The sequence below is a fragment of the Rhinoraja longicauda genome, chromosome 34, assembly GCF_053455715.1.
Source record: "Rhinoraja longicauda isolate Sanriku21f chromosome 34, sRhiLon1.1, whole genome shotgun sequence".
NCBI lineage: Eukaryota > Metazoa > Chordata > Chondrichthyes > Rajiformes > Arhynchobatidae > Rhinoraja > Rhinoraja longicauda.
This window is the reverse complement of record NC_135986.1, coordinates 12,810,353-12,881,423: the sequence shown is the minus strand read 5'-3', so window position 1 is coordinate 12,881,423 and position 71,071 is coordinate 12,810,353. Positions and strand designations below refer to the sequence as shown.

The 71,071-nt window shown below is 47.0% G+C and overlaps 6 protein-coding genes and 1 long non-coding RNA gene across 7 annotated transcripts; 4 read left to right on the top strand and 3 right to left on the bottom strand.

Annotated features, from left to right (window-relative positions):
• Positions 1-10,478: 10,478 nt before the first annotated feature.
• On the top strand, positions 10,479-12,709 carry LOC144609477 (histone H2B 1/2-like). Its single transcript, XM_078427963.1, has one exon. The coding sequence runs from the start codon at positions 10,479-10,481 to the stop codon at positions 10,848-10,850; it is 372 nt and encodes a 123-aa protein (XP_078284089.1). The 3' UTR covers positions 10,851-12,709.
• A 7,982-nt stretch (positions 12,710-20,691) lies between these two features.
• On the bottom strand, positions 20,692-28,132 carry LOC144609574 (histone H4-like). The gene is made up of 3 exons (XM_078428081.1): positions 28,089-28,132; positions 27,810-27,893; positions 20,692-20,992 (listed from the first exon to the last, which is right to left on the bottom strand). Exons 1-3 carry the CDS (start codon positions 28,130-28,132, stop codon positions 20,692-20,694), a joined length of 429 nt encoding a protein of 142 aa, XP_078284207.1.
• A 6,396-nt stretch (positions 28,133-34,528) lies between these two features.
• LOC144609486 (histone H2B 7) lies at positions 34,529-36,168 on the top strand. Its single transcript, XM_078427973.1, has one exon. The coding sequence runs from the start codon at positions 34,626-34,628 to the stop codon at positions 34,869-34,871; it is 246 nt and encodes an 81-aa protein (XP_078284099.1). The 5' UTR covers positions 34,529-34,625; the 3' UTR covers positions 34,872-36,168.
• Positions 36,169-37,479: 1,311 nt separating this feature from the next.
• LOC144609482 (histone H4) lies at positions 37,480-37,791 on the bottom strand. Its single transcript, XM_078427968.1, has one exon. It carries the CDS (start codon positions 37,789-37,791, stop codon positions 37,480-37,482), a length of 312 nt encoding a protein of 103 aa, XP_078284094.1.
• Positions 37,792-40,781: 2,990 nt separating this feature from the next.
• On the top strand, positions 40,782-52,715 carry LOC144609490 (uncharacterized). The gene is made up of 3 exons (XR_013549331.1): positions 40,782-40,890; positions 40,975-41,059; positions 52,557-52,715. It is a non-coding gene; the product is annotated as an uncharacterized LOC144609490 (long non-coding RNA).
• A 4,267-nt stretch (positions 52,716-56,982) lies between these two features.
• Positions 56,983-57,369, top strand: LOC144609487 (histone H2B 1/2-like). The gene has a single exon (XM_078427974.1). The coding sequence runs from the start codon at positions 56,998-57,000 to the stop codon at positions 57,367-57,369; it is 372 nt and encodes a 123-aa protein (XP_078284100.1). The 5' UTR covers positions 56,983-56,997.
• A 1,757-nt stretch (positions 57,370-59,126) lies between these two features.
• Positions 59,127-59,872, bottom strand: LOC144609470 (histone H2A-like). The gene has a single exon (XM_078427950.1). The coding sequence runs from the start codon at positions 59,870-59,872 to the stop codon at positions 59,486-59,488; it is 387 nt and encodes a 128-aa protein (XP_078284076.1). The 3' UTR covers positions 59,127-59,485.
• Between the last annotated feature and the right edge of the window lie 11,199 nt (positions 59,873-71,071).

Below are 71,071 nucleotides of genomic sequence, written 5' to 3'. Positions count from 1 at the left end.
CCCAAACCTCCCTCTCCCTCCCTCCCCCCTTCACTCCCTCCCCCCCCCTCCCGGACAACATATAACATATAACAACTACAGCATGGAAATAGGCCTGTCCGGCCCTACCAGTCCACGCCGACCATTCCTCCCCACTCCTTCCCACCTCCATCCGCACTCCCTCCCCACCTCCCTCACCCCTCGGGGACGTGCCCAACGGGGAAACAGGGGTACTGGGAAAAGGGGAGGTCCCCCTCCCTCCCCCCTTCCATCCCCACTCCCTCCACCTCCCCCCCTTCCCCCCTCCCCCCCTCCCCTCCCACCCCTTCCCCCCTCCCCTCCCCCCCTCCCCTCCTCCCTCCCCCCCTCCCCCATCCCTCCCCGCCTCCCGGTTACAATGGAAACCCTACGAGGACGGGCCCAACGGGGAAAGAGGGGTACTGGGAAAAGGGGAGGTCCCCCTCCCTCCCCCCTCCCTCCCCCCTCCCTCCACCTCCCCCCTCCCCCAACTTCCCCCCTCCCCTCCCCCCCTTCCCTCCCCTCCTCCCTCCACACCTTCCTCCTCCCTCCCTCCCCGCCTCCCGGTTACAATGGAAACCCTACGAGAACGGGCCCAATGGGGAAAGAGTGATATTGGGAAAACGGGTGGTCCCCCTCCCTCCCCGCTTCCCCCTCCCTCCCCCTCCCCCCTGCCCCCTCCCTCCCCTCTCCCTCCCCCTCACCCCCTTACCCCCTCCCCCTCCCATCCCCCCCTCCCTCCCCCTCCCCTCCCCCCTCCACAGCTCCCTCCTCCCTTCCCTCCCCCCCACTCCCCTCCCGGTTACAATGGAAACCCTACGAGGACGGGCCCAACGGGGAAAGAGGGGTACTGGGAAAAGGGGAGGTCCCCCTCCCTCCCCTTCCCCCTCCACTCCCCCCACCCTCCCCCCTCCCTCCACCCCCTACCCCCCTCCCTCCCCTCTCCCTCCCCCCTCCCCCCACTTCCCCCCTCCCCCCCTCCCCTCCCCCTCCCCTCCACCCTCCACACCTCCCTCCTCCCTCCCTCCCCCTTCCCTCACTCCCCTCCTACCGGTTACAATGGAAACCCTACGAGGACTGGCCCAACGGGGAAAGAGGGGTGCTGGGAAAAGGGGAGGTCCCCCTCCCTCCCCCCTTTCCCATCCCCTCCCCCCTCCCTCCCCCTCCCCCCCTCCCTCCCCCTCCCCCCCTCCCTCCCCTCTCCCTCCCCTTCCCCCCTCCCCTGCCCCCTCCCTCCCTCTCCCCGCTACCCCCCTCCCTCCCCTCTCCCTCCCCCTTCCCCCCCTTCCCCCCTCCCCTCCCCCTCCCCTCCCCCCCTCCCTCCCCATCCCCTCCCCCCTCCACACCTCCCTCCTCCCTCCCTCCCCCTTCACTCCCCCCCACTCCCCTCCCGGTTACAATGGAAACCCTACGAGGACGGGCCCAACGGGCACACTTGTGCTAGTTGACTAATAAAATCAATGATCAGCCTGAGGCTTCATAATCTTCTGTGCCTGTTCTCCATGACACAGTTCAATCTCAAAAATTATTGTTTCTGTTTTCAAATACGTAATGTCATCTGGTCCCCACAACTCAATGGGATAGAAAACTCCAAAGATTCACCTCCCCTGCACCATCCTGAGGATGTCCCAGACTGAACATAGAACAGCAGAGGAACCTTCTGCCCACAATGTCTGTGGCAAACATGATGCAAAATTAAACATATCTGCTCTGCCTGCACATGATCTACATTGCTCCATCCTGCATATTTATGTGTCTATCTTAGAGCTTCTTAAATCCCACAACACTGACTACCTCCACCACCATATCTGGCAGCACATGGCCACTCTGGGTAAAAATGTGCCCAGATATTTTTATCATGACCCTCTCACTTTAAAGCTATTTCCTCTCATCTGACATTTTCTCTGTAGGAAACGGATCTGACTATACCCCGTCTCCTCAGAATTTTATAAAGTTCTGTCGAGTCTCCGCTCAGTCTCCGAGGCCCCAGAGAAAACATCAGAGTTGATGTCTTTGAGGACTGTGATTGGTTTCTACTTGTCCATCTCCCTGTACATTATGGAGCTGTACTAGGCAGTCTCAGTCAGATCAACAGCTGCTTTGTACAGGTCTGTGTCTCTCCAGAGTTGGGAGTGGCTGGTGCAAAGCTCTCTGTGCACACAGGGTTGAGTGTGGTCTGCACTGGGCTGTGACTTCACAATGTAGTGCAGCGGGTGTCTTTCTATATAACAGGTGTTACTGCTGGATATCTGTGGCTCCACACAGCAGTGCTGGGTTGCTGGGCTCTGTGTCCTTGCATCACGGTGCCTTATTGCTTCAGCTCTGTGCCTGTCATACAGTGATGTGTATTTTCCAAGCTTAGAGTACATGGAGTGTATTATTGTCTCCTGTCAGTTCATTCTTGGTGTCATAGACTCATAAAACCATACAGCATTGAAACAGGCCCATTGGCCCAACTTGCCCATGCTGACTAAGATGCCCCATCTATTCTAGACTTCATGTTGTGCACTAAACATTACACCCTTTATCCTGTATCCGTACACTGTGATGGCTTGATTGCAATCATGTATGCTCTTTTCGTCAACTGGATAGCGTGCAACAAAAAGCTTTTCACTGACACATGTGACCATAATAAACTAAACTAAACTATTTTCATCTGCCCGCTATCCAGTCGACGAATAGCGACACTTTTCCAATCCATGTACGTGTCAAAATGCCTTTTAAATATTGTTATTTTACCTGCCATAACTACCTCCTCTGGCAGCTCGTGCTATATACTCACCACCCGCTGTGTGGAAAATGTTGCCCCTCTGGTTCTGCTTACTTCTTATCAATCTTAGCTTAAACCTATGTCCCCTTGTTCTTGATTCCTCTTCTCTGGGGAATGTGCATTTCCCCTGTCCATTCCCCTCATGATCTTATACATTTCTATAAGATCATCCCTCAGTTTCTTGTACTCTAAGGCAGGGGACTACAAACTTTTCAGCATGAAGGCCACATTATATATTTGGCACATTTTTGCGGGCCGTAGGAAAAAATAAAGAAATGTGAGTTTTATAAATTTAATGAACTCAAAAAAGTTTAGACTAGGTTACGTTCGATTAGATTAGGAAATGTTAAATAGGTTAGGTTAGATTAGGTTAGTTTACATTAGGTTTATACGGTAACAAATAAATAATATTCAATTTTTAAAAAGAGCTTGAAATATTGGAATATATACATACCGTAGGTATTCAATTATTTATAATACAGAAAAAATACAGTGACCACCACTGAGGTAGAGAGAGAGGAGAGAGAGGGGTAGTGGGGTGGGGGGGGGAAGAGAGTTAGGGCAGAGGGACCAGCAGGTGAGAGCGTGGGGAGGGGGAGGGGGAGGGTGTCAGAGGGTCCGGTGAAGGAGAGCCGCCACTTGCGGGGGCTGCTCTCTCCCACTCTTTCCCCTCTCCCTCTCTCCCAGATCCAGCGAGATCTGCGCCACTGCTCCACTCGCTTCCCCGGCCCCGTCTCCCTCTAACGCAGCAAAATAAGAACAAACATGTGTAGTTATTATTCAGAAGCCCCGCATCCCCGGGGTGAGCAGTGGCGGCGGCGAGGAGGGAAGTTTCACTTGTGTTTGTTCGTATTTCGCTGCGTTAGAGGGAGACGGGCCGGAGAGAGAGTGGAGCAGCGAAGCAGATTTTGCTGGCTCTGGGAGAGAGAGAGGGAGGGAGGGAGGGCGGGCGAGAGGGACGGAGCAGCACCCGCCGACACCCTCCCCCTCCCCGCGCTCCCGCTCTCACCTGCTGCTCCCTCGACCCCGACTCTCTCCCCAGGCTGAGCGGCGGCAGCAGCGGCGAGGAGGGAAGTTTCGAGGGGGCGCTGCGATCTCTCGCCTTGTCCCGGATCTGGGTCAGTGGCGATCCGCCCTCCGGCGAACCTTCGACAGCAGCTTCTTCCTTACAGGTCCCCGCTGTCTAAGAGCTTGTTGCGGGCTGGATAAAATCTCGTGGCGGGCCGGATGTGGCCTGGGAACATGCTCATAACTCCTCTGGGCACTCTTTCCACCTTAATAACATCCTTCCTATTACAGGGTAACCAAAATTGAAAACAATACCTCAAATCCATCCTCACCAATGTTCTGCACAACTCATCACAGGACTCCAGTCCCATTAAACATCCTTTCACCATCACCCTCTGCTTCCTTCCATGAAGCCGATTCTCTATTCAGCTCGCATCCTGTGGATCGCAAGCAATCTAACTTCCACAGCAGCTCACTATGCAGTGTGTAAGTCATACAGCGAGTGCCAGTTATCTGTCATTGTGCACAAGGCAAGTGTGTCCCACTGGTACAGTTCTGAGTCTGCACAAGGATTTCAGCCCCTGAAGAGCCTCCCCAGTTTTGACTGATCACAGTTCTATAAGCTTTGAGTTATAAGCAGGAGCAGGATGGGCTGGGACTTTTTTCAATGTAATTTAGGAGGTTGAATGGTGACCTGAAAGCGGGACTGAACGGAAGTGGAATCTCTTTGCACCAGTTGGGGTTTAGAAGAATGAGAGATGATCTCAACGGCTTCTCTTGTTGTTTGCAGACTGATTTGGAGAGATGGAGATGGTGGCGATTGTATCCAACGATCTGGTCCTTGCTGTCTGCCGTCCCATGTGGATCTGGGACCTGAGTGGTGGAGTCTTATGGACCTGACTGATCCTCCTCTGTGGACATCGGGGTCTTCTCTTCCTGCCTGCTGGGCAGTGAACAGTGAGTGTTAGTGCATTTCTGTGCCGGCTTCCTGCCTCAGTTTTAACATTTTCATCTTTCTGTTCAAATTCCTTTTTGGACCTTACCCCCTCACTTTTTCTGTCACCTCCTCCATTTCTGTGACTCTCTGACATCTGCTCTCTTCCATCAGTGGCCCTTTACACATCCTCACATCCCTTCACTCCACCAGTCCTGCTTCAAATACAGCTGTTCATTTCCAACCTCAGCTCCGTCCTCTGCTGCAGACGCAGACCCCGCATCAGTGCTGAATGCACCCACTCTCTCCCGGGTTCCGCTCCTGTCTTTTATACGCTAACAAAAGCTCTGGGATTGTCCTTCCAGTGTTGGGAGTGGCTGTTGCATTTTGGGTGAGTGTGGTCTTTACTGGACTTCACAGTGTGATGCAGGTGGTGTTTATGTCTTTTTCTGTCCAACAAAGGTTAGTGCTGGGAATCTGTGACCTCACAGATGAGTGCAGGAGTTGCTTGAGTCGGTGTCTCACATTACAGTAAAGTACTGTGTACTTTATGAAATCGCTTTACAATACAGTTGTAATGGTTTGTACCATAACAGTGTAGTCCATCTGTTGTAGAGGTCTGGACCCTTTCAGTACAGTGCCAGGCATTGTGATGGTTTGTGCCCTTAGAGCACAGTGCTGTTGATGTTTCTCGGTCAGTTACAATGATTTATTTGAAAGATACCACATGGAAACGGGCGTTCTAGCCCACCGTACACAGCTATCATCGATCTTCACAATATTTCTCTATTGCAACACCTTCTCATCCACTCACTGCACACAATTTAAGGGACAATTTACAGAGGCCAATAACAACCAACAAACGAGCACGTTTTTGTGATGAGGGAGGAAGCCGGGGCACCCGGAGGAAACCCACGCCGTCACAGAGGGAACATGCCAACTTGACACAGACAGCAGCTGAGTGCGTGATCTATCTTGTGTCACTGGCGCCACTGTGCTGCCCATCCCTTGCGGGCCATCAGTATTGTGTTGTGTTCAATCTCTGTCTTTGTATTGAAGAGCTGGGTGTTGTACTGGTCTATGTCCTCACTGGCCGGTGTTGTGCTCTGGCAGCTCAGTGTGCTTGGAATACAGTGCCAGTGTTTGTGCCGAGTGAATCCTTATTATACAAACTGACCACGTCCACCCTGGACTTTAGAAGGTTTCCATGTCTGCAGGTTATTTCCCTGAAGGACCTGTCCAATTTCCTTCTGAAAGGCCTGACTGGTTGTTTCTACCTCCCCTGGCGGCAGGGAGTTACAGATGAGAACCTCACTCAGAAAAACACAAGATAACAGGAGCAGGAATTGGCTCCCTGGCCCCTCATGCCTGCCCCACCATTAATTGTGATCATGGCTGATCTGTCCTGTCACAGTCCCACATTGGGACTGCACAACTGTAATACATCCCCACGACTGTCAACTCCAGGCCCAGTACCACATTGCCCACACTTTCCAGACCTTACAATACTGTATCACCCTCTGACATTCCCTCCAGTGATCCAGCCTCCACATTTCCAGGGAGGCAAATTCCCCAGATACCCCACCCTCAGAGGACTTGCTACAACTCTGTTTTAAATGGCCACACCCTGACCATGTAAACCTGTCCCCTCATTCCAATTCCCCCCACAGGTGGAAGCATCTCCACCTCTATCCTGTCACGACTCTTATGCTTCGGTAAATTCACCGTTCATTTTTATATTCTCGAAGATTCTGACCTTAATTTTCTCACTCCTTGTGAGAGAGTTTGAGACGGGTAACACCACCAGCTCGCCGTCTAAAAACAGCACCGAAGGGGCGCTGGCTAGCGAGGCTGGAGGGGGATCCACCGCCGGGGATGTGCACACATTCTCGGTGTCCGAGCATGAGGTGAGGTGGGCTCTGACGCGTGTGAACACGAGGAAAGCTGGAGGCCCAGATGGTATATCTGGGCGAGTACTAAAGTCTTGTGCTACTCAGCTTGCTCCAGTGCTCACCACAATATTCAACCTCTCCTTGGCAAAGTCCGTGGTCCCTGCATGCTTCAAAAGATCCATCATTGTACCGGTGCCAAAGAATGCCTCTCCAGCGTGTTTAAATGACTACCGACCGGTGGCCCTCACCTCGGTTGTCATGAAATGCTTGGAGAGGCTAGTCAAGAAGCATATCTGCGCCCTCCTTCCTCGCAACATGGACCCACTACAGTTCGCATACCGTCCGAACAGGTCCACGGATGATGCGGTCTCCCAGGTTCTACACACCGCTCTCTCTCATCTGGACAGCCAGGGGGGCTATGTGAGGATGCTGTTCATTGACTTTAGTTCAGCATTCAACACAATAGTCCCCAGCAGACTGGTTGAGAAGCTGCTGGAACTGGGGCTTAGCACCCCTCTGTGTGCCTGGGTCCTGGACTTTCTCACTGCCAGGCCCCAAGTGGTCAGGATGGGGGAACACACATCTAGCTCCCTCACCCTGAACATAGGATCCCCCCAGGGCTGCGTCCTTAGCCCCCTATTGTACTCCCTGTACACACATGACTGTAGGGCCAGGTTCAGCTCAAACTCCATCATCAAGTTTGCTGATGACACTGTGGTGGTGGGCCGGATCTCCAACAACGATGAGAAGGCCTACCGGGAGGAGGTGGCTGATCTGGCACTCTGGTGTCAGGACAATAGCCTCCTCTTGAATGTCACTAAAACAAAGGAGCTGATTGTGGACTTCAGAAGGGCTAAACATCCAAGGACGTACACGCCACTGGAGATAAATGGGTCTATTGTGGATAGGGTGAGCAGTTTCAAATACTTGGGAGTCCGCATCGCAGAGGATCTGACGTGGGCAACGCACATTGCCGCACTGGTGGGTAAGGCTAAGCAGCGCCTTTACCACCTTAGACAACTGAGGAAATTCAGAGTGTCGCTGAGGATCCTTCATTGCTTCTACTCTGGGGCTGTAGAGAGCATCCTGTCCGGCAACATTACAGTCTGGTTTGGGAACAGCTCTGCCCAGGACAGGATGGCCCTGCAGAGAGTAGTGCGTTCGGCAGAACGCACCATGGGAACTACACTCGTCCCCCTGCAGGACCTATACATCAGGAGGTGCAGATCCAGAGCAAGCAAGATCATGAGGGACCCCTGCCACCCCAGTAACGGACTGTTCCAGATGCTACGGTCAGGCAAACGCCTCCGCTGTCACGCTGTGAAAACGGAGAGGATGAGACGGAGCTTCTTCCCACAGGCCATCAGGACTGTCAACTTTGATAACCCCAGAGACTAAATTTTTGTCGACACTTTTGGTGCTATGTTTAGTAACTTATTAACTTTATTTATTGTAACTGTAATTATTTTTGTGCACAACCCGCAGGCATTGCCACTTTCATTTCACTGCACATCGAGTATGTGTATGTGACAAATAAATTTGACTTGACTTGACTTGACTTCTCCTAGGAAGTATCCATCTGAATTACTTTTAAATTGACTCTGAATCCCAGCATATGCCTTCTTCAGTACAGGGTGCAGAACAGTGCCCAGTGCGCCAGGTGTGGCCTCACCAAATCCCTGCACAACTGTAATATCTCCCTATTTCTAAACTTTAACCCTCTTGCAGTAAATACCAATGTGCCACTTCCCTCCCGCACCACTTGCTGCACCTGCCCTGTAATGAGTACACAAGAATTCCTTGTCCCCTCTACTTTGCCCTCAGCCAAGGTGCTTCCTTATACTCTGCCCTCTCCTCCAGCTGACTAATATAGACAGTTAATAATTGAAGGCCCAGTCCTACACAAATGGGTTTGCTAATGTTAAATTAAGTTATAATATGACTGCCACTTGTTATAACATGTGACATGTACTGCCACTTTCAGGATATATGTGCCCCATGATTTCATGGACTCTCGGTTCATCGACTCTCCCTGAGGCCCGACCATTTACTTGGTACGTCTCACCCTATTACATCTTCCAAATTGCATCACATCAGAGGTGTCAGGATTAAATTCCATCTGCTATTCCTCTGTCTGACATTCCAGTCTGAAGAAGGGTCTCGACCCGAAACGTCACCCATTCCTTCTCTCCCGAGATGCTGCCTGACCTGCTGAGTTACTCCAGCATTTTGTGAATAAATCGATTTGTACCAGCATCTGCAGTTATTTTCTTATACCATCTGATCTATATTCTGTTGGTGCCTCTGATAATCCTCCTCACTCTCTACAAAACCACATATTCTTATATAATCTGTAAAGATACAAATCACTCCTCCCACATTCACCTTCGTCTTTACATCATAAATATCAAGGGTACCAACACCAGTCCCTGTTAGCTGTCTCTCTGTCTAGTGCATGGTGGGTCATTTAATTCCCCTGTTCCATGACCTAGGATGGGCCTGTGGATGAGTGGCCTCACTCTTTATCACTGATCTCTTTACTTTATCACTTTATCTCTGATCTCTTCTGTCACCATCTCTCTTATCTGACCCCAGGTTAAGTCTTCGGTCTGTGTGCCTGACTCTGACTGGGACAGATGAAACTCGTATTAAATCCAGAACACATGTGCGTTCATCGAAACAGAATAAGGCCATTCTATTCTGCATGACTGAATCATGACTGATCTATCTTTTCCTCTCAACCCCATTCTCCTTCCTTTACCCCAAAACCCCTGACACCCAAACTAATCAAAAATCTGGCAATCTCCGCCTTAAAAATATCCATTGAATTGACCTCCACAATCGTCTGTGGCAATAAATTCCAGATTCACTTCCCTCTGACAAAATAAATTAGTTTTCTCATCCCCTTTCTTAAAGTACATCCTTTTATTCTGAGGCTATGACCTCAGGATCAGTGGAAACATCCCCTCCATGTTCACTCTATCCAGGCCTTTCACTATTCTGTAAGTTTCAATGAGGTATGCCCCCCCCCCCCCCCCCCTCATCCTTCTAAACTCACATGGACAAGGATTGAGTGTGAATTTTGGGGAACCAGACTGGAATCCAGACTATTCATATCTGTCAGCTGTAGAGTGCCAGCTCTCTGGTCAGGGAGTCAAAGTCACAGAGTGATACAGTGTGATAATAGGCCCTTCAGCCCAACATGCCCCACCAGCCAACATGTCCCAGCTGACTGCGCTTGGTCCATAGCTCTCCAAACCTGTCCTATCCATTTCCCTGTCTATCTGTCTCTTAAACGTTGGGATAGTCCCAGCCTCAATTACCTCATCTGGCAGCTTGTTCCATACACCACCACCCTTTGTGTGAAAAAGTTACCCCTCAGATTTCTATTAAATCCTTTCCCCTTCACCTTGAACCTACGACCTCCATGTGTATTTTATGTGTGGTGACGGCTGTCCTTTTGTGGAACTGAGACCGTGACTGTGAATCCGGCAGTTTGTCGAGTCCCACAGGAACTGGCCTGTGGGAAAAGCCCATGTGCCGTCCTTCCCCAGCCTGGCTCCTGCGTGACTGCCTCGCAACCTCCATTGTTCCAAGGAGAGAAGCGATGATTCTCAGCAGCGGCTCCGCCCAACTCCGCCTCCCGCTGTCCTGTCAGTGTCACCAGACACGGGTCAGTGGGCGCGCTCTGTGATTGGTGGCAGCGAGGCGCTGTGATTGGTCGCTTCAGTGGTCCAATCAAACAGTTGAATCAAACTGATCAATGACAGTGCTCGGCTTCCTCATTCCCTCATTAGCATAGGACGGTGGGGCAGCCTATTTAATCCGCGCTCAGAGCTTGTTCCAGACATTCGTGTGTTTGTGGCCGCGAGACGAAATGCCTGACCCACCGAAAGCAGCCAAGAAGGGCGCCAAGAAAACCGTGTCCAAACCTGCAGGAAAGGCGGGCAAGAAACGTAGGAAGTCGAGGAAGGAAAGTTACTCCATCTACATCTACAAAGTGATGAAGCAGGTTCACCCCGACACCGGCATCTCCTCCAAGGCCATGGGCATCATGAACTCGTTCGTCAACGATATTTTCGAGCGCATCGCGGGCGAGGCTTCCCGCTTGGCTCATTACAACAAGCGGGCGACAATCAGCTCCAGGGAGATCCAGACCGCCGTGCGCTTGCTGCTGCCCGGGGAGCTGGCCAAGCACGCCGTGTCGGAAGGGACAAAGGCGGTGACCAAGTACACCAGTTCCAAGTAAAGATCCTCAGTGCTGACAAACCGAAAACCCAAAGGCTCTTTTAAGAGCCACCCACAAGCTCACGGAAAGAGTTGTAGTACTATTTCGGCGTCGATTTTCTGCCAATTGTACTGTGAGTTTTGTTTCGGCAGCTCCAATGTTTTAAATTATGTTTACGTTTATTAAACTGCGGCAATTTCATAGAAAAAAGGCGCAGGAGGAGGCCATTCGAGCCAGCACCATTGTGATCATAGCTGATCATCAACAGTCAGTAACCTGTGTCTGCCCAACTTCCCCCATAGCCCTTGATTCCGCTAGCCCCTGGAGCTCTATCTGTCTTTTAAATTCATCCAGTGTTTTGGCGTCCACTGCCCTCTGGCAGAGAATTCCACAAATTCGCAACTCTGGGTGAAAAAGTTCCTTCTCACCTCAGTTTTAAATGGCCTCCCCTTTATTCTAAGACTATGGCCCCTGGTTGTGGACTCGCCCAAAATTGGGAACATTTTTCCTGCATCTAACTTTTCCTGTCCTTTTATAATTGTATATGTCTCTATAAGATCCCCTCTCATCCTTCTAAACTGCAGTGAATACAAGTCTAGTCTTTCCAATCTTTCCTCGTCTGACAGTCCCAACATCCCAGGGATCAAATTCGTGAACCCACGCTACACTGCCTCAATTACAAGGATGTCCTTCCTCAAATTAGGATACCAAAACTGTACACAATACTCCAGATGTGGTCTTACCAGGGCCCTATACAACTGCAGAAGAACCTCTTTACTGCTATACTGAAATCCTCTCGTTTTGAAGGCCAACATGCCATTAGCTTTCTTCACTGCCTGCTGTACCCGCACACCAACTTTCCGTGACTGATGTACAAGGACACCCAGGTCTCGCTGCACTTCCCCCTTACCGAACCTGACACCATTGCGATAATTGCCGCCAAAGTGGATAACCTCACATTTATCTATATTATACTGTATCTGCCCACTCACTCAACCACTCAAAAGGACTGAGGAAAAACTTTTTCACCCAGAGTTGTCAATCTGGAATTCTCTGCCACAGTGGATGTTTGAGTTGCCATGATGTAATTGTTCAATATGCTCTCCACCATACACATGGAGAGTTTCAAGACACACGGAATCTCCTCAATCTTTTCAGGAAATAGAGACATGGATGGCTTTCATAATGATTATATCAATGTGCTGGCCCAGGATAGATCGTCAGAGATGTGCATGCCCAAGAAACAGAAGCCATTGTCCCTCTCCACCTCCATCTCACCGATGAATACAAGATCATGGATCCTGTTACTTCGGCATCACTCAATCACATTCCCCCCCTCCCACTATGTATTGACTTCTCATTACTCATTATTCACCCAACAACGGTGATGTCATTGGGGAATTTCAAGATGGCATTGGAACTGTCTGGCGACACAGTCATAGGAAGGCTATCAAGAGGGAAGTGTTGTTGCCAATTCATACTGATTATGGAGAGCTAGCGAGACTGGGCTCGTCATTGAGACATGTCATCTTAGTTTTCTTGGGCGTTCGTGTATTATTGTTGCTCTTTTAAAGCAGGTGGGAAGGTCATTCCAAGGTCTACAGGAATTCCAAGAAGATTGTAGAGATGTATTGTGAATGAAACAGTAGCTATGGAGAGAGTAAGTCCCCTTAAAGATCAGCATGGCCATCTAGGTGTGGAGCAACAGGAGATGAGGATTTTGGGGGTTTTTGGGGTTGTGTAATTTGAATGCCTATTTAATGCTTTTATTGTTGGACTGTGTTTTGGGGGTTTTTTGGGGTTGTGTAATTTTAATGCTTATTTAATGCTTTTATTGTTGGACTGTGGGTGACTGAATTTCGTCCAATATTGGATGACAAATAAAGCTATCTTGAATCTAGGAAGATTTACAATTAATATTTCATCAGTTTTTACTGTGGAGAAGCTTGTGGAATCTGAGGAAATGAGGCAAATGACCTGCAATGTATTGGACCAGATATGTATCAGCAAAGAGGAGGTAGAGGCAGTCACATTGCACATTAAACGGATAAATGATTTCTGTACCAAAGAGGACACATTCCAACTCCTCCAATAACTACAGACCGGTGGTGCTGACATCCCACATCATGAAGTCCCTGGAGAGGCTGGTGCTCACTCACCTGCGACCCCTGGTTAAACCCTACCTGGGCCCCTTGCAGTTCACTTACCAAACAAAGGTGGGGGTGGAAGACGCCATCATCCACCTGCTCCATCATTCCTATGCTCGCCTGGATAAGCCGGGAAACACCATGAGAGTTGTGTTCTTTTACTTCTCCAGTGCTTTTAACACCATCCGGCCTCCACTGTTAGGTAGCAAACTGACGAAGATGCGGGTGGATACTCCATTGGTGTCCTGCATCACCAACTACCTAACTGGACGAACACAGTATGTCAGGCTACAGAACTGTGACTCGAACATGGTAGTGAGCTACACAGGGGCCCCACAAGGGATGGTCCTCTCTCCCTTCCTGTTCACCATCTGCACCTCGGACTTCAGATACAACTCGGACTCCTACCACCTGCAGAAGTTTTCGGGTGACTGCAATTGTGGGCTGCACCAGTGAGGGGAATGAAGCAGAATACAGAGGTGTAGACAACGACTTTATTAAGTGGTGTGGGCTGACTCACCTGCTGTTCAACACCAACAAGACTAAGGAGTTATTGGTGGTGAAACTTAGGAAGAGAGGAACACCCCTGTCCCCTGTCTCCATCAAGGGCGTAGATGTGCAGTTCACCAAGGAGCACAAGTAACTTGGAAACGTGGACAGTAAACTGGACTAGTTCAGGGACTCCGAGGCACTGTATAAGAAGGGACAGAGCCATCTGTATTTTCTGAGAAGGAACCGCTCTTTCAAAGTGTGCAGTAAGATGTTGCAGACGTTCTATCCATCAGTGGTGGCTAGTGCCATCTTCGGTGCTGGGGTAGCAGGGCGAAGGCCACGGACGCCAACAGGATCAACAAACTCATCAGGAAGGCTGGGTCCGTGGAGGGGAGGATGCTCCTCAAACTGCAGAAAACATAGAAACATAGGAGTGAGGTGGAGGATAAATACGTGGCTGAGGAACTGGTGCAGGGAGCAGGGTTTCAAGTTTCTGGATCATTGGGACCTCTTCTGGGGGAAGTATGACCTGTACAAAAAGGACGGGTTGCATTTGAACCCGAGGGGAACCAATATCCTGGCGGGGAGATTTGCTAAAATAACTGCGGAGACTTTAAACTAGTACGGTTGGGGGGAGGGACTCAAACACAGATAGCTAATAGGCAGTGTGTGAGGCAGGAGGCAGAAAAGGGAAACACTCAGACCCAATATGTAGGAGAGAAAGAAGGGAAAAGAAATAAACTGAGAATAAGAAATGATGGGTCCCTTAAATGTGTATATTTTAATGCTAGGAGCATTGTAAGAAAGGTGGATGAGCTTAGAGCCTGGATTGACATCTGGAAGTATGATGTTGTGGCGATCAGTGAAACATGGTTGCAGGAGGGTTGCGATTGGCAATTAAATATTCCAGGATTTCATTGTTTCAGATGTGATAGAATCGGAGGGGCAAGAGGTGGGGGTGTTGCATTGCTTGTCAGGGAGGATATCACAGCAGTGCTTTGGCAGGACAGACTAGAAGGCTCGATTAAGGAGGCTGTTTGGGTGGAACTCAGAAATGAGAAAGGTTTAGCAACACTTATAGGGGTGTATTATAGACCGCCAAATAGGGAACGAGAATTGGAAGAGCAAATATGTAAGGAGATAGCAGATATTAGTAGTAAGCACAGAGTGGTGATTGTGGGTGATTTCAATTTTCCGTATATAGACTGGGAATCACATTCTGTTAAAGGGCTGGATGGTTTGGAGTTTGTAAAATGTGTGCAGGATAGTTTTTTGCAGCAATACGTAGAGGTGCCTACCAGAGAAGGGGCAGTGTTGGACCTCCTGTTAGGAAATGAGATGGGTCAGGTGACGGAGGTATGTGTTGAGGAGCACTTTGGGTCTAGTGATCATAATGCCATTAGTTTCAATATCATTATGGAGAAGGTCAAATCTGGACCAAGGGTTGAGATTTTGGATTGGAGAAAGGCTAATTTTGAGGAGATGAGAAAGGATTTAAAAGGAGTGAAATGGAAATTGTTGTTTTATGAAAAGGATATAATAGAGAAATGGAGGATATTTAAAGGTGAAATTTTGAGAGTACAGAGTCTTTATGTCCCTGTTCGGTGGAAAGGAAAGAATAATAATTTGAAAGAGCCATGGTTTTCCAGGGAAATTGGACACTTGGTTCGGAAAAAGAGGGAGATATACAATAAATATAAGCGGCAGGGAGTAAATGAGGTTCTTGAGGAATATAAAGAATGTAAAAGGAATCTTAAAAAGGAAATTAGAAAAGCGAAAAAAAGATATGAGGCTGCTTTGGCAAGTAATGTAAAAGTAAACCCCAAGGGGTTCTACAGATATGTCAATAGCAAAAGGATAGTGAGGGATAAAATTGGTCCATTAGAGAGTCAGAGTGGACAGCTATGTGCTGAGCCGGAAGAAATGGGGGAGATATTAAACAATTTCTTTTCTTCGGTATTTACCGAGGAGAAGGATATTGAATTATGTGAGGTAAGCGAAACAAGTAGAGTAGTGATGGAAATTAGGAGGATTAAAGAAGAGGAGGTACGGACACTTTTGAAGAATATAAAAGTGGATAAGTCTCCAGGTCCTGATAGGATATTCCCTAGGACATTGAGGGAAGTTAGTGCAGAAATAGCAGGGGCTATGACGGAAATATTTCAAACGTCATTAGAAACAGGGATGGTGCCGGAAGATTGGCGCATTGCGCATGTTGTGCCTTTGTTTAAAAAAGGTTCTAAAAGTAAACCTAGCAATTATAGACGTATTAGTTTGACGTCTGTGGTGGGAAAATTAATGGAAAAGATACTTAGGGACAATATATATAATTATTTGGATAATCAAGGCCTGATTAGAAACAGTCAACATGGATTTGTGCCTGGAAGGTCATGTTTGACTAATCTTCTTGAATTTTTTGAAGAGGTTACCAGGGAAATTGATAAGGGCAAGGCTGTGGATGTTGTCTATATGGACTTCAGTAAGGCATTTGACAAGGTTCCACATGGAAGGTTAATTAAGAAGGTTAAATCGTTGGGTATTAATAGTGAGGTTGCAAGATGGATTCAACAATGGCTGAATGGGAGATACCAGAGGGTAACGGTTGACAATTGTATGTCAGGTTGGAGGCCAGTGTCTAGTAGAGTGCCCCAAGGATCTGTGTTGGGTCCACTGATGTTTGTCATTTACATTAATGATCTGGATGATGGTGTGGCAAATTGGATTAGTAAATATGCAGATGATACTAAGATAGGTGGAGTAGTTGATAGTGAGGTAGATTTTCAAAGTCTACAGAGAGACTTGGGCCTTTTGGAAGGGTGGGCTGAAAGATGGCAGATGGAGTTTAATGCTGATAAGTGTGAGGTGCTGCATTTTGGTAGGACAAATCAAAATAGGACGTACAGGGTAAATGGTAGGGAATTGAGGAATGCAGTGGAACAGAGGGATCTGGGAATAACTGTGCATTGTTCCCTGAAGGTGGAATCTCATGTGGATAGGGTGGTGAAGAAGGCGTTTGGTATGCTTGCCTTTATAAATCAGAGCATCGAGTATAGAAGTTGGGATGTAATGTTGAAATTGTACAGGGCATTGGTGAGGCCAAATCTGGAGTATGGTGTGCAGTTCTGGTCGCCAAATTATAGGAAGGATGTCGACAAAATGGAGAGGGTACAGAGGAGATTTACTAGAATGTTGCCTGGGTTTCAGCACTTAGGCTACAGAGAGAGGTTGAACAGGTTGGGTCTTTATTCTTTGGAGCGTAGAAGGTTGAGGGGGGACTTGATAGAGGTTTTTAAAATTTTGAGAGGGACGGACAGAGTTGACGTGGGTAGGCTTTTCCCTTTGAGAGTGGGGAAGATTCCAACAAGGGGACATAGCTTCAGAATTGAGGGACAAAGGTTTAGGGGTAACATTAGGGGGAACTTCTTTACTCAGAGGGTTGTGGCTGTATGGAATGGGCTTCCGGTGGAAGTGGTGGAGGCTGGCTCGATTTTATTATTTAAGAGTAAATTGGATAGGTATATGGATAGGAGGGGATTGGAGGGTTATGGTCTGAGTGCAGGTAGATGAGACTAGGTCAGGGAGAATGGTCGGCGTGGACTGGTAGGGCCGGACAGGCCTGTTTCCATGCTGTAGTTGTTATATGTTATATTGTTATATGTTATACAAAATAGGTGCAGGAGTAGGCCATTCGGCCCTTCGAGCCTGCACCGCCATTCAATATGATCATGGCTGATCATCCAGCTCAGTAGCCTGTACCTGCCTTCTCTCCATACCCCCTGATCCCTTTAGCAAAAAGGGCCACATCTAACTCCCTCTTAAATATAGCCAATGAACTGGCCTCAACTACGTTCTGTGGCAGAGAATTCCACAAACTCACCACTCTCTGTGTGAAGAAATGTTTTCTCATCTCGGTCCTAAAAGACTTCCCCCTTATCCTTAAGCTGTGACCCCTGGTTCTGGACTCCCCCAACATCGGGAACAATCTTCCCGCATCTAGCCTCTCCAACCCCTTAAGAATTTTTTATGTTTCTATAAGATTCCCCCTCAGTCTTCTAAATTCCAGCGAGTACAAGCCCATTCTATCCAGTCTTTCCACATATGCAAGTCCTGCCATCCCAGGGATTAATCTGGTGAACCTTCTCTGTACTCCCTCTAAGGCAAGAACGTCTTTCCTCAGGTTAGGAGACCAAAACTGCACACAATACTCCAGGTGCGGTCTCACCAAGGCCCTGTACAACTGCAGCAGAACCTCCCTGCTCCTAAACTCAAATCCTCTTGCGATGAATGCCAACATACCATTCACTTTCTTCGCTGCCTGCTGCACCTGCATGCTTGCTTTCATTGACTGGTGCACCATGACACCCAGGTCACGTTGAATCTCCCCTTCTCCCAATCAGTCACCATTCAGGTAATACTCTGCGTTCCTGTTCTTGCCGCCAAAGTGGATAACCTCACATTTATCCACATTATATTGCATCTGCCATGCATTTGCCCACTCGCCTAATCTATCCAAGTCACTCTGCAGCCTCCTAGCATCCTCCTCGCAGCTAACACTGCCACCCAGCTTCGTGTCATCCGCAAACTTAGAGATGTTGCATTCAATTCCCTCGTCCAAATCATTAATATACACTGTAAATAACTGGGGTCCCAGCACTGAGCCTTGCGGTACCCCACTAGTCACTGCCTGCCATTCCGAAAAGGACTAGTTTATTCCTACTCTTTGCTTCCTGTCCGCCAACCAATTTTCTATCCACCTCAAAACTGAACCCTCAATACCGTGTGCTTTAAGTTTATACACCAATCTCCTATGTGGGACCTTGTCGAAGGCCTTCTGAAAGTCCAGATATAACACATCGACTGGTTCTCCCTTATCCACTACTAGTTACATCCTCGAAAAATTCTATAAGATTTGTCAGACATGATTTGCCTTTGGTAAATCCATGCTGACTTTGTCCGATGATTTCACCACTTTCCAAATGTGATGCTATCACATCTTTAATAACTGACTCTAGCATTTTCTCCACTACCGATGTTAGACTAACTGGTCTATAATTCCCCGTTTTCTCTCTCCCTCCCTTTTTAAAAAGTGGGGTTACATTAGCTACCCTCCAGTCCTCAGGAACTACTCCAGAATCTAAAGAGTTTAAAAAAATTATCACTAATGCATCCACTATTTCTGAGGCTACTTCCTTAAGCACTCTGAGATGCAGCCTATCTGGCCCTGGGGATTTATCTGCCTTTAATCCATTTAATTTACCTAACACCACTTCCAGACTAACCTGGATTTCCCTCAGTTCCTCCATCTCATTAGACCACCGGTCCCCCGCTATTTCTGGCAGACGGTTTATGTCTTCCTTAGTGAAGACAGAACCAAAGTATTTGTTCAATTGGTCTGCCATCTCCTTGTTCCCTATGATCAATTCACCTGTTTCCGACTGCAAGGGACCTACATTTGCCTAAACTAATCTTTTTCTCTTGACATATCTATAAAAGCTTTTGCAGTCTGTTTTTATGTTCCTTGCCAGTTTTCCCTCATAGTCTATTTTCCCTTTCCTAATTAAGCCCTTTGTCCTCCTCTGCTGGACTCTGAATTTCTCCCAGTCCTTTGGTATGCTACTTTTTCTGGCTAATCTGTATGCTTCATCTTTTGTTTTAATATTATCCTTGATTTCCCTTGTTTGCCACGGATGCACTACCTTTCCTGGTTTGTTCTTTTGCCAAACTGGGATGAACACTTGTTGTAGTTCATCCATGTGACCTTTAAATGCCTTCCATTGCATGTCCACCGTCAACCCTTTCAGCATCAATCGCCAGTCTATATTGGACAATTCAAGCCTCATACCCTCAAACATCTTGGACAATACAGCTTACCCCTTCCATGACACACTGGTCAACCTGAGGAGCACCTTCAGCAACAGCCTGGTTCTAGTTTCTCAGGTCAGTAATGTCGTCAGTGGAGTGGTGTGCACCTCCTGTCAGATGTAGGAAATCAGGAACAAGTCAGGAGTCCCTGACGACCACGTTTGCAGGAAGTGTCATAAGAAAATAACTGCAGATGCTGGTACAAATCGATTTATTCACAAAATGCTGGAGTAACTCAGCAGGTTAGGCAGCATCTCGGGAGAGAAGGAATGGGTGACGTTTCGGGTCGAGACCCTTCTTCAGACTGATGTCAGGGGGGCGGGACAAAGGAAGGATAGAGTGGAATAAGAAAATAACTGCAGATGCTGGTACAAATCGATTTATTCACAAAGTACTGGAGTAACTCAGCAGGTCAGGCAGCATCTCGGGAGAGATGCTGCCTGACCTGCTGAGTTACTCCAGCACTTTGAGGATATAGGTGGAGACAGGAAGATAGAGGGAGATCTGGGAAGGAGCAGGGGAAGGGAGGGACAGAGGAGCTATCTAAAGTTGGAGAAGTCGACGTTCATACCACCGGGCTGCAAACTGCCGAGGCGAAATATGAAGGCCTCACTATGGCACTGGAGGAGGCCCATGACAGAAAGTGTCTCCGGCTGCAGCTCCTCTCAGACCACACGGATCAGTTGGAGTATCAGTTGGACACACTGAGGAGCAGACAGGACGCAGAAAGTGTTCTTAACCGTAGTGTCCGAGAGGTAGTTTATTGGTTTCATATACTGCACTGACCTATTTTGTTGTTATGGGTTTTTACAGAGGAATATGTGTGCAGACCTGTTGTGTTGATGCAAGTAAAAACTCCGTTGTAATAAAGAACTCGCTTCTTGTGAATGCAGCACTATTCAGTTCCTACCGACTTGATTTCAAATTAATTTCAATCACCTCCGCAAACCATTAAGTCTGAATCTGCGGTGCCAATTTACAGACCCGATGCCGAAACTGACGGAATTGAGCTCTGCCTGAGACTGGAGATAAACGACTGCTCCCCGGAGAGGTTTCGAGTCGACCTTTGTGTTGCTGGATTTACAAAGTTAAGTGGGTAAGAGGAGAACAGAGAACGCTGGAGAATGATCTACCAACAGCCCCTCCTCAATTTGAACCTTCAGAATATCGGCCTAAATTCAGCTTTCCTCATCACAACCGCTGAAAGCAAGAATCAATCAAGCGCATGCAGCGGGGCAATAACTAAAAGTTCATTAATTACATGATAATCTCCTCATTATCCCGGTCACTGCTCCCTCTGTGAGACGGTGGGCGGCTCTTAGAAGAGCCTTTGTTTTGTCGTTTGGAGAAAGGGGGGTTATTCAGCCGCCGAACCCATAGAGAGTGTGACCCTGGCGTTTCAGAGCGGACACCACATCCGTGGCAGTGACCGTCTTACGCTTGGCGTGCTCGGTGTAGGTGACCGCATCCCTGATCACATTCTCCAGGAAAACTTTCAGCACCCCGCGGGTCTCCTCGTAGATGAGACCCGAGATTCGCTTGACACCGCCACGGCGAGCCAGGCGGCGGATGGCTGGTTTGGTGATGCGCTGGATATTGTCGTGAAGTACTTTCCGATGCCGCTTGGCTCCGCCTTTGCCCAGTCCTTTGCCTCCTTTCCCTCTGCCAGACTTTAAAAATAAAAAAAATTTATATCAAAAAATCTTTTATTCAAGTAATAAATATCATTTACAAAACATATTTTTTTAACAAGCCCATCCGACATTTCCGGAGGTTACACATTCAATACAGGCATTTACTTCCAAATTTACATACATTTACTTACATTTACAGACATTAACCCAGTATACATTATTTGGAGGGGCGTCTCTCTCCACCACACCCTGCACCCCCATGTCCAGCAGCGGAAGAACCCTAGACTGTGGTCCTCCCCCACAGGGCCTTGGCGTTGGCTGCACCAAGCTTCAGTGCGTCCCTCAGCATGTACTCCTGCAGTCTGCAGCGGGCCAGTCGGCAACATTCCTTGACGGACATCTTGCTCCGCTGGGAGGCCAACAAGGGCTCGGGCAGACCAAAGAGCGTCTTTCACCGAGTTGATGACCTTCCAGCAGCACTCGATGTCGGTCTCCGAATGCGTCCCTGGGAACAGTCCGTAGATCACAGAGTCCTCTGTGACAGAGTTGCTCGGAATGAATCGTGACAGGGATCCCTGCAGACCTCTCCAGACTCTCTTTGCAAATCCACACTCTGTGAAGAGGTGGGCCACCGTCTCCTCTCCGTAGCAGCCGTGCCGAAGGCAGCGTGCGCCGGTAGTGAGGTTCCGGCGGTGCAGGAAGGATCTGACTGAGAGGGCTCCCCTCACCGCCAGCCAAGCCAGGTCTTGGTGCTTGTTGGTTAGTTCTGGCGATGAGGCATTTTGCCAGACAAGCTGGGCAGTCTGCTCTGGGAACCACGCCACAGGATCCATGGAGTCATTCCCCTGCAGTGCCTGCAGGACGTTCCGTGCTGACCACTGCCCGATGGACTTGTGGTCAAAGGTGTTGGTCCGGAAGAACCTTTCCACGAACGACAGATGGTTCGGCAATGTCCAGCTGACTGGCACATTGCGTGGCATCTGCGCCCGGCCCATCCTTCGCAACACCGGGGACAGGTAGAACCTCAGCAGGTAGTGGCATTTGGTGCCCACGTGCCTTGGCTCTATGCTCCGCCTGATGCAGCCACACACGAAGGTGGCCATCAGGATGAGGGCGACGTTGGGCACGCTTTTACCCCCGTTTTCTGACGACTTGTGCATTGTGGCCCGTCGCACCCGGTCCATCGCCGACCCCCAGATGAAGTGGAAGACGGCCCGGGTGATCCCCTTGGCGTAGGAGGGAGGGACGGGCCACACTTGCGCCAAGTACAGCAGCCCCGAGAGCACCTCACACCTGATGACCAGATTTTTCCCCGTGATGGAGAGGGAGCGCTGCTTCCACAGCTCCAGCTTCTTCCCCACCCTGGCTATCCGCTCCAGCCAATTCTTGTTACACGCCCCAGCCTTGACCTGAGTGCCCCCGCTGCCTGGCAATGTCACTACTCTTATGCTCGCATCCTTCCTGATGGATTCGGCAAAGGGCTCAATGCAACTGACGAACAAGACAGGGGAGAGAGGGCAACCCTGCCTGACTCCAGATCTGACAGGGAAGCTGTCTGATTCCCACCCATTAATTTGGACTGCACTACAGATATCGGTGTAGAGCAGTTGTATCCACTTCCTGATTCCCTCCCCAAAGCCCATTTTGGGGAGCACGTCCCTCATGTACGTGTGCGATATCCTGTCGAAGGCCTTCTCCTGGTCCAAGCTGACCAGGGCAGGCATCCACCCATCTGTCCTACACGTAGGCAATGGTGCCTCTCAGCAGCACCAGGCTGTCTGAGATTTTCCTGCCAGGTACAGCACAGGTTTGGTCCGGGTGGATCACCTGTCCCAGAGCAGACTTGACCCAGTTGGTGATGGCCTTAGACAGGATCTTGTAGTCTACATTTAACAATGTGATGGGTCTCCAATTCCTTATGTCATTCATCTCCCCCTTCTGCTTGTAGATTAGGGTGATGCTGCCCTTCCTCATAGAGTCTGACATGCTGCCGGCTAGAAGTATATCGTTGTACACTTCCAGCAGGTCCGGAGCCCACCCAGTCCCACAGAGCCGAGTACAACTCTGCCGGTAAGCCATCGCCTCCGGGAGTTTTACTCGAGTCAAAGGAACGGATGGAGCCAGTCAGCTCCTCCAGGGTCAGTGATTGGTCCAGACTCTCCCGCTTGCTGTCGTCCAAGACTTCCGTGATGGAGGACAGGAAGTTCTGGGAGGCGGTGCTGTCTGTGGTCTTTTTATCGTACAGATCCTTATAAAAGGATCAGCAGATCTTTAGCATGTCTGTCTGCGAGGATGTTACCGAGCCGTCCTCCTCCCTAAGGCTTTTGATCACAGAGATCCCCCTGTGAACCTTATGGAAGAAGAAACGTGAGCACGTCTCATCCTGCTCAACATGGCGGACCCTGGACCGGAAGATGATCTTGGAGGATTCAGAGGTAAAGAGCCGAGCTTGCCGGCCCTTCAACTCTTTCAGTTCCTCCCTCACATCCACCCCTCTCTTCTGCAGAAGGAGCAGTTGCTGCAAATATGTCTGGAGTTGACACAATGATATCATATCATATCATATCATATATCTACAGCCGGAAACAGGCCTTTTCGGCCCTCCAAGTCCGTGCCGCCCAGTGATCCCCGTACAGTAACACTATCCTACACCCACTAGGGACAATTTTTACATTTACCCAGCCAATTAACCTACATACCTGTACGTCTTTGGAGTGTGGGAGGAAACCGAAGATCTCGGAGAAAACCCACGCAGGTCACGGGGAGAACGTACAAACTCCTTACAGTGCAGCACCCGTAGTCAGGATCGAACCTGAGTCTCCGGCGCTGCATTCGCTGTAAAGCAGCAACTCTACCGCTGCGCTACCGTGCCGCTCATTGGTAAGCTTGCAGGTGACACCACAATTGTGGTACAGTGTACAGGGAAAACGGTTCTTTATGTTTACAACAGGATTTAGATCAATTGGGAAAGTGGACAAGGAAATGACAAATGGAATTTAACTCAGACAAGTGCATATTGATGGATTTTTAGTGGTGATATCAGGGCATTGGGATTGAATTCAGACATTGAATGTTTGGATCTTGCAGAAGGGTGGCTGAGTAGATTGACTTTGGGATACAAGTACACAGTTGGCTGAAATTTGCAACACAGGTAGAGAGAGTGAAGAAAGCCTATGGCATTCTAGCCTTCATCAGCTGAGGCTTTGAGTACAAGAGATGGACATCAGTTGTACAAACTGTTGATTAGAGAGTATTGAGAGTATTGCCTGCAGTTCTGGTTGACACACCACATGAAAGATTTGCTTAAGCCAGATAGTGTACAGAAATTATTGCAAGAATGTTGCCTCGATTCGGTGGGCCTGCAGGTGAGATTGGGTACGCTGCTCTGTCAGGAGTGAGGAGGCTGAGAGATGACATGTTAGGGGTGCATAACATTCTGAGTGGCATAGATGGGGATAGCTATAATCCGTTATGGTAGGAGTGCTTAACTGGAGAGCATAGGTTTAAGGAGAGACGCAGTGCATTCCAGATATTACCCAATGCCTGGGTGAAAAAAGAAATGATTCCTCACATCACCCCTAAACTTCTTTCTTTTCTCCTTAAACCTGTGCGAACGACACCTCCGCCTGGGGACAGGTTTCTTACTATCTAACTTATCAGTGTCTCTCATGATCTTGTACATCTCTATCTGCTTCGGTTCATTCTCCCCAGCACCATGAAAACATACCCAGCCTGTCCTGTCTCCCCTCATAACTGAACCATTCCACCCCAGGCAAGATTGTGGTGAATCTCCTCTCCAATGCAATCACTTCTTTCCTACACGGCCGGCAGGGTGACGCAATGGTAGAGTCACTGCATTGCAGTGCCAGAGACCTAGCTTTGATCCGAACTACGGGTGCTGTCTTTACGGAATTTGTACGTTTATCCTGTGACCGGCATTGGTTTTTTCCGGGAAAAATATTGTTTCCTCCTTCAGATACCTAGAGTGATCTGACCCCCACAACCCTGTGGTGCAGCAAACTCCAGACATTCCCTTAACCTACAGTGCAGTGCAGGGGGTGTTCATTTATTTCTGTACATCAAAGGAATCTGTGACCATACAGAGTAGTGCTGGGTTGTTGGACTCTGTGACCTTTCATTATGGAGCCTTATGGGATAAGCTCAGTGCTTATCAAACAGTGTTGTGTTTTTCAGGCCTGTGCTGCAAGTGCATTGTCATTTCCTGTCAGATCACTATCAGTGTCATAGACTAATAAAATCAATGATCAGCCCAAGGTTTCATACTCTTCTGTGCTTGTTCTCCATGACACAGTTCAATCTCAAAAATTATTGTTTCTGTTTTCAAATACCTGATGTCGTCTGGTCCCCACAACTCAATGGGATAAAAAACTCAAAAGATTCACCTCCCCTGCACCATCCTGAGGTTGTCCCAGACTGAACATAGAACAGCAGAGGAACCTTCTGCCCACAATGTCTGTGGCAAACATGATGCCAAATTAAACACATCTGCTCTGCCTGCACATGATCTACATTGCTCCATCCTGCATATTTATGTGTCTATCTTAGAGCCTCTTAAATCCCACAACGCTGACTACCTCCAGCACCATATCTGGCAGCACATGGCCACCCTGGGTAAAAATGTGCCCAGATATTTTTATCATGTCCCTCTCACTTTAAATCTATTTCCTCTCATCTGACATTTTCTTTGTAAGAAACGGATCTGACTATACCCCGTCTCCTCAGAATTTTATAAAGTTCTGTCGAGTCTCCCCTCAGTCTCCGAGGCCCCAGAGAAAACATCAGAGTTGATGTCTTTGAGGACTGTGATTGGTTTCTACTTGTCCATCTCCCTGTACATTATGGAGCTGTACTAGGCAGTCTCAGTCAGTCCACAGCTGCTTTGTACAGGTCTGTGTCTCTCCAGAGTTGGGAGTGGCTGGTGCAAAGCTCTCTGTGCACACAGGGTTGAGTGTGGTCTGCACTGGGCTGTGACTTCACAATGTAGTGCAGCGGGTGTCTTTCTGTATAACACAGGTGTTACTGCTGGATATCTGTGGCTCCACACAGCAGTGCTGGGTTGCTGGGCTCTGTGTCCTTGCATCACGGTGCCTTATTGCTTCAGCTCTGTGCCTGTCATACAGTGATGTGTATTTTCCAAGCTTAGAGTACATGGAGTGTATTATTGTCTCCTGTCAGTTCATTCTTGGTGTCATAGACTCATAAAACCATACAGCATTGAAACAGGCCCATTGGCCCAACTTGCCCATGCTGACTAAGATGCCCCATCTACTCTAGACTTCATGTTGTGCACTAAACATTACACCCTTTATCCTTTATCCGTACACTGTGATGGCTTGATTGCAATCATGTATGCTCTTTTCGTCGACTGGATAGCGTGGAACAAAATGCTTTTCACTGACACATGTGACCATAATAAACTAAACTAAACTAGTTTCATCTGCCTGCTAATAGCCCATGTCCTCTACACTTTTCCAATCCATGTACGTGTCAAAATGCCTTTTAAATATTGTTATAGTACCTGCCAGAACTACCTCCTCTGGCAGCTCGTGCTATATACTCACCACCAGCTGTGTGGAAAAAGTTGCCCCTCTGGTTCTGATTACTTCTTATCAATCTCAGCTTAAACCTATGTCCCCTTGTTCTTGATTCCTCTACTCTGGGGAATGTGCATTTCCCCTGTCCATTCCCCTCATGATTTTATACATTTCTATAAGATCATCCCTCAGTTTCTTGTACTCTAAGGCAGGGGACTACAAACTTTTCAGCATGAAGGCCACATTATATATTTGTCACATTTTTGCGGGCCGTAGGAAAAAATAAAGAAATGTGAGTTTTATCAATTTAATGAACTCAAAAAAGTTTAGACTAGGTTACGTTCGATTAGATTAGGAAATGTTAAATAGGTTAGGTTAGATTAGGTTAGTTTACATTAGGTTTATACGGTAACAAATAAATAATATTCAATTTTTAAAAAGAGCTTGAAATATTGGAATATATACATACCGTAGGTATTCAATTATTTATAATACAGAAAAAATACAGTGACCACCACTGAGGTAGAGAGAGAGGAGAGAGAGGGGTAGTGGGGTGGGGGGGGGAAGAGAGTTAGGGCAGAGGGACCAGCAGGTGAGAGTGTGGGAGGGGGAGGGTATCAGAGGGTCCGGTGAAGGAGAGCCGCCACTTGCGGGGGCTGCTCTCTCCCACTCTTTCCCCTCTCCCTCTCTCCCAGATCCAGAGAGATATGCGCCACTGCTCCACTCGCTTCCCCGGCCCCATCTCCCTCTAACGCAACAAAATAACAACAAACATGTGTAGTTATTATTCAGAAGCCCCGCATCCCCGGGGTGAGCAGTGGCGGCGGCGAGGAGGGAAGTTTCACTTGTGTTTTTTCGTATTTCGCTGCGTTAGAGGGAGACGGGCCGGAGAGAGAGTGGAGCAGCGAAGCAGATCTCGCTGGCTCTGGGAGAGAGAGAGGGAGGGAGGGAGGGCGGGCGAGATGGACGGAGCAGCACCCGCCGACACCCTCCTCCTCCCCGCGCTCCCGCTCTCACCTGCTGCTCCCTCGACCCCGACTCCCTCCCCAGGTTGAGCAGCAGCGAGGAGGGAAGTTTCGAGGGGGCGCTGTGATCTCGCCTTGTCCCGGCTCTGGGTCAGTGGCGATCAACTCTCCGGCGAACCTTCGACAGCAGCTTCTTCCTTACAGGTCTCCACTGTCTAAGAGCTTGTTGCGGGCCGGATAAAATCTCGTGGCGGGCCGGATGTGGCCTGCGGGCCATAGTTTGGAGATCCCTGCTCTAAGGAATGAAGATGCGAGCCTGCCTAACCTTTCCCAATAGCTCAGGCCCTCATGTCCTGGGAACATGCTCATAACTCCTCTGGGCACTCTTTCCAGCTTAATAACATCCTTCCTATTACAGGGTAACCAAAATTGAAAACAATACCTCAAATCCATCCTCACCAATGTTCTGCACAACTCATCACAGGACTCCAGTCCCATTAAACATCCTTTCACCATCACCCTCTGCTTCCTTCCATGAAGCCGATTCTCTATTCAGCTCGCATCCTGTGGATCGCAAGCAGCACAGCAGCTCACAGCAGCTCACCATGCAGTGTGTAAGTCATACAGCGAGTGCCGGTTATCTGTCATTGTGCACAAGGCAAGTGTGTCCCACTGGTACAGTTCTGAGTCTGCACAAGGATTTCAGCTCCTGAAGAGCCTCCCCAGTTTTGACTGATCACAGTTCTATAAGCTTTGAGTTATAAGCAGGAGCAGGATGGGCTGGGACTTTTTTCAATGTAATTTAGGAGGTTGAAGGGTGACCTGAAAGAGGGACTAAACGGAAGTGGAATCTCTTTGCACCAGTTGGGGTTTAGAAGAATGAGAGGTAATCTCAACGGCTTCTCTTGTTGTTTGCAGACTGATTTGGAGAGATGGAGATGGTGGCGATTGTATCCAACGAGCTGGTCCTTGCTGTCTGCCGTTCCCATGTGGATCTGGGACCTGACTGGTGGGGTCTTGTGGACCTGACTGCTGCTCCACTGTGGACATCGGGGTCTACTCTTCCTGCCTGCAGGGCAGTGAACAGTGAGTGTTAGTGCCTTACTGCACCGGCTTCCTGCCTCAGTTTTAACATTCTCATTCTTGTGTTCAAATTCCTTTTTGGACCTCACCCCCTCACTCTTTCTGTCACCTCCTCCATTTCTGTGACTCTCTGACACCTCTGCTCTCCTCCATCAGTGGCCCTTTACACATCCTCACATCCCTTCACTCCACCAGTCCTGCTTCGAATACAGCTGACAAATGTTCATTTCCGACCTCAGCTCCGTCCTCTGCTGCAGACGCAGACCACGCATCAGTGCTGAATGCACCCACTCTCTCCCGGGTTCCCCTCTTGCCTTTTATACACTGACAAATGCTCTGGGATTGTCCTTCCAGTGTTGGGAGTGGCTGTTGCGTTTTGGGTGAGTGTGGTCTTTACTGGACTTCACAGTGTGATGCAGGTGGTGTTCATGTCTTTATCTGTCCAACAAAGGTTAGTGCTGGAAATCTGTGGCCTCAGATGAGTGCAGGATTTGCTGGAGTCTGTGTTCTCACATTACAGTAAAGTACTGTGAACTTTATCAAATCACTTTACAATACAGCGCCAGCTGTTGTAATGGTTTGTACCATAACAGTATAGTCCATCTATTGTAATGGTCTGGACCCTTTCAGTACAATGCCACACATTGTAATGGTCTGTGACTCTACAGTGCAGTGTCGGCTGTTGTGAAGGTTTGTGCCCTTGTAGTACAGTACTGGCCGTTGTAAAGGTGTGTGCCCTGAGATGATGTTTCTGTTGATGTTTCTCGGTCGGTTACAATGATTTAATTGAAAGATACCGCATGGAAACGGGCGCTCTGTCCCACCACACACAGCTATCATCGATCTTCACAATATTTCTCTATTGCAACACCTTCTCATCCACTCGTACACAATTTCAGGGACAAATTACAGAGGACAATAACAACCAAGAAACGAGCACGTTTTTGTGACGAGGGAGGAAGCCGGGGCACCCGGAGGAAACCCACGCCGTCACAGAGGGAACATGCCAACTTGACACAGAACAGACAGCAGCTGAGGTCGGGATCTATCTTGTGTCACTGGCCCGACTGTGCTGCCAATCCCTTGCGGGCCATCAGTATTGTGTTAGGTTCAATCTCTGTCTTTGTATTTAAGAGCTGGGTGTTGTACTGGTCTATGTCCTCACTGGCCAGTGTTGTGCTCTGGCAGCTCAGTGTGCTTGGAATACAATGCCGTTGTTTGTGCCGAGTGAATCCTTATTACACAAACTGACCACATCCACCCTGGACTTTAGAAGGTTAACAAGTCTGCAGGTTATTTCCCTGAAGGACCTGTCCTGTTTCCTTCTGATAGGCCTGACTGGTTGTTTCCACCACCCCTGGCGGCAGGGTTTTACAGATGAGAACCTCACTCAGAAAAACACAAGATAACAGGAGCAGGAGTTGGCTCCCTGGCCCCTCATGCCTGCCCCACCATTCATTGTGATCATGGCTGATCTGTCCTGTCACAGTCCCACATTGGGACTGCACAACTGTAATACATCCCCACGACTGTCAACTCCTGTCCCAGTCCCACATTGCCCACACTTTCCAGACCTTACAAAACTGTATCACCCTCTGACATTCCCTCCAGTGATCCAGCCTCCACATTTCCAGGGAGCCATATTCCCCAGATACCCCACCCTCAGAGGACTTGCTACAACTCTGTTTTAAATAGCCTCTCCTTGATCATGTAAACCTGTCCCCTCATTCCAATACCCCCCACTGGTGGAAGCTTCTCCACCTCTCCCCTGTCACGACCTTGAAGGATCTTATGCTTCGATAAATTCACCGTTCATTTTTCTAATCTCAAAGATTGTGACCTTAATTCTCTCACTCCTTGTGAGAGAACAACCCTCTTCTCCCAGGAAGTATCCATTTGAATTACTTTTAAATTGACTCTGAATCCCAGTGTATCCGTTCTTCAGTACAGGGTGCAGAACTATGCCCAGTATTCCAGGTGTGGCCTCACCAAATCCCTGCACAACTGTAATACGTCCCTATTTCTAAACTTTAACCCTCTTGTAGTAAATGCCAATGTGCCACTTCACTCCCGCACCACTTGCTGCACCTGCCCTGTGTAATCAGTACATGAGAATACTTTGTCCCCTCTTTACTTTGCCCTTGGCCAAGGTGCATCCTTATACTCTGCCCTCTCCTCCAGGTGATTAATATAGACCGTTCATAATTGAGGGCTCAATCCTACACAAATGGGTTTGCTAATGTTAAGTTAAGTTATAACATGACTGCCACTTGTTATAACATGTGCCATGTACTGCCACTTTCAGGATATATGTGCTCCATGATCGCTCTGTTCATCGACTCTCCCTGAGGCCCAACAATTTACTTGCTATGTCTCACCCTATTACACCTTCCAAATTGCATCACATCAGAGGTGTCAGGATTAAATTCCATCGACTATTCCTCTTCCTGACATTCCATCTGATCTATATTCTGTTGGTGCCTCTGATAATCCTCCTCGCTCTCTACAAAACCACACATTCTTATATAATCCGTAAACATACACATCACACCTCCCACATTCACCTCTGTCTTTACATGATAAACATCAAGGGTCGCAACACCAGTCCATGTTAGCTGCCCCTCTGCCTAGTGCATGATGGGACATTTCATTCCCTTGTGCCATGACCTAGGCTGGGCCTATGGATGAGTGGCCTCACTCTTTATCACTCAGTCTCTGATCTCTTCTGTCACCATCTCTCTATCTGACCCCAGGTTAAGTCTTCGGTCTGTATGCCTGACTCTGACTGGGACAGATGAAACCCATATTAAATCCAGAACACATGTGCGTTCATCGGAACAGAATAAGGCCATTCTATTCTGCATGACTGAATCATGACTGATCTATCTTTTCCTGTCAACCCCATTCTCCTTCCTTTACCCCAAAACCCCTGACACCCAAACTAATCAAAAATCTGTCAATCTCCGCCTTAAAAATATCCATTGACTTGACCTCCACAATCGTCTGTGCCAATAAATTCCAGATTCACTTCCCTCTGACAAAATTAATTAGTTTCTCATCCCCTTTCTTAAAGTACATCCTTTTATTCTGAGGCTATGACCTCAGGATCAGTGGAAACATCCCCTCCATGTTCACTCTATCCAGGCCGTTCACTATTCTGTAAGTTTCAATGAGGTATGCCCCCCCCCCCCCCTCATCCTTGTAAACTCACATGGACAAGGATTGAGTGTGAATTTTGGGGAACCAGACTGGAATCCAGACTATTCATATCTGTCAGCTGTAAAGTGCCAGCTCTTTGGTCAGGGAGTCACAGAGTGATACAGTGTGATAACAGGCCCTTCAGGCCAACATGCCCCACCAGCCAACATGTCCCAGCAGCCTGCGCTTGGTCCATATCTCTCCAAACCTGTCCTATCCATTTCCCTGTCCATCTGTCTTAAACGTTGGGATAGTCCCAGCCTCAATTACCTCATCTGGCAGCTTGTTCCATACACCACCACCCTTTGTGTGATAAAGTTACCCCTCAGATTTCTATTAAATCCTTTCCCCTTCACCTTGAACCTACGACCTCCATGTGTATTTTATGTGTGGTGACGGCTGTCCTTTTGTGGAACTGAGACCGTGACTGTGAATCCGGCAGTTTGTCGAGTCCCACAGGAACTGGCCTGTGGGAAAAGCCCATCTGCCGTCCTTCCCCAGCCTGGCCCCAGCGTGACTGCCTCGCAACCTCCATTGTTCCAAGGAGAGAAGCGATGATTCTCAGCAGCGGCTCCGCCCATCTCCGCCTCCCCCGCCCTGTTAGTGTCACCAGACACGTGGCAGCTGGCGCGCTCTGTGATTGGTGGCAGCGAGGCGCTGTGATTGGTCGCTTCAGTGGTCCAATCAAACAGTTGAATCAAACTGATCAATGACAGTGCTCGCCTTCCCCATTCCCTCATTAGCATAGGGCGGTGGGGCAGCCTATTTAATCCGCGCTCAGAGCTTGTTCCAGACATTCGTGTGTTTGTGGCCGAGAAACGCAATGCCTGACCCACCGATGCCTGCCTGGTCAGCTTGGACCAGGAGAAGGCCTTCGACAGGATATCGCACACGTACATGAGGGACGTGCTCTCCAAAATGGGCTTTGGGGAGGAAATCAGGAAGTGGATACAACTGCTCTACTCTGATATCTGTAGTGCAGTACAAATTAATGGGTGGGAATCAGACAGCTTCCCCGTCAGGTCTGGAGTCAGGCAGGGTTGCCCTCTTTCCCCTGTCTTGTTCGTCTGTTGCATTGAACCCTTTGCCGAATCCATCAGGAAGGATGCGAGCATAAGAGGAGTGACACTGCCAGGCAGTGGGGGCACTCAGGTCAAGGCCTCCCTGTACATGGACGATGTCGCCGTCTTCTGCTCGGATCCAGGGTCGGTCCGCAGACTGATCAGCGTCTGCGACCAGTTTGAGTTGGCCACGGGGGCCAGGGTAAACCGCAGGAAGAGCGAGGCCATGCTCTTTGGCAACTGGCCCGACCGATCTTCCATCCCCTTCACCATCAAGCCTGACTTCCTGAAGGTGCTGGGGATCTGGTTCGGGAAGGCTGGGGCATGTAACAAAAATTGGCTGGAGTGGATAGCCAAGGTGGGGAAGAAGCTGGAGCTGTGGAAGCAGCGCTCCCTCTCCATCACGGGGAAAAACCTGGTCATCAGGTGTGAGGTGCTCTCGGGGCTGCTGTACTTGGCGCAAGTGTGGCCCGTCCCTCCCTCCTACGCCACGGGGATCACCCGGGCCGTCTTCCGTTTCATCTGGGGGTCGGCGATGGACCGGGTGCGACGAGCCACAATGCACAAGTCAGCTGACAACGGGGGTAAAGACGTGCCCAACGTCGCCCTCATTCTGATGGCCACCTTCGTGTGTGGCTGCATCAGGCGGAGCATAGAGCCAAGGCACGTGGGCACCAAATGCCACTACCTGCTGAGGTTCTACCTGTCCCCGGTGTTGCGAAGGATGGGCCTGGCGCAGATGCCACGCAATGTGCCAGTCAGCTGGACATTGCCGAACCATCTGTCGTTTGTGGACAGGTTCTTCCGGACCAACACCTTTGACCACAAGTCCATCGGGCAGTGGTCAGCACGGAACGTCCTGCAGGCACTGCAGGGAAATGACTCCATGGATCCTGTGGCGTGGTTCCCAGAACAGACTGCCCAGCTTGTCTGGCAAAATGCCTCATCGCCAGTACTCACCAACAAGCACCAAGACCTGGCTTGGCTGGCGGTGAGGGGAGCCCTCCCAGTCAGATCCTTCCTGCACCGCCGGAACCTCACTACCAGCGCACGCTGCCCTCGGGACGGCTGCTACGGGGAGGAAACGGTGGCCCACCTCTTCAAAGAGTGTGGATTTGCCAGGAGAGTCTGGAGAGGTCTGCAGGGGTCCCTGTCACGATTCATTCCGAGCAGCTCCGTCACAGAGGACTCTGTGCTCTACGGACTGTTCCCAGGGACGCATTCCGAGACTGACATCGAGTGCTGCTGGAAGGTCATCAACTCGGTGAAAGACGCTCTTTGGTCTGCCCGATCCTTGTTGACCTCCCAGCGGAGCGAGCTGTCCGTCAAGGAATGTTGCCGACTGGCCCACTGCAGACTGCAGGAGTACGTGCTGAGGGACGCTCTGAAGCTCGGTGCAGCCAACGCCAAGGCCCTGTGGGGGAGGACCACAGTCTAGGGCCCTTCCGCTGCTGGACATGGGGGGCAGGGTGTGGTGGAGAGAGACGCCCCTCCAAATAAGGGATATGTATGTAAATGTATGTAAATGTCTAAGTAAATGCCTGTATTGAATATGTAACCTCCGGAAATGTCGGATGGGTTTGTTTAAAAATGATGTTTTGTAAATGATATTTATTACTAGAATAAAGTATTTTTTGATAAAAAAAAAAAAAAAAAAAAAAAAAAAAAAAAAAAAAAAAGACCCACCGAAAGCAGCCAAGAAGGGCGCCAAGAAAACCGTGTCCAAACCTGCAGGAAAGGCGGGCAAGAAACGCAGGAAGTCGAGGAAGGAAAGTTACTCCATCTACATCTACAAAGTGATGAAGCAGGTTCACCCCGACACCGGCATCTCCTCCAAGGCTATGAGCATCATGAACTCGTTCGTCAACGATATTTTCGAGCGCATTGCGGGCGAGGCTTCCCGCCTGGCTCATTACAACAAGCGGGCGACCATCAGCTCCCGGGAGATCCAGACCGCCGTGCGCTTGCTGCTGCCCGGGGAGCTGGCCAAGCACGCCGTGTCGGAAGGGACAAAGGCGGTGACCAAGTACACCAGTTCCAAGTAAAGATCCTCCGTGCTGACAAACCGAAAACCCAAAGGCTCTTTTAAGAGCCACCCACAAGCTCACGGAAAGAGTTGTAGTACTATTTCGGCCTCGATTTTCTGCAAATTGTAGTGTGAGTTTTGTTTCGGCAGCTCCAATGTTTTTAATTATGTTTACGTTAATCAAACTGCGGCAATTTAATAGAAACATAGAAAATAGTCGTAGGAGGAAGCCATTCGAGCCAGCACCATTGTGATCATAGCTGATCATCAACAGTCAGTAACCTGTGTCTCTCCCAACTTCACTCCATAGCCCTTGATTCCGCTAACCCCTGGAGCTCTATCTGTCTCTTAAATTCATCCAGTGTTTTGGCGTCCACTGCCCTCTGGCAGAGAATTCCACAAATTCGCAACTCTGGGTGAAAAAGTTCCTTCTCACCTCAGTTTTAAATGGCCTCCCCTTTATTCTAAGACTATGGCCCCTGGTTCTGGACTCGCCCAACATTGGGAACATTTTTCCTGCATCTAACTTGTCCTGTCCTTTTATAATTGTATATGTCTCTATGAGATCCCCTCTCATCCTTCTAAACTCCAGTGAATACAAGCCTAGTCTTTCCAATCTTTCCTCATATGACTGTCCCAACATCCCAGGGATCAAACTCGTGAACCCACGCTGCACTGCCTCAATTACAAGGATGTCCTTCCTCAAATTAGGATACCAAAACTGTACACAATACTCCAGATGTGGTCTTACCAGGGCCCTATACAACTGCAGAAGAACCTCTTTACTGCTATACTGAAATCCTCTCGTTTTGAAGGCCAACATGCCATTAGCTTTCTTCACTGCCTGCTGTACCCGCACACCAACTTTCAGTGACTGATGTACAAAGACACCCAGGTCTCGCTGCACTTCCCCCTTACCGAACCTGACACCATTGCGATAATTGCCGCCAAAGTGGATAACCTCACATTTATCTATATTATACTGCATTTGCCACGCATGTGCCCACTCACTCAACCACTCAAAAGGACTAAGAGGAAAAACTTTTTCACCCAGAGTTGTGAATCTGGAATTCTCTGCCACAGTGGATGTTTGAGTTGCCAGACCAGGCCATGATGTAATTGTACAATATGCTCTCCACAATACACATGGAGAGTTTCAAGAAAGTATTACTTGACACACGGAATCTCCTCAATCTTTTCAGGAAATAGAGACATGGATGGCTTTCATAATGATTATATCAATGTGCTGGCCCAGGATAGATCGTCAGAGATGTGCATGCCCAAGAAACAGAAGCCATTGACCCTCTCCACCTCCATCTCACCGATGAATACAAGATCATTGATCCTGTTACTTTGCCATTATTCACCCAACAACGGTAATGTCATTGGGGAATTTCAAGATGGCATTGGAACTGTCTGGCTACACAGTCATAGGAATAGTATGAGTGGAGCAGGGCACTGAGCACACAGCCCTAACTTGGAAACGTGGACAGTAAACTGGACTAGTTCAGGGACTCCGAGGCACTGTATAAGAAGGGACAGAGCCATCTGTATTTTCTGAGAAGGAACCGCTCTTTCAAAGTGTGCAGTAAGATGTTGCAGACGTTCTATCCATCAGTGGTGGCTAGTGCCATCTTCGGTGCTGGGGTAGAAGGGTGAAGGCCACGGACGCCAACAGGATCAACAAACTCACCAGGAAGGCTGGGTCCGTGGAGGGGAGGATGCTCCTCAAACTGCAGAACATCTTGGAAAATACAGCTTACCCCTTCCATGACACACTGGTCAACATGAGGAGCACCTTCAGCAACAGCCTGGTTCTAGTTTCTCAGGTCAGTAATGTCGTCAGTGGAGTGGTGTGCACCTCCTGTCAGATGTAGGAAATCAGGAACAAGTCAGGAGTCCCTGACGACCACGTTTGCAGGAAGTGTCTCCGGCTGCAGCTCCTCTCAGACCACACGGATCAGTTGGAGTATCAGTCGGACACACTGAGGAGCAGACAGGACGCAGAAAGTGTTCTTAACCGTAGTGTCAGAGAGGTAGTTTATTGGTTTCATATACTGACCTATTTTGTTATTATGGGTTTTTACAGAGGAATATGTGTGCAGACCTGTTGTGTTGATGCAAGTAAAAACTCCGTTGTAATAAAGAACTCGCTTCTTGTGAATGCAGCACTATTCAGTTCCTACCGACTTGATTTCAAATTAATTTCAATCACCTCCGCAAACCATTAAGTCTGAATCTGCGGTGCGAATTTACAGACCCGATGCCGAAACTGACGGAATTCAGCTCTGCCTGAGACTGGAGATAAACGACTGCTCCTCGGAGAGGTTTTGAGTGTTGCTGGATTTACAAAGTTAAATGGGTAAGAGGAGAACAGAGATCGCTGTAGAATGATCTGCTAACAGCCCCTCCTCAATTTGAACCTTCAGAATATCGGCCTAAATTCAGCTTTCCTCATCACAACCGCTGAAAGCAAGAATCAATCAAGCGCATGCAGCGGGGCAATAACTAAAAGTTCATTAATTACATGATAATCTCCTCATACTCCCGGTCACTGCTCCCTCTGTGAGACGGTGGGCGGCTCTTAGAAGAGCCTTTGTTTTGTCGTTTGGAGAAAGGGAGTTTATTCAGCCGCCGAACCCATAGAGAGTGCGGCCCTGGCGTTTCAGAGCGTACACCACATCCATGGCAGTGACCGTCTTACGCTTGGCGTGCTCGGTGTAGGTGACTGCATCCCTGATCACATTCTCCAGGAAAACTTTCAGCACCCCGCGGGTCTCCTCGTAGATGAGACCCGAGATTCGCTTGACACCGCCACGGCGAGCCAGGCGGCGGATGGCTGGTTTGGTGATGCCCTGGATATTGTCGCGAAGTACTTTCCGATGCCGTTTGGCTCCGCCTTTGCCCAGTCCTTTGCCTCCTTTCCCTCTGCCAGACATGATGCTGCTTCACCCAAGTCGCTGCACAATAAACAGCCGACTGCTACTGTCTCCTTTTATACACAGCGCCCCGACCTGCTCCAGACACGCAGAGAGAGAGAGAGAGAGAGAGAGAGAGAGAGAGAGAGGTGGGAAGGGGTGGAGACAGAATCAGAGTGACAGACAGAGCAGAGAGCGGCCTCTCATCTCCAGCTCCTTCCTCGGTTATCTGCAATCGGCAATTTGCAGCGGTTTGCTGACAATACACCCGAGACTCAGCGCTCCGCAACCTTTCAGAGGCACGCTTCTCCCACATAACTCAGCAGTTTACAACCATCTAATTAGGGGAACCTCCAGAGATGGGCTTGGGCCGTTAGCGGGGTTTCATCATCTGTGTTACCGTCTCACAGACAAATGAACGGCCTTGAGCTGCACACATCCCCAGACCGGAAAGTCCATTCTACAATACAATACAATACAATATATCTTTATTGTCATTGTACGAGGGTACAACGAGATTGGGAATGCGCCTCCCATACATGCAATAATTCAATTATTGCGTCTAATGGAAATTATTTCCCCTTGGCACTGAGGCAGGTCCCGGACAGGAATTACTTAATTCGGAATCAGTTCTTTCACGAAAGATTTTGATTGCAGACACAAAAAGCTAGAGTAACTCAGTGGAACAGGCAGCATCTTTGGAGGAAAGGAGTGGGTGAGGTTTCGGGTCGAGACCCTTGTTTATTTTGGTGGTGCTGAAAAAGTTCAGGATTTTACATAGAGTCATACAACGCGGAAATAGGCCCACCCAAACCACTCCCTCCACAACTACTTTCACTGCATCTCCAGGAGCCATAACACCTGTCCCCAGGGCCGTCTTTACAGCATTATGGGCCCCGGGCAAAGCAGTGTACTGGGGCCCCTACGACAACTACTCACAGGAATAAAAATGTAAATGGTAAACTCTCCCCCATCCCCCTTTCCCTACCAGCCCCCCCCCCCCCCCCCCCCCCCCGTCGTCGTAGTGCCGGCGAAAAGCACTTACCGAAAAGCACTTAGCGATGGACTTAGGGTGCTACATTGTTGCGAAAAGCACTTACAGATCGCTGTGAGAAGCACTTAGGGATGGAAAAGCAATGCACTTAGGGAGCTAATTGTTGCGAAACAGATCGCTGTGAGAAGCACTTAGGGATGGAAAATGTTGCGAAAAAAACACTTCAGGACCGAAAATGTTGCGAAAAAAGCACTTATTCAACCTACATTTTTAAAGTAGTATTTATTTATTGCAAGTCACTTAACATACACAGATCAGCATGGGGCCCCTATGCTCGTGGGGCCCCGGACAAATGCCCATCAGGCCCATGCGTTAAGACGGCCCTGCCTGTCCCCATACCTCCTCTCTCACATCCATCCATAGACCCCAGTACTCTTTCCAGGTGAGGGAGAGGTTCACCTCTGCTAACATAATATACTGTATATTGGCACACCTGATGTGGCCTCCTTTACTTCAGCGAGCCCAAGCATAGTCTCAATGACGTTTCACCAAATACTACTTGCGCTTGGTCCGTCATAACCCGCTGGATCTCCCAGCCTCTGGCCTTTGTAACTCCCCTTCCCACAAAGACCATTCTATCTTGGCCAAACTGCATTGCCAGAGTGAAGCCACAAGCAAACTGCAGGAACATGACCTCATTGGATAGCTGAACACCTAATGGTATGAACATTGAATTCTCCAATTTTAGGTAATTGACCTAAAAAGAACCCCAAACACCGCTCTTTCTACTTTTTCTCCCCCTCCCCTCTCCTCCCAATGTCCCACATGGACTCACACACCAATCCTCCCACCGATATTCCACCTATAGGCATCACAATTTGTTACTCTTCTATCCTTATCCTATCTATCCTTGCATTCAAGAGAGAGCAAGATAGAGCTCTTAAGGATAGCGGAGTCAGGGGGTATGGGGAGAAGGCAGGAACGGGGTACTGATTGAGAATGATCCGCCATGATCACATTGAATGGCGGTGCTAGCTCGAATAGCCAAATGGCCTCCTCCTGCACCTATTGTCTATTGTCTATTATCTCACACCTTTTGTTTTTCATCTCTGGCCTTGTCCAACCTTTTACCTGTCTAACCATCTGCCCCTCACCACTATCCACCTATCAATTGTGTAGAAATTGCAGATGCTGGTTTAAACCAAAGGTAGACACAAAATGTGACAGTAACTCAGCGGGACAGGCAGCATCTCTGGAGAGAAGGAATGGGTGACGTTTCGGGTCTTGACATTTCAGTACAGTTAGCTCCTGTCTCACACAACCTCTTCCAGTTTCTTCCCCACCACTGATGTCATGTTCATTGGCCTTTAGTTCGCTGGCTGGTACTTGTGGCCTCCTGTACCTCGGCAAACCAACTGGAGACTCGCCAACCATTTCATTGAACGGTTGCACTCGCTCCACCAATGCCTACTACCTGCCCCCATTGCTAACCATTTTAACTCTCTTTCCTTCCCATACTGACCTTTCTATTCTGGGCCTCTTCCATTACCAAAGCAAAGTGTTCCAACCATCTGTCTCTCAAAACTTCCCTGGCTTGAGTTCACCGCTTACCTGCCACGCTTTGTGCTGCCTCTGCCTCCCAGCTTTCTCTGCCCCTCCCACAATCAAACTGCAAAAGGGTCGCAGACCGACACCATCCCCTGTTCAAGTTCTCCACAGATGCTGCCTGACCTGCTGACTTGCACCAGCACTTTCTGTCCTTTTTAATCTTGGCAGGAAGGCATACGATCTAATTACCTTCCAGCCACCTGGACTTAATCTCATTTGCATTCTATATTTATTTTTATTATTTTATGTAATTTTCGGTCAGTGTTGACTCCTGTGATTGACAGCTCCCTCTGCCCCGGTTTGCGGCCGCCCCTGTCACGTGACGCGGGGTAAACTCACCGAGGACGTGCGCCTGCCGTAATACAGGACACGTAGAGTCAGCGACGTCGTTGACCGGTCCGTGTGCGAGGCTGCGGCGAGGCCCACGGAGGGGGAGCGGCCTGGGCCCGGGGATGGAGGTGAGGCTTCCTTCCCCCCGGCGGGGAGATGTTGGTGTGGCCGGAGGCATCGGCCAGGAGGTGAGGTCCCAAGACTGACTTGGAGAGATGGGGAAGGTGGCGATTGTATTAACTGAGCTGGTCCTTGCTCCTTGTTGTTCCCAGGTGGATCTGGGACCTGACTGGTTGAATCTTGTGCGTCTGACTGCTCCTCCACTGTGACATCTTCCTGCCTGCTGGGCAGTGAACAGTGAGTTTGTGTTCGTACCTTATCCACTGGGTCCTTGCATCAGATTTAGCATTCTCATCTTCGTGGTCCAATTCCTCCTTGGTTCTGACTGACTCAATCTCTCTGTAACCCCCTCTGGCGCTGTGACCATCCTCCATCTGTGGCCTCTTTAGCATCATTGCATTCCTTCCCATTTCAGACTGGAGGCTTCTGCGCAGTATGTTACTGGTTCCTCTATTCTCCGTCATACATATGTATATGATATCATTGGTAAGCTTGCAGGTGACACCACAATTATGGTACAGTGTAGAGGGAAAACGGTTCTTTATGTTTACAACAGGATTTAGATCAATTGGGAAAGTGGACAAGGAAAAGACAGATGGAATTTAACTCAGACAAGTGCATATTGATGGATTTTTAGTGGTGATATCAGGGCATTGGGATTGAATTCAGACATTGAATGTTTGGATCTTGCAGAAGGGTGGCTGAGTAGATTGACTTTGGGATACCAGTACACAGTTGGCTGAAAGTTGCAACACAGGCAGAGAGAGTGAAGAAGGCCTATGGCATTCTTGCCTTCATCAGCTGAGGCTTTGAGTACAAGAGATGGACATCAGTTGTACAAACTGTTGATTAGAGAGTATTGAGAGTATTGCCTGCAGTTCTGGTTGACACACCACATGAAAGATTTGCTTAAGCCAGATAGTGTGCAGAAATTATTGCAAGAATGTTGCCTCGATTCGGTGGGCCTGCAGGTGAGATTGGGTACGCTGCTCTGTCAGGAGTGAGGAGGCTGAGAGATGACATGTTAGGGGTGCATAACATTCTGAGTGGCATAGATGGGGATAGCTAGAATCTGTTATGGTAGGAGTGCTTAACTGGAGAGCATAGGTTTAAGGAGAGACGCAGTGCATTCCAGATATTACCCAATGCCTGGGTGAAATAAGAAATGATTCCTCACATCACCCCTAAACTTATTTCTTTTCTCCTTAAACCTGTGCCAACGACACCTCCTCCTGGGGGACAGGTTTCTTACTATCTAACTTATCAGTGGCTCTCATGATCTTGTACATCTCTATCTGCTTCGGTTCATTCTCCCCAGCACCATGAAAACATACGCAGCCTGTCCTGTCTCCCCTCATAACTGAACCATTCCACCCCAGGCAAGATTGTGGTGAATCTCCTCTCCAATGCAATCACATCTTTCCTACACGGCCGGCAGGGTGATGCAATGGTAGAGTCGCTGCATTGCAGTGCCAGAGACCTGGCTTTGATCCGAACAACGGGTGCTGTCTTTACGGAATTTGTACGTTCATCCCGTGACCGGCATGGGTTTTCTCCGGGAAAAATATTGTTTCCTCCTTCAGATACCTAGAGTGATCTGACCCCCACAACCCTGTGGTGCAGCAAACTCCAGACATTCCCTTAACCTACAGTGCAGTGCAGGGGGTGTTCATTTCTTTCTGTACAACAAAGGAATCTGTGACCTTACAGAGTAGTGTTGGGTTGTTGGACTCTGTGACCTTTCATTATGGAGCCTTATAGGATAAGCTCGGTTATCAAACAGTGTTGTGTTTTTCAGGCCTGTGCCTGCAAGTGCATTGTCATTTCCTGTTAGATCACTATCAGTGTCATCTATCTATCTATCTTCTATCTATCTATCTATCTATATAATACTAAAACTCAGATCTTGTGTATATATTTTTTTGTGGTTTGGCCTGATATATTCGTAACAGCGATTGCAGCAAAACGGCGGACCGTAGCGCGACGGTTTTCGCACTGCCTCAATCGTCAATCTCGCGCTCGCTCGGCCGTGATATTTTCATTTAATTTGGTCGCGTGTTTTTTAAGTTACAGAGGTTTTAAAGCGCTGCCCCCCCCCTTTTTCAGAGGGGCGCTGCGGTGCAGATTTAGTTTTCAGCTTGTGACGGATACATTGTTTCGATAAGTTTCCAGAAAAGCACTTATTGTTTTAAAGTGGGTTTTTTTGTTATTGCAAGTCAAGTCAAGTCAGTTTTATTTGTATAGCACATTTAAAAACAACCCACGTTGACCAAAGTGCTGCACATCTGATTAGGAAACAAAAAAGACAAAGTTATAGTGGTCACTTGACATACACAGATCAGGAGGTTTCCAGAAAAGCACTGATTGTTTTGTTATTGCAAGTCAAGTCAAGTCAAGTCAAGTCAATTATATTTGTATAGCACATTTAAAAACAACCCATGTTGACCAAAGTGCTGCACATTTGATTAGGAAAAAAAAAAAAAAAGAAGGGTGGTCACTTGACATACACAGATCAGGAGGACGGGCCCAACGGGCACACTAGGAGAGTAAGAGTGGGGCTGGGGGAGGAGAGAATGGGGGGTGTGGGGACGGGCCCAACGGGCCCACTTTGAACGGGCACACTTGTTCTAGTATAATACTAAAACTCAGATCTTGTGTATATATTTTTTTGTGGTTTGGCCTGATATATTCGTAACAGCGATTGCAGGAAAACGGCGGACCCTCGCGCGACGGTTTTCGCACCGCCTCAATCGCCAATCTCGCGCTCGCTCGGCCGTGATATTTTCATTTAATTTGGTTGCCTGTTTTTTAAGTTACAGAGGTTTTAAAGCGCTGCCCCCCCCCCCTTTTTCAGGGGGGCGCTGCGGTGCAGATTTAGTTTTCAGCTTGTGACGGCTACATTGTTTCGAAAAGTTTCCAGAAAAGGATTTAGTTTTCAGCTTGTGACGGCTACATTGTTTCGAAAAGTTTCCAGAAAAGCACTGAATGTTTTGTTATTGCAAGTCAAGTCAAGTCAAGTCAATTATATTTGTATAGCACATTTAAAAACAACCCATGTTGACCAAAGTGCTGCACATCTGATTAGGAAAAAAAAAAAAAAAGAGGGTTATAGTGGTCACTTGACATACACAGATCAGGAGGACGGGCCCAACGGGCACACTTGGAGAGTAAGAGTGGGGCTGGGGGAGGAGAGAATGGGGGGTGTGGGGACGGGCCCAACGGGCCCGCTTTGAACGGGCACACTTGTTCTAGTATATAATACTAAAACTCAGATCTTGTGTATATTTTTTTTTGTGGTTTGGCCTGATATATTCGTAACAGCGATTGCAGGAAAACGGCGGACCCTAGCGCGACGGTTTTTGCACCGCCTCAATCGCCAATCTCGCGCTCGCTCGGCCCTGATATTTTCATTTAATTTGGTCGCGTGTTTTTTAAGTTACAGAGGTTTTAAAGCGCTGCCCCCCCCTTTTTCAGGGGGGCGCTGCGGTGCAGATTTAGTTTTCAGCTTGTGACGGCTACATTGTTTCGAAAAGTTTCCAGAAAAGGATTTAGTTTTTAGCTTGAGATGGCTACATTGTTTCGAAAAGTTTCCAGAAAAGCACTGATTGTTTTGTTATTGCAAGTCAAGTCAAGTCAAGTCAAGTCAATTATATTTGTATAGCACATTTAAAAACAACCCATGTTGACCAAAGTGCTGCACATCTGATTAGGAAAAAAAAAAAAAAGAGGGTTCTAGTGGTCACTTGACATACACAGATCAGGAGGACGGGCGCAACGGGCACACTTGGAGAGTAAGAGTGGGGCTGGGGGAGGAGAGAATGGGGGGTGTGGGGACGGGCCCAACGGGCCCGCTTTGAACGGGCACACTTGTTCTAGTAGACTAATAAAATCAATGATCAGCCCGAGGCTTCATACTCTTCTGTGCTTGTTCTCCATGACACAGTTCAATCTCAAAAATTACTGTTTCTGTTTTCAAATACCTGATGTCGTCTGGTCCCCACAACTCAATGGGATAGAAAATTCAAAAGATTCACCTCCCCTGCACCATCCTGAGGTTGTCCCAGACTGAACATAGAACAGCAGAGGAACCTTCTGCCCACAATGTCTGTGGCAAACATGATGCCAAATTAAACACATCTGCTCTGCCTGCACATGATCTACATTGCTCCATCCTGCATATTTATGTGTCTATCTTAGAGCCTCTTGAACCCCACAACACTGACTACCTCCACCACCATATCTGGCAGCACATGGCCACTCTGGGTAAAAATTTGCCCAGATATTTTTATCATGTCCCTCTCACTTTAAAGCTATTTCCTCTCATCTGACATTTTCTTTGTAGGAAACGGATCTGACTATACCCCGTCTCCTCAGAATTTTATAAAGTTCTGTCGAGTCTCCCCTCAGTCTCCGAGGCCCCAGAGAAAACATCAGAGTTGATGTCTTTGAGGACTGTGATTGGTTTCTACTTGTCCATCTCCCTGTACATTATGGAGCTGTACTAGGCAGTCTCAGTCAGTCCACAGCTGCTTTGTACAGGTCTGTGTCTCTCCAAACTTGGGGGTGGCTGGTGCAAAGCTCTCTGTGCACACTGGGCTGAGTGTGGTCTGCACTGGGCTGTGACTTCACAATGTAGTGCAGCGGGTATCTTTCTGTATAACACAGGTGTTACTGCTGGATATCTGGCTCCACACAGCAGTGCTGGGTTGCTGGGCTCTGTGTCCTTGCATCACGGTGCCTTATTGCTTCAGCTCTGTGCCTGTCATACAGTGATGTGTATTTTCCAAGCTTAGAGTACATGGAGTGTATTATTGTCTCCTGTCAGTTCATTCTTGGTGTCATAGACTCATAAAACCATACAGCATTGAAACAGGCCCTTTGGCCCAACTTGCCCATGCTGACTAAGATGCCCCATCTATTCTAGACTTCATGTTGTGCACTAAACATTACACCCTTTATTCTGTATCCGTACACTGTGATGGCTTGATTGCAATCATGTATGCTCTTTTCGTCGACTGGATAGCGTGCAACAAAAAGCTTTTCACTGACACATGTGACCATAATAAACTAAACTAAACTAAACTAGTTTCATCTGCCCGCTAATAGTTCATGTCCTCTACACTTTTCCAATCCATGTACGTGTCAAAATGCCTTTTAAATATTGTTATAGTACCTGCCAGTACTACCTCCTCTGGCAGCTCGTGCTATATACTCACTACCCGCTGTGTGGAAAATGTTGCCCCTCTGGTTCTGATTACTTCTTATCAATCTCAGCTTAAACCTATGTCCCCTTGTTCTTCATTCCTCTATTCTGGGGAATGTGCATTTACCCTGTCCATTCCCCTCATGATCTTATACATTTCTATAAGATCATCCCTCGGTAAAGAATATAATACTTCCTCCACCTCTCTCAAAGTAAAGGAGGCATTTAGTCCCATCTGCTCATTAGAGATTGTTGGTAATTTTATCTTGGATAAAAAATTATTTATCTTAATTTCATCCTTTTCAGATTCAGAAAGGTACAGATTAGTGTAGAATTGCTTAAATACCTCATTGATTTCTTTAGGTTTATAAGTAATAATGTTTTGATCTGTTCTAATTGAATTTATTGTTCTTGATATTTGTTCTTCTTTCAGTTGCCATGCCAATACCTTGTGCGCTCTTTCTCCTAATTCATAATATCTTTGGTTAGTTCGTAATATTAGTTTTTCTGTTCTGTAAGTATGTAAAGTATTGTATTGAAATTTTTTATTTGCAAGTTGTGTTTTTTTCGTATCTGAAGAAGTTTTCTGTAAGTCTTTTTCTAATACGGTGATTTCTTTTTCTAATCTTTCAGATTCCTTCCTATAGTCTTTCTTTATCTTAGATGAGTAGCTTATAATTTGGCCTCTCAAATAAGCCTTCATTGCATCCCATACAATAAATTTATCATCAACTGAATTTAAATTTGTTTCCAAAAATAATTCAATTTGTCCTCGAATAAAATCACAAAAGTCTTGCCTTTTCAAAAGTAAAGAGTTGAGTCTCCATCTATAGACTGACTGTTCTTTATCTGGCATCGTAATTTTCATTAATAATGGTGAGTGATCCGATAACAATCTAGCCTTGTAATCTATTTGTATTATTCTACCCCTTAATTGAGCTCAAATCAAAAATAGATCTATTCTAGAATATGTATCATGTTTATTGGAATAGAAGTAGTCTCTTTCCCTGGGATGGCTTTTCCTCCAAACATCTATTAAATTTAAATTTTCCATTAAATTCAAGGTTGTCTTCGCTGCTCTTGTCCTTGTCGTTGTCCTTGATGATCTATCCATTAGTGGATCTAAACAAAAATTGAAATCTCCACCTATCAATATATTTTCATGTGCTTCCGCCAGATTTAAAAAGGTACCCTGCACAAACTTCTCATCATCTATATTTGGTGCTTATATATTCATTAAGGTCCACAATTCTGAGAAAATTTGACAATGTACCATTACAAATCTACCTACTGGGTCACTTACAATATTTTGTATCTTAATTGGTAGCGTTTTCTTAAATAGGATAGCAACCCCTCTTGCTTTTGAGTTAAAAGAAGATGCGACCATACTTCCTACCCAATCTCTCTTTAACTTTTGATGCTCTTTTTCCGTTAGATGTGTTTCTTGCAAGAAAGCTATATCTACTTCCAATTTTTTCATCTGTGTTAAAATTCTCTTCCTTTATATCGGTCCATTTATCCCATTCACATTATAGCTTAAAAAATTTAATGTGTTATCCATTCATTCCTTTTTTTTTTCTTTTTTCCTTACCTTGATACCTCTTCCGGTATTTATATTGTGCCGTATTTCAGTGTGCTCCCCTCCATAGTCCAGGTATAAAAACAGAAAAGAAATAAGAAAGATAGAGAAATAGACCCTCCCTCTAATGTTGTTAATAAATAGATTAGCAACATTACCCCCCTCTATTATACAAGGTGTGGTCCGCACCACACTTGTGCCCATGATTATGGTAGAGCATCCACATTCTCCAACCCCCCCGATATATCAAGTACTTCTAAAAATTAACAATCCTTAATACAGTTAATCCCCTCTATAGTATACAGATATTATTAATAATCAATCATTCATGAATCTTCTTAAGCATTTCTCGATGGCAATTCTTCCGCATACACTTCTGCTTTGACAAAGTCTTTAAAAAATTTATTTTCTCCAGTGTTGATCATAATCTTCAAAGTAGCCGGATGCAGTAAAATAAACCTATAGCCTTTCTTCCATAGGGAAGATGGTTTCCCGCCTGAGTTCTATAAAAAATTTAAAGATTTGTTGTTACCAGTATTTATGGAAGTGATACATCAAGCGGAAAAAACTTCTACATTACCAGAATCCTTCTCACTGGCAATTATAATCATAATTTAAAAAAAAGGGAAAGACCCTTTAAATGCATCTTCTTATAGACCAATATCATTGTTGAATGCAGATTATAAAATAGTTGCTAAACTTTTGGCAAGGAGATTGGCAGAATATTTACCGAAGCTGGTTAAAGAGGACCAAACTGGATTTGTCAAAAAAAGGAAAATATCTGATAATGTAGCAAGATTTATAAGTATTTTACATTTAGCACAGAAAAGAAAGAGGTTGAGCGTAGCAGTTGCTTTAGATGCTGAAAAGGCGTTTGACAGGTTAGAATGGGATTTTTTATTTAAAGTATTAGAGAAGTACGGATTAGGAAATGGTTTCATTAACTGGGTAAAAACTCTTTATAAACAACCTAAAGCCAAAGTGGTGACAAATGGCCAATCTTCTCAATCATTTAATTTGGAAAGATCTAGTAGACAGGGATGTCCCTTGTCACCGGCTTTATTTGTATTGGCCATTGAACCTCTGGCAGAGCTATTAATTTCAGATTTAGACATTGGAGGATTTAAAATGAATCAGGAAAATCACAAAATTACTTTATTTGCAGATGATGTTTTAATTTGTCTTACTAGACCATTGGAATCCTTAAGAAAATTATATTTCAGACTGGAAGAATATGGGAAAGTATCAGGATATAAAATTAATAAAGATAAAACTGAAATAATGCCTCTTTCTGAAGGTAATTATGATCAATGTAAAAGAGAAAGTCAGTTTAAATGGCAAAAAGAAGGCATGAAGTACTTAGGGGTTAAAGTAGATAATAAGTTAAATAATCTGTATAAACTAAATTATAAACCACTAATTAAAAAAATTGAGGAGGACTTGAAGAAATGGATGAATATTCCAATTACATTGCTAGGGAGAGTGAACTGTATTAAGATGAATATTTTTCCGAGGTTACAGTATTTATTTCAAACAATGCCTATACCTTTACCAAATAATTTTTTTCAAGAATTGAATAAAATTGTGAGAAATTTTCTTTGGAAAGGTAAAATGCCAAGAGTGTCTATGGAAAAATTAACATGGAAATTTGAATTAGGTGGACTGCAATTACCAAATTTTAAAAATTACTATCTGGCAGCACAAATGAGTTTTATTTCATCCTTTTATCAAGAGGGTGGAAAAACAGCATGGGTTAAAATTGAAATGGATAAAATAAAAGAACTATGCCCAGAAGAATTTATCTATAAATGGGAAGCGAAGCTATTAGTTAAGGATCAAGAGTCACCTTTGCTAAAACATTTAATTAATATATTGTTGAAAACAGTTAAAGCTAATGATAAAAGATTTTTTCTAACAGCTAAAACTCCATTAGTAAAAAATAGATTACTGCCGTTTGCTTGGAATAATCAAATATTACAAGTCTGGGAACAGAAGGGTATTAAACATATGGGAGATTGCTACGAAGGAAATAATTTTTTGACATTTTCTCAATTGAGAAACAAATATCAAATTCCAGGGAATAGTATTTTTTTCTATTATCAATTACAATCTTATTTAAGGGAAAAGTTAGGTAATTCAATGTTTTTATTTCAAATTAAAGGAATTGAATCCCTGATTCAGGGCAAGGGAACTAAAAAAATTATATCTTCAATGTATAAATTGTTACAAAAATCTAGTCCAAAGACAGGAATTCAAAAATCAAGACAAAGATGGGAGACAGATCTGAATATTAGCATTGATGAACCAAGTTGGGAAAGATTGTGTTTAGAAAGTATGAAAAATACTATTAATGTGAGATATAGTTTAGTACAATACAATTTTTTACATCAACTATATTTAACTCCGAAAAAATTAAACAATTTAAATCCAAATTTACCTGAAATTTGTTTTAGATGCAACCAGGATGTGGGTACTTTTTTACATTCCACATGGGCATGTCCTAAGGTAACTCCTTTTTGGAAAGACCTAAAAAACTTTTTGGAACAATTGATGAATAAGACCATACCATTGGATTCAAGGTTGTTTTTATTGGGAGATACTAAAGGAATATTACCAAGATTAATTTTAGATAAATATCAGGAAAGATTTCTCAAAATAGCAATAGCAAAAAAATGTGTGGCGGTTACTTGGAAAGATCACAATGAAATAAGAATTGCAAGATGGTGTGCAGAAATGCGTAGTTGGATCCCATGGGAAAAAGCTACTTATAATCTGAGAGATAAATATGATTTCTTTTTGAAACTTTGGAACCCATTCACTTTAAAACTAGGATTAAGAATTGGAAATATTTAATTTCAGGATTGTTTTGATACCCCTAAAAATAATTTAATAAGAAATTAGCCGGAAGTGTTTCCTTCTTGTCTCCAGGTTCCCTTCTTTCTTCTTTCTTTCTTTCTTTCCTTTTTAAATTTTTTTATTTCTTTATCTTTCTCTTCTCCTTTTTCCTCTTTTTTCTAACTGGGGGGGTGGGGGGAGGGGGGTTGTGGGTGGGGAGATAATACAGAACAATACAGGTATAATCGAATTTAAATGTATAATCGAATTTATAATGTACGTACCATCGCGTACTATGAGTTCATACATGTATTTGTTTTGTTAAAATTTAAATAAAATTAAAAAAAATTTAAAAAAAGATCATCCCTCGATTTCCTGTGCTCTAAGGCAGGGGCCTACAAACTTTTCAGCATGAAGGCCACATTATATATTTGGCACATTTTTGCGGGCCGTAGGAAAAAATAAATAAGTGAGTTTTATAAATTTAATGAACTCAAAAAACTTTAGACTAGGTTACGTTCGATTAGATTAGGAAATGTTAAACTAGGTTAGGTTAGATTAGGTTAGTTTACATTAGGTTTATACGGCAACAAATAAATAATATTCAATTTTTAAAAAGAGCTTGAAATATTGGAATATATATATACCCTAGGTATACAATTATTTATAATACAGAAAAAATACAGTGACCACCACTGGGGTAGAGAGAGGGGTAGGGGGGGGGAGAGAGAGAGTCAGGGTAGAGGGAGCAGCAGGTGAGAGCGGAGCACGGTGAGAGGAGGGTGTCAGAGGGTCCAGTGAAGGAGCGCCGCCACTTGCGGATCTGCTCTCTCCCTCTCTTTCCCCTCTCCCTCTCTCCCAGGACCAGCGAGATCTGTGCCGTTGCTCCACTCTCTTCCCCGATCCCGTCTCCTTCTAACGCAGCAAAATAATTCAGAAGCCCCGCATCCCCGTGGTGAGCAGTGGCGGTGGCGAGCAGGGAAGTTTCACTTGTGTTTGTTCGTATTTCGCTGCGTTAGAGGGAGACGGGCCGGGGAGAGAGTGGAGCAGGGAAGCAGATCTCGCTGGATCTGGGAGAGAGGGCGGGAGGGACGGAGCAGCACCCGCTGACACCCTCCCCGCGCTCCCGCTCTCACCTGCTGCTCCCTCTACCCCGACTCTCTCTCCAGGTTGAGCAGCGGCAGCAGCCGCGAGGAGGGAAGTTTCGAGGGGGCGCTGTGATCTCTCGCCTTGTCCCGGCTCTGGGTCAGTGGCGATCCGCTCTCCGGCGAACCTTCGACAGCAGCTTCTGCCTTACAGGTCCCCGCTGTCTAAGAGCCTGTTGCGGGCCGGATAATATCTCGTGGCGGGCCGGATGTGGCCTGCAGGCCATCGTTTGGAGATCCCGGCTCTAAGGAATGAAGATCCGAGCCTGCCTAACCTTTCCCAATAGCTCAGGCCCTCATGTCCTGGGAACATGCTCATAACTCCTCTGGGCACTCTTTCCAGCTTAATAACATCCTTCCTATTACAGGGTAACCAAAATTGAAAGCAATACCTCAAATGCGTCCTCACCAATGTTCCGCACAACTTATCACAGGACTCCAGTCCCATTAAACATCCTTTCACCGTCACCCTCTGCTTCCTTCCATGAAGCCGATTCTCTATTCGGCTCGCTCCCTGTGGATCGCAAGCAATCTAACTTCCACAGCAGCTCACCATGCAGTGTGTAAGTCATACAGCGAATGCCGGTTATCTGTCATTGTGTACAAAGCAAGTGTGTCCCACTGGTACAGTTCTGAGTCTGCACAAGGATTTCAGCCCCTGAAGAGCCTCCCCAGTTTTGGTTGTTCACAGTTCTATAAGCTTTGAGTTATAAGCAGGAGCAGGATGGGCTGGGACCTTTTTCACTGTAGTTTAGGAGGTTGAAGGGTGACCTGAAAGAGGTAAACAAAATCATGAGGGGTGCACATTAGCTAAATGCTCACAGTCTTTATCCTGCATCTGCAGGGTTTTTTTGTTTTCCTCTTTAAATTGGAGCCTGAAGTGAGGGACTGAACGGAAGTGGAATCTCTTTGCACCAGTTGGGGTTTAGAAGAATGAGAGGTGATCTCAACGGCTTCTCTTGTTGTTTGCAGACTGATTTGGAGAGATGGAGATGGTGGCGATTGTATCCAACGAGCTGGTCCTTGCTGTCTGCCGTTCCCATGTGGATCTGGGACCTGACTGGTGGGGTCTTGTGGACCTGACTGCTGCTCCACTGTGGACATCGAGGTCTACTCTTCCTGCCTGCAGGGCAGTGAACAGTGAGTGTTAGTGCCTTACTGCACCGGCTTCCTGCCTCAGTTTTAACATTCTCATTCTTGTGTTCAAATTCCTTTTTGGACCTCACCCCCCTCACTCTTTCTGTCACCTCCTCCATTTCTGTGACTCTCTGACACCTCTGCTCTCCTCCATCAGTGGCCCTTTACACATCCTCACATCCCTTCACTCCACCAGTCCTGCTTCGAATAGAGCTGACAAATGTTCATTTCCAACCTCATCTCCGTCCTCTGCTGCAGAGGCAGACCCCGCATCAGTGCTGAATGCACCCACTCTCTCCCGGGTTCCCCTCTTGCCTTTTATACACTGACAAATGCTCTGGGATTGTCCTTCCAGTGTTGGGAGTGGCTGTTGCATTTTGGGTGAGTGTGGTCTTTACTGGACTTCACAGTGTGATGCATGTCTTTATCTGTCCAACAAAGGTTAGTGCTGGGAATCTGTGGCCTCAGATGAGTGCAGGATTTGCTGGAGTCTGTGTTCTCACATTGTGAACTTTATCAAATCACTTTACAATACAGCGCCAGCTGTTGTAATGATTTGTACCATAACAGTATAGTCCATCTATTGTAATGGTCTGGACCCTTTCAGTACAATGCCACACATTGTAATGGTCTGTGACTCTACAGTGCAGTGTCGGCTGTTGTGAAGGTTTGTGCCCTTGTAGTACAATACTGGCCGTTGTAAAGGTGTGTGCCCTGAGATGATGTTTCTGTTGATGTTTCTCGGTCGGTTACAATGATTTAATTGAAAGATACCGCATGGAAACGGGCGCTCTGTCCCACCACACACAGCTATCATCGATCTTCACAATATTTCTCTATTGCAACACCTTCTCATCCACTCATGCACAATTTCAGGGACAAATTACAGAGGACAATAACAACCAAGAAACGAGCACGTTTTTGTGACGAGGGAGGAAGCCGGGGCACCCGGAGGAAACCCACGCCGTCACAGAGGGAACATGCCAACTTGACACAGAACAGACAGCAGCTGAGGTCGGGATCTATCTTGTGTCACTGGCCCGACTGTGCTGCCAATCCCTTGCGAGCCATCAGTATTGTGTTAGGTTCAATCTCTGTCTTTGTATTTAAGAGCTGGGTGTTGTACTGGTCTATGTCCTCACTGGCCAGTGTTGTGCTCTGGTGCTCAGTGTGCTCGGAATACAATGCCGGTGTTTGTGCCGAGTGAATCCTTATTACACAAACTGACCACATCCACCCTGGACTTTAGAAGGTTTACAAGTCTGCAGGTTATTTCCCTGAAGGACCTGTCCTGTTTCCTTCTGATAGGCCTGACTGGTTGTTTCCACCACCCCTGGCGGCAGGGTTTTACAGATGAGAACCTCACTCAAAAAAACACAAGATAACAGGAGCAGGAGTTGGCTCCCTGGCCCCTCATGCCTGCCCCATATTCCCCAGATACCCCACCCTCAGAGGACTTGCTACAACTCTGTTTTAAATAGCCTCTCCTTGATCATGTAAACCTGTCCCCTCATTCCAATACCCCCCACTGGTGGAAGCATCTCCACCTCTCCCCTGTCACGACCTTGAAGGATCTTATGCTTCGATAAATTCACCGTTCATTTTTCTAATCTCAAAGATTGTGACCTTAATTCTCTCACTCCTTGTGAAAGAACAACCCTCTTCTCCCAGGAAGTATCCATTTGAATTACTTTTAAATTGACTCTGAATCCCAGTGTATCCGTTCTTCAGTACAGGGTGCAGAACTATGCCCAGTATTCCAGGTGTGGCCTCACCAAATCCCTGCACAACTGTAATACGTCCCTATTTCTAAACTTTAACCCTCTTGTAGTAAATGCCAATGTGCCACTTGCTGCACCTGCCCTGTGTAATCAGTACATGAGAATACTTTGTCCCCTCTTTACTTTGCCCTTGGCCAAGGTGCATCCTTATACTCTGCCCTCTCCTCCAGGTGATTAATATAGACCGTTCATAATTGAGGGCTCAATCCTACACAAATGGGTTTGCTAATGTTAAGTTAAGTTATAACATGACTGCCACTTGTTATAACATGTGCCATGTACTGCCACTTTCAGGATATATGTGCTCCATGATCGCTCTGTTCATCGACTCTCCCTGAGGCCCAACAATTTACTTGCTATGTCTCACCCTATTACACCTTCCAAATTGCATCACATCAGAGGTGTCAGGATTAAATTCCATCTGCTATTCCTCTTCCTGACATTCCATCTGATCTATATTCTGTTGGTGCCTCTGATAATCCTCCTCGCTCTCTACAAAACCACACATTCTTATATAATCCGTAAACATACACATCACACCTCCCACATTCACCTCTGTCTTTACATGATAAACATCAAGGGTCGCAACACCAGTCCATGTTAGCTGCCCCTCTGCCTAGTGCATGATGGGACATTTCATTCCCTTGTGCCATGACCTAGGCTGGGCCTATGGATGAGTGGCCTCACTCTTTATCACTCAGTCTCTGATCTCTTCTGTCACCATCTCTCTATCTGACCCCAGGTTAAGTCTTCGGTCTGTATGCCTGACTCTGACTGGGACAGATGAAACCCATATTAAATCCAGAACACATGTGCGTTCATCGGAACAGAATAAGGCCATTCTATTCTGCATGACTGAATCATGACTGATCTATCTTTTCCTGTCAACCCCATTCTCCTTCCTTTACCCCAAAACCCCTGACACCCAAACTAATCAAAAATCTGTCAATCTCCGCCTTAAAAATATCCATTGACTTGACCTCCACAATCGTCTGTGCCAATAAATTCCAGGTTCACTTCCCTCTGACAAAATTAATTAGTTTCTCATCCCCTTTCTTAAAGTACATCCTTTTATTCTGAGGCTATGACCTCGGGATCAGTGGAAACATCCCCTCCATGTTCACTCTATCCAGGCCGTTCACTATTCTGTAAGTTTCAATGAGGTATGCCCCCCCCCCCCCTCATCCTTGTAAACTCACATGGACAAGGATTGAGTGTGAATTTTGGGGAACCAGACTGGAATCCAGACTATTCATATCTGTCAGCTGTAAAGTGCCAGCTCTTTGGTCAGGGAGTCACAGAGTGATACAGTGTGATAACGGGCCCTTCAGGCCAACATGCCCCACCAGCCAACATGTCCCAGCAGCCTGCGCTTGGTCCATATCTCTCCAAACCTGTCCTATCCATTTCCCTGTCTATCTGTCTCTTAAACGTCGGGAGAGTCCCAGCCTCAACTACCTCATCTGGCAGCTTGTTCCATACGCCCATCACCCTTTGTGTGAAAAAGTTACCCCTCAGATTCCTATTAAATCTTCTCCCCTTCACCTAGAACCGACGACCTCCATGTGTATTGTATGGGCGTGCAGCGTAGGTTCACTAGGTTAATTCCCGGAATGGCGGGACTGTCGTATGTTGAAAGGCTGGAGCAATTAGGTTTGTATACACTGGAATTTAGAAGGATGAGGGGGGATCTTATTGAAAATATAAGATAATTAGGGGATTGGACACATTAGAGGCAGGAAACATGTTCCCAATGTTGGGGGAGTCCAGAACAAGGGGCCACAGTTTAAGAATAAGGGGTAGGCCATTTAGAACGGAGATGAGGAAGATCTTTTTCAGTCAGAGAGTGGTGAAGGTGTGGAATTCTCTGCCTCAGAAGGCAGTGGAGGCCAGTTCGTTGGATGCTTTCAAGAGAGAGCTAGATAGAGCTCTTAAGGATAGCGGAGTGAGGGGGTATGGGGAGAAGGCAGGAACGGGGTACTGATTGAGAGTGATCAGCCATGAACGCATTGAATGGCGGTGCTGGCTCGAAGGGCTGAATGGCCTACTCCTGCACCTATTGTCTATTGTGACGGCTGTCCTTTTGTGGAACTGAGACCGTGACTTTGAATCCGGCAGTTTGTCGAGCCCCACAGGAACTGGCCTGTGGGAAAAGCCCATGTGCCGTCCTTCCCCAGCCTGGCCCCTACGTGACTGCCTCGCAACCTCCATTGTTCCAAGGAGAGAAGCGATGATTCTCAGCAGCAGCTCCGCCGAACTCCGCCTCCCCCGCCCTGTCAGTGTCACCAGACACGGGGCAGTGGGCGCGCTCTGTGATTGGTGGCAGCGAGGCACTGTGATTGGTTGCTTCAGTGGTCCAATCAAACAGTTGAATCAAACTGACCAATGACAGTGCTCGCCTTCCCCATTCCTTCATCAGCATAGGGGAGGCTGCCTATTTAATCCGCACTCAGAGCTTGTTCCAGACATTCGTGTGTCTGAGGCCGAGAGACGAAATGCCTGACCCACCGAAAGCGGCCAAGAAGGGCGCCAAGAAAGCCGTGTCCAAACCTGCAGGCAAGGCGGGCAAGAAGCGCAGGAGGTCGAGGAAGGAGAGTTACGCCATCTACATCTACAAAGTGATGAAACAGGTTCACCCCGACACCGGCATCTCCTCCAAGGCCATGAGCATCATGAACTCGTTCGTCAACGATATTTTCGAGCGCATCGCGGGCGAGGCTTCCCGCCTGGCTCATTACAACAAGCGGGCGACCATCAGCTCCCGGGAGATCCAGACCGCCGTGCGCCTGCTGCTGCCCGGGGAGCTGGCCAAGCACGCCGTGTCGGAAGGGACAAAGGCGGTGACCAAGTACACCAGTTCCAAGTAAAGATCCTCCATGCTGACAAATCTAAAACCCAAAGGCTCTTTTAAGAGCTACCCACTATCTCAAGGAAAGAGTTGTAGTACTATTTCAGCATCGATTTTCTGCAAAATTGTTTACGTTAATCAAACTGCGGCGATTTCATAGAAATATATAAAATAGGTGTAGGAGGAGGCCATTCGGCCCTTCGAGCCAGCACCGCCATTCATTGTGATCATGGCTGATCATCCACAATAAGTAACATGTGCCCAATTTCTCCCCATATCCCTTGATTCCACTAGCCGCTCGAGCTCTATCTGTCTCTTAAATTCATCCAGTGATTTGGCCTCCACTCCCCTCTGGCAGAGAATTCCACAAATTCGCAACTCTGGGTGAAAAAGTTCCTTCTCACCTCAGTTTTAAATGGCCTCCCCTTTATTCTCAGACTGTGGCCCCTGGTTCTGGACTCGCCCAACATTGGGAACATTTTTCCTGCATTTAGCTTGTCCAGTCCTTTTATAATTTTATATGTCTCTATAAGACCCCCTCTCATCCTTCTAAACTCCAGTGAATACAAGCCAAGTCTTTTCAATCTTTCCTCATATGACAGTCCCGACATCCCAGGGATCAATCTCGTGAACCCACGCTGCACTGCCTCAATTACAAGGATGTCTTTCCTCAAATTAAGAGACCAAAACTGTACACAATACTCCAGATGTGGTCTTACCAGGGCCCTATACAACTGCAGAAGAACCTCCTTACTGCTATACTGAAATCCTCTCGTTACGAAGGCCAACAGCGTTCTTCACTGCCTGCTGTACCCGCACGCCAACTTTCAGTGACTGATGCACAAGGCCACCCAGGTCTCGCTGCACTTCCCCCGTAGCGAACCTGACACCATTGCGATAATTGCCTCCTTGTTTTTGCCGCCAAAGTGGATAACCTCACATTTATCTATATTATGCTGCATCTGCCCACTCACTCAACTTGTCCAGGTTTTAAGAAGAAGGGGTAGGTCATTTAGGACTAAGAGGAAAAACTTTAGGACTAAGAGGAGTTGTGAATCTGGAATTCTCTGCCACAGAAAACAGTGGAGGCCAATTCGTTGGATGCTTTCAAGAGAGATAAAAGTTTAGCTCTTGGGGCTGTGGGAATCAAGGGATATGGGGAAAATGCCGGAACAGGGTACTGATTTTGGATGATCAGTTGTAATCATATTGAATGAAGGTGCTGGTCCGAAAGGCCTACTCCTGCACCTTTTTTCTATTTTTAATTTTCCAAAATCCCGCTTTTACTGAGATCACTCTTTAAGTCACAACTCGACAGCTTGGACATGGATCATCTCACCACACCTGCCCACTTAAAAATGCAACCGGTACCCACGCGAGCGAAACCGCAACGAGATACCCCAGCTGCTGGCGGTTGTGCAGCATAAAACAGAAACAGATTCAGTGCTCACAGAATCACTTTTGGCGCCGTAGTCTCGCGTCCGTCCGCAGTTTGTGAGTTGTGGCCAACCATAACTTAATACTGTTTACACAGAAACCCGCCCGCTGTTATGTTCAGTGAAACGTATTTGTTGCGATCGTTTATCAGTTAATGTAAATGCAAGATTAAATTCGCGGAATCTCTCATGTCGGAGAGTTAATTCACGCTCCATTTCTATTGTAAATGGATCGGGAACAAGTGACGGGCGAAATGATGAATCCGAGATCTGAGATTATATTTGTTTTTGGAGATTTTTATTGAATAAAAGTTAGCGGACTTTTCAAACCTCAGCTCATTTTGGGGACTGACCGTTGGTTTCGGCGCTTCTCTTGTTGCCGCCTGTTCATTGGTGCACGAAGCCACTCATGAATGGGCTGCTCCCCTCACCAGTGAGATTAGGCGCTTCACCATTCATACAGAGGAAGTACAAGGGAGATTTCCTTATTTCTGGTTTAAAAAAAGTCTGGTAGGAAAAGAATAGAAAAGGGTTCGGGTTTGAGACGGAGCTCATCGTGCGCGGATATAGTCGTTACTCTGCAGGATTTAGACCAAGATACACAGAACGGTTGTTGTGAACCGGTATTCAGCTCTTCCACAGACACTGTGGGTGGCTCTGAAAAGAGCCTTTGGATCGTTACATTAATGTTTCGCCAAGTCACTTGGTCTTGGTGGCCGCGCTGGTTTTCTTGGGCAACAGCACGGCCTGGATATTTGGCAGCACCCCGCCCTGAGCGATGGTCACCCTTCCCAGCAGCTTGTTGAGCTCCTCGTCGTTGCGGATGGCCAGCTGTAGGTGTCTGGGGATGATGCGGCTCTTCTTGTTGTCCCGGGCCGCGTTACCGGCCAGCTCCAGGATTTCAGCCGTCAGATACTCAAGCACAGCAGCCATGTATACCGGGGCTCCAGCACCCACTCGCTGAGCATAGTGACCCTTTCTCAGATGCCTGTGAACACGGCCCACCGGGAACTGCAGCCCGGCCCGGGACGAGCGAGATTTGGGCTTGGTCCGAGCTTTACCACCTGTTTTCCCTCTTCCAGACATTTCCGACTAATTACTGCACACAGAATGAGGAAATGGTCCCGCACTCGCCCTTCTAATAGCTTCTGGGGGAATGCCGTTAGACGCTTACAATTGGTGATGCGGCGCTGTATCTCATTGGTGGTGTGTAACAGTCCAATTAGAAAGTTGGTTCATTTTCCAATCATCAGGCGGCAACAAGACGACCGCGGAAAATAACCGACAAAGTCGTCAAAATGACTTGAAATTGGAAAAGTCCGCCAAAGAGAAACATATTTAAAAATCGACCAAAAGAAATTTCAATCTGTGTGTGAACATGGATTTCCCGTCTCGTTCGGTTCCCAGCCACACGTAAAAGACATTGTGTGCGTGAATTGCACCACAAGAGATGTTATGGAATTAACTGCAGAATCTTCCATTTTTTCCACTGGTAATCTATCAGAACATACCCGATTGAAACAATATGTTTGAGGTCGATCTTTGTGTGAAGGCATCAGACTGTGGGTTTGTCGAACTAGTTGCATTAAAGCTGTGTCCTAACTCCTAACATTAGTACAACTCTGTGGTACTGGGAGACTCTTAAAAGAGCCCCAAATTCACTGGGAAAATCAGTTTTCCAATATTGACTGGGGAAATAATAGTGTGAAATGTTTCGATGAGGTGCAATTGCTCAAAGGTTTTCAGGAGTGTTTTCTCCAGCAATATGTAGAGGGGCCCACACGTGAGAGGGCAACACTTGATCTAGCCTTGGGAAATTGGGAAGGGCAAGTGAATGAAGTGTTCGTGGAGGAGCCTTTTGGGGCCAGTTAACGATAGTTATGGAAAGAAAGGGGTCCCAAGTAAAAAAGTTAAATTGGGGCAAGACCAACTTTGAGGGTATGAGAGAAGGTCTCACTCAAGTTGTTTGGAAGGGCAAGGAACATCAGCCAAGTGGGATGTTTTTAAAAGTGTGCGAACAGTGCAAAATGTTGAGCCTCCATTCAAGAAAGGCTGCAGGGAAAATGTTGGGAACAATAGGCTAGTGAGTTAAACATCTGTAGATGGAAACTTACTAAAGAGTATTCTGAGGTATATACATGTATAGGATATACATTTAGATGGATGGGCTGATGAGGGATAATCAGCATGGAAGGTCGTGTCCCATGAATCTGATTTAGTTTTTTGAAGATGTAACCAAAAAGGTTGATGAGGGCAGAGGTAGATGTTGTATATATGGCCCTCAGCAAAGCATTCAACAAGGTTCCACGTTGTAGGCTGCTCTGGAAGGATAGATTGCAGGGGATCCAAGGAGAGATAGCTGAATAGATAGAAAATTGATTTCATGGAAGGAAGCGCAGGATGATGGTGGAAGGTTGCCAGTTGGACTGGAGGCCTGTGACCAATGGTGTGCCTCATGGTTTGGTGCAGGGCAGTTACTGTTTATCATCTATATCAATGATTTGGATGAGAACATATATGGCAAGATTAGCAAGTTTGCAGATGATACAAATGTGGGTGATATTGCAGAGAGTGAAGATGGTTGTGAAAAATCGCAGCACGATCTAGTACGTTTGGCTAGGTGGACTGAGGAATGGTTGATGGAATTTAATACAGAGAATTTCTCTGCATTTAATACAGAGAAATTTGAGATGTTGCATTCATGAAGACCAACATGGGCAGGACCTACACAGTTAATAGTATGGCTCTGGCGAGTGTTATAGAGCAGAGGGATCAGTGAGTGCAGGTACATAGTGCCATGAAGTTTGAGTCACAGGTAGACAAGGTTTTTGAAACGGCATTTGGTACATTATCATATCATATCATATCATATATATACAGCACGGAAACAGGCCTTTTCGGCCCACCAAGTCCGCGCCGCCCAGCGATCCCCGCACATTAACACTATCCTACACCCACTAGGGACAATTTTTTACATTTACCCAGTCAATTAACCTACATTGGCTTTCATCAGTCAGAGTATTGAATATTGTTGTTGGGAGATTATGTTGCAATTGTATAAGACGTTGGTGAGGCCGCATTTGGCGTATTGTTTTCAGTTCTGGGCACCATGTTATGGAAAGATGTTGTCAAGTTGGAAAGGGATGTGATGATCTTATGGAGGTGCATAAAATCATGTGAGTGATAGTTCAGGTAGATGCACAGAATAGATGAATCAAGATCCAGAGGACAACGGTTTAAGGTGAAGAGGAAAAGATTTAGTCAAGTCAAGTCAAGTCAATTTTATTTGTATAGCACATTTAAAAACAACCCACGTTGACCAAAGTGCTGTACATCTGATTAGGTACTAAGGGAAAAAAAAAGAAACATACAGTAGCACGCAAACAGTTCACAGCGCCTCCTCAATGAGCCTCAAATTTAGTAGGAATCTGAGGCGTACCTTTTTCGCAAATAGGGTGGTGGGTATATGGAACGAGCTGCCAGGAGAGGTAATTGAGGCAGGAAATATCGCAACTTTTGAAAAACAGACATGTACATGGAGAGGACAGGTTTGGTGGGATGTGGGCCAAACGCATGCAGGTGGCATTGGTGTAACTGGGACATGCTGGCCAGAGTAGGCAAGTATATAAGCAACAGGAGTAGAATTAGGCCATTCATCCCATCATGTCTACTCTGCCATTCAATCATGGCTGATCTGTCTCTCCCTCCTAACCCCATCCTCCAGCCTTCTCCCTATAACCTATGTACTAATCAAAAATCTATCGATATCTGCCTTAAAAATATCCTTTGACTTGGCCTCCGCAGCCTTGCCAAAGAATTCCACCGATTCACCACCCTCTGATGAAATAAATGTCTCCTCATCTCCTTCTTAAAAAAACGCCCTTTAATTCTGAGGCTGCACTCTCCCACTAGTGGAAACATCCTCTCCACATCCACTCTATCCAAGCCTTTCTCTATTCTCTATGTTTCAATGAGGTCCTCCCTCATTTTTCTAAACTCCAGCGAGTACAGGCCCAGTGCTGACAAATGCTCATCATAGGTTAGTATACTGATTCCTGGGATCATTCTTGTAAACCTCCACTGGACCCTCTCCAGAGCCAGCACATCCTTCCTCAGATATAGTAAACTAAATTGTTCACCATATTCCAAATGCGGCCTGATCGAGCCTCAGCATTACATCCCTATTTTTGTAGACAAGCCCTCTTCAAATAAATACTAGCATTGAGTTTGCCTTCTTTACTGCCGATTCGACTTGCACATTAACTTTTGGGAGTGCTGGTGCAGGATTCCCAATTTGCGCCTCCAATTTCTGGATTCTCACCCCATTTAGAAAATAGTCTACACCTATATTCCTGCTAGCAAAATGCATGACTCCACATTTTGCTACATTATATTGCATCTGCCACATCTTGGCCAGCTCTCCCAACCTGTCCAAACCCTTCAGCAGACTCCCTGCTTTCTAGGGTTGCCAACTTCCACACTCCCAAATACGGGACAAGGTGATGTCACCGCCCTGCGCCCCATGTGACCTCACCCAGCCTGCGGCCACATGCTCCTGCTCCACCAATGACGGGCCTCTGAACATAGACTGTCTAGAGCTAAAATGTTGGAAATCTAGAGTGTCGGGACCTAAATTGCCGGGGCCTAAACTGTCGGGGCCTAAACTGTCAGAGCCTAGAGCGTCGGGGCCTACCGCGTCGGGGCCTGCAGCGGCCACCATTGGTAGAGCGCCAGCATGTAGCCGCAGGCTGGATGAGGTATGTGGGGCGCGGGGCAATGAAACATCACCCTTTGTCCCTTATTTGGGAGTGAGGACAAACTAATTTAGCCCAAAATACGGGATGTCCCAGCTAATACGGGACAGTTGGCAACCCTACTGCTTTTTCTACTCCACCTGCCCTTCCACCTATTTTCGTATCATCCACAAACTTGGCCACAAAGCCTTCAATCCCCTCATCCAAATCATTAATATACAACGTGAAGAGTAGCGGCCCCAGTACCAATCCCTGCGGAACTCCGCTAGTCACTGGCAGCCAACCAAAAAAAGCCCCTTTTATTGCCACACTTTGTCTTCTGCCATCCAGTCAACCTGCTATCCATGCAAGTATCTGCCCTTTGATACCTTGGGCTCTCATCTCCCTTACCAGCCTCACGTGTGGCACCTTATCAAAGGCATTCTGAAAATCCTAGTAAACACCATCTGCTCACTCTCCTTTGTTCTGCTATTTACTTCTCCAAAGAATTCCAGCAAATTTGTCAAGCAAGATCTCCCCTTCACAAAGCCATGCTGACTTCAGCCTATTTGATCATGAACTTCCAAGTAGTCCGTTACATTATCCTTTATAATGGACTCTAAAATCTTACCAACCACCAAAGTCAGACAAAGTGTATACAGACAGAGGAACACAACAGGATGACAGTAAAACAAGTACAATGACTAGGGTGGGGGAGGGACGGAGAGAGAGAGGGGATACAAAGGTGACTTAAAGTTAGAGTATTCAATATTCATACGACTGGGTTGTTACCTGCCCAAGCGAAATATGAGATGCTATTCCTCCATTTGGCCTCACCCTGACAATGGAGGAGGTCCAGGACAGAAAGGCCACTTTGTGAACGAGAAGTAGAATTAAAGTGTTTGGCATCTGAGACATCACATATGCTGAGGCAGACTGAGTGAAGGTGTTCAGTGAAATGATCGGCGAGTCTATCTTTGGTCTCACCGACATATAGGACTCCACACCTTAAACAGCAGATATAGTAGATGAGGTTGGAGGAGGTGCAAGTGAACCCCTCCTCATCTGAAAGGACTGTCGGCGTTCCTGGACAGCGTCGATGGTGAAGAATTAGAAACAGGTGTTGCATCTCCTGTGGGTGCTGGGGAATCTACCTGGGGAGGGGGTGTTTTGGATGGGAAGGGATGAGTTAACCAGGATGTTGCGAAGTGAACATTCTCTGCAGAAAACAGAAGGTGGTGGGGTTGGGAAGATGTCTTTTGTGTCTGTCTTCAGTTTAAACCAGTATCTGCTCTTCCTCCATACACTGTTAAAAGAGCTGTTGAGTTTCTATTTGTCTTGTCACTATTCTCTGAACCTTTACGTGGAGTTGGTGCACCTGGTCACCGCCTTTGTCCATTTCGACATAATGTGCAAACTGCGCTGCGGGAAAAGCCCCAAAGGCAATGTGAACACTTGTTTGATTGTGCTCTGCAATCGGCAATGCGATCCATGGCACTTGATGAACCATAGACAGCAGCCACTAAAAGGCATTCACTGCACAATTAAAACAGCAACAGCAAACATACAGAATTTTTGTTCATACACTTTAAAGGGTAATATTATTAAGAGAACAATACAAAGTCCGAGATAAACTAATGGGGAAGGGTAGGATGACGTTTCAGTGTCCGTGCAGTGAGCAGGGATGTACACCAACACTACCAGGCTTTGGTTCAGCTTATCTCGATCAACATAAAGAATGAGAATTATCAAAAGGAAGTATCGAAACAATTTCATCAATGTTGTGTCGAAATGTTTGTACAATTCTGTGGGAGACTCTTGAAAGAGCCGTTGGGTTTTCAGTTTGTTTTGTCAGCATTGTGTGGATCTGTACTAGGAGCTGGTGTGCTTGGTCACCACCTTTGTCCCGTCAGACACCAAGTGCTTGGCCAGATCCCCGGCAGCAGCAGAGGCATGGCGGTCTGGGTCTCCCGCGAGCAGATGGTCGACCGCTTGTTATAAGTGGCCATGCCTCCACATCTTACCTGTTATGGCAACGAGGGTGGTGTAGGCCTTTGAAAGGCTGACTGCCTTTTTGAGGCAGTGCCTCCTTCAGATCCCTTTGATGGTGGGGAGGTCCGTTCATGTGATAGATTGAGCAGTGTCCTCCTTTAGATTTAGAGATACAGCGCAGAAACAGGCCCTTCGGCCCACCGGGTCCGCGCCGCTCAATGATCCCCGCACATTAACACTATCCTACACACACTAGGGACAATTTTTTTAAACATTTGCCCAGCCAATTAACCTACATACCTATACGTCTTTGGAGTGTGGGAGGAAACCGAAGACCTCGGAGAAAACCCACGCAGGTCACGGGGAGAACGTACAAACACCGTACAGACTGCGCCCTTAGTCAGGATCGAACCTGAGTCTCCGGCGCTGCATTCGCTGTAAGACAGCAACTCTACCGCTGCGCCAGCATGCCGCCCGTTTGTCTTGGATGTTTGAGTTGCCAGACCAGGCCATGATGTTATTGTTCAATATGCTCTCCACCATACACATGGAGAGTTTCAAGAATGTATTACTTGACACACGGAATCTCCTCAATCTTTTCAGGAAATAGAGACATGGATGGCTTTCATAATGATTATATCAATGTGCTGGCCCAGGATAGATCGTCAGAGCTGTGCATGCCCAAGAAACAGAAGCCATTGACCCTCTCCACCACCATCTCATCGATGAATACAAGATCATGGATCCTGTTACTTCGGCATCATTCAATCACATTCCCCCCCTCCCACTATGTATTGACTTCTCATTACTCATTATTCACCCAACAATGGTGATGTAATTGAGGAATTTAAAGATGGCATTGGAACTGTGTCTGGCTACACAGTCATAGGAATAGTGTGAGTTGAGCAGGGGACTGAGCACACAGCCCTGGGGTGCTGCTGCCTGAAGGCTATCAAGAGGGAAGTGTTGTGGCCAATTCATACTGATTATGGTCTGTTGATGGGGACGTTGAGCATGCAGTTCCACCGAGATGAGCAGAGATCCCTCGTTTTCAGAACAAGTTTGAAGGGAATAATGGTGTTGATAGCAGTAACAGCCTGACAGCAGTCTGACACACATGCTCTTATTGTCCAAGTGGCCCAGTGGAGAGCCAGCGAGACTGGGCTCGTCATTGAGACTTGTCATCTTAGTTTTCTTGGGCATTCGTGTATTATTTTTGCCCTTTTAAAGCTGGTGGGAAGGTCATAAGGTCATTATGGCCATTCAGGAACCTAGGACCTTAATAATGAGAGATTGAGGATGTCTGCATGAATTGCAAGCAGATTGTAGAGATGTATTGTGAATGAAACAGTGGCTATCGAGAGAGTGTCCCCTTAAAGATCAGCATGGCCATCTAGGTGTGGAGCCACAGGAGATGAGGAAGATTTACAATTAATTTTACAGTTTTTACTGTGGAGAAGCTTGTGGAATCTGAGGAATTGAGGCAAATGACCTGCAATGTATTGGCCCAGATATGTATCACCAAAGAGAAGGTAGAGGCAGTCACATTGCACATTAAATGGATAAATGGTTTCTGTACCAAAGAGGACACATTCCAACTCCTCTTATGACTACAGACTGGTGGTGCTGACATCCCACATCATGAAGTCCCTGGAGAGGCTGGTGCTCACTCACCTGCGACCCCTGGTTAAACCCTACCTGGGCCCTTGGCAGTTCACTTTCCAAACAAATGCGGGGGTGGAGGGCGCCATCATCCACCTGCTCCATCATTCCTATGCTCGCCTGGATAAGCCGGGAAACACCATGAGAGTCATGTTTTTTTTTCACTTCTCCAGTGCTTTTAACACCATCCGGCCTCTACTGTTAGGGAGCAAACTGAGGAAGATGTGGGTGGATGCTCCATTGGTGTACTGCATCACCAACTACCCGACTGGAGGAGCACAGTATGTCAGGCTACAGAACTCTGACTTAAACATGGTAGTGAGCTCCACAGGGATGTTCCTCACTTCCTTCCTGTTCACCATCTGCACCTCGGACTTCAGATACAATTCAGACTCCTACCACCTGCAGAAGTTTTCGGATGACTGGAATTGTGGGCTGCACCAGTGAGGGGAGTGAAGCCGAATATAGAGGTGTAGACAACGACTTTATTGAGTGGTGTGGGCTGACTCACTTGCTGTTCAACACCAACAAGACTAAGGAGTTATTGGTGGACCTTAGGAAGAGAGGAACACCCCTGTACCCTGTCTCCATCAAGGGCGTAGATGTGCAGTTCACCAAGGAGCACAAGTAACTTGGAAAAGTGGACAGTAAACTGGACTAGTTCAGGGACTCCGATGCACTGTAGAAGAAGGACAGAGAGATTTTCTCTGTACTTTCTGAGAAGGAACCGCTCTTTCAAAGTGTGCAGTAAGATGTTGCAGACGTTCTATCCATCCGTGGTGGCCAGTGCCATCTTCGATGCTGTTGTGTGCTGGGGTAGCAAGGCGAAGGCCACGGACGCCAACAGGATCAACAAACTCATCAGGAAGGCTGGGTCCGTGGAGGGGAGGATGCTCCTCAAACTGCAGAACATCTTGGACAATACAGCTTACTCCTTCCATGACACACTGGTTAACCTGAGGAGCACCTTCAGCAACAGCCTGGTTCTAGTTTCTCAGGTCAGTAATGTCATCAGTGGAGTGGTGTGCACCTCCTGTCAGATGTAGGAAATCAGGAACAAGTCAGGAGTCCCTGACGACCACGTTTGCAGGAAGTGTCTCTGGCTGCAGCTCCTCTCAGACCCCATAGATCAGTTGGAGTATCAGTCAGACGCACTGAGGAGCAGACAGGACGCAGAAAGTGTTCTTAACCGTAGTGTCAGAGAGGTAGTTTCTTGGTTTCATATAATCCACTGACCTATTTTGTTGTTATGGGTTTTTACAGAGGAATATGTGTGCAGACCTGTTGTGTTGATGCAAGTAAAAACTCCGTTGTAATACCGAACTCGCTTCTTGTGAATGCAGCACTATTCAGTTCCTACGGATTTGATTTCAAATTAATTTCAATCACCTCCGCAAACGATTAAGTCTGAATCTGCGGTGCGAATTTACAGACCCGATGCCGAAACTGATGGAATTCAGCTCTGCCTGAGACTGGAGATAAACGACTGTTCCCCGGACAGGTTTCGAGTCGACCTTTGTGTTGCTGGATTTATAAAGTTAAGTGAGTAAGAGGAGAACAGAGAACGCTGGAGTGATCTGACCCCCACAACCCTGTGGTGCAGCAAACTCCAGACATTCCCTTAATCTACAGTGTAGTGCAGGTGGTGTTCATTTCTTTCTGTACAACAAAGGAATCTGTGGCCCTACAGAGTATTGCTGGGTGGTTGGACTCTGTGACCTTTCATTATGGAGCCTTACAGCATAAGCTCAGTGCTTATCAAAGAGTGTTGTGTTTTTCAGGTCTGTGCCTGCAAGTGCATTGTCATTTCCTGTCAGATCACTATCAGTGTCATAGACTAATAAAATCAATGATCAGCCCGAGGCTACAACTACTCTTCTGTGCCTGTTCTCCATGACACAGTTCAATCTCAAAAATTATTGTTTCTCTTTTCAAATACCTGATGTCGTCTGGTCCCCACAACTCAATGGGATAGAAAACTCAAAAGATTCACCGCCCGTGCACCATCCTGAGGTTGTCCCAGACTGAACATAGAACAGCAGAGGAACCTTCTGCCCACAATGTCTGTGGCAAACATGATGCCAAATTAAACACATCTGCTCTGCCTGCACATGATCTACATTGCTCCATCCTGCATATTTATGTGTCTATCTTAGAGCCTCTTGAACAAGATTCACCTGCCCTGCACCATCCTGAGGTTGTCCCAGACTGTGTCCTTGCATCACGGTGCCTTATTGCTTCAGCTCTGTGCCTGTCATACAGTGATGTGTATTTTCCAAGCTTGTGCCCTTAGAGTACATGGAGTGTATTATTGTCTCCTGTCAGTTCATTCTTGGTGTCATAGACTCATAAACTCATACAGCATTGAAACAGGCCGTTTTAGGCTTCATGTTGCGCACTAAAAATTACACCCTTTATCCCGTATCCGTACACTGTGATGGCTTGATTGTAATCATGTATGATCTTTTCGTCGACTGGATAGAGTGCAACAAAAAGCTTTTCACTGACACATGTGACCATAATAAACTAAACTAAACAAGTTTCATCTGCCCGCTAATAGCCCACTTTTCCAATCCATGTACGTGTCCAAATGCCTTTTAAATATTGTTATAGTACCTGCCAGAACTACCTCCTCTGGCAGCTCCTGCTATATACTCACCACCCGCTGTGTGGAAAATGTTCCCCTCTGGTTCTGATTACTTCTTATCAATCTCAGCTTAAACCTATGTCCCCTTGTTCTTGATTCCTCTATTCTGGGGAATGTGCATTTCCCCTGTCCATTCCCCTCATGATCTTATACATTTCTATAAGATCATCCCTCAGTTTCCTGTGCTCTAAGGCAGGGGCTTACAAACTTTTCAGCATGAAGGCCACATTATATGTTTGGCACATTTTTGCGGGCCGTAGGAAAAAATAAAGAAGAATGAGTTTTATAAATTTAATGAACTCAAGAAACTTTAGACTAGAAACATAGAAACATAGAAAATAGGTGCAGGAGTAGGCCATTCGGCCCTTCGAGCCTGCACCGCCATTCAATATGATCATGGCTGATCATCCACCTCAGTAACCTGTACCTGCCTTCTCTCCATAACCCCTAATCCCTTTAGCCACAAGGGCCACATCTAACTCCCTCTTAAATATAGCCAATGAACTGGCCTCAACTACCTTCTGTGGCAGAGAATTCCGCAGACTCACCACTCTCTGTGTGAAGAAATGTTTTCTCATCTCGGTCCTAAAAGACTTCCCCCTTATACTTAAGCTGTGACCCCTAGTTCTGGACTTCCCCAACATCGAGAACAATCTTCCCGCATCTAGCCTCTCCAACCCCTTAAGAATTTTACATGTTTCTATAAGATCCCCCCTCAGTCTTCTGAATTCCAGCGAGTATAAGCCTAGTCTATCCAGTTTTTCTTCATATGAAAGTCCTGCCATCCCAGGGATCAATCTGGTGAACCTTCTCTGTACTCCCTCTAAGGCTAGAATGTCTTTCCTCAGATTAGGAGACCAAAACTGCACACAATACTCCAGGTGTGGTCTCACCAAGGCCCTGTACAACTGCAGCAGAACCTCCCTGCTCCTATACTCAAATCCTCTTGCGATGAATGCTAACATACCATTCGCTTTCTTCACTGTCTTCTGCATCTGCACGCTTGCTTTCAATGACTGGTGCACCATGACACCCAAGTCACGTTGCATCTCCCCTTTTCCTAATTGGCCACCATTCAGGTAATACTCTGCTTTCCTGTTCTTGCCGCCAAAGTGGATAACCTCACATTTATCCACATTATATTGCATCTGCCATGCATTTGCCCACTCGCCTAATCTATCCAAGTCACTCTGCAGCCTCCTAGCATCCTCCTCGCAGCTAACACTGCCACCCAGCTTCGTGTCATCCGCA

Coding starts and splice junctions, on each gene's coding strand:
- LOC144609477 (XM_078427963.1), top strand. CDS start 10,479: ATGCCTGACCCACCGAAAGCAGCCAAGAAGGGCGCCAAGAAAACCGTG.
- LOC144609574 (XM_078428081.1), bottom strand. CDS start 28,132: ATGACAGATAACCGGCACTCGCTGTATGACTTACACACTGCATG. Junction 27,894..28,088: donor TATGACTTACACACTGCATG/GTGAGCTGCTGT, acceptor ACCCTGTAATAG/GAAGGATGTTATTAAGCTGG. Junction 20,993..27,809: donor GGCCTGAGCTATTGGGAAAG/GTTAGGCAGGCT, acceptor AAAGTCTGGCAG/AGGGAAAGGAGGCAAAGGAC.
- LOC144609486 (XM_078427973.1), top strand. CDS start 34,626: ATGAAGCAGGTTCACCCCGACACCGGCATCTCCTCCAAGGCTATGAGC.
- LOC144609482 (XM_078427968.1), bottom strand. CDS start 37,791: ATGTCTGGCAGAGGGAAAGGAGGCAAAGGACTGGGCAAAGGCGGAGCC.
- LOC144609487 (XM_078427974.1), top strand. CDS start 56,998: ATGCCTGACCCACCGAAAGCGGCCAAGAAGGGCGCCAAGAAAGCCGTG.
- LOC144609470 (XM_078427950.1), bottom strand. CDS start 59,872: ATGTCTGGAAGAGGGAAAACAGGTGGTAAAGCTCGGACCAAGCCCAAA.